The sequence below is a fragment of the Hordeum vulgare genome, chromosome 4H, assembly GCF_904849725.1.
Source record: "Hordeum vulgare subsp. vulgare chromosome 4H, MorexV3_pseudomolecules_assembly, whole genome shotgun sequence".
Taxonomy (NCBI): domain Eukaryota; kingdom Viridiplantae; phylum Streptophyta; class Magnoliopsida; order Poales; family Poaceae; genus Hordeum; species Hordeum vulgare.
In genome coordinates this window covers 582,376,494-582,448,582 of record NC_058521.1, presented here as the reverse complement: position 1 = coordinate 582,448,582, position 72,089 = coordinate 582,376,494, and the positions used below count along the sequence as shown (strand labels likewise).

The 72,089-nt window shown below is 43.3% G+C and overlaps 2 protein-coding genes across 4 annotated transcripts; both read left to right on the top strand.

Annotated features, from left to right (window-relative positions):
• Positions 1-56,440: 56,440 nt before the first annotated feature.
• LOC123447259 lies at positions 56,441-58,893 on the top strand. 2 transcript variants are annotated; one of them, XR_006631487.1, is made up of 3 exons: positions 56,441-56,803; positions 56,879-57,406; positions 58,854-58,893. XR_006631487.1 is itself a non-coding variant. In XM_045123848.1 (2 exons), the coding sequence occupies exons 1-2, from the start codon at positions 56,586-56,588 to the stop codon at positions 57,093-57,095; spliced, it is 435 nt and encodes a 144-aa protein (XP_044979783.1). In that variant the 5' UTR covers positions 56,444-56,585; the 3' UTR covers positions 57,096-57,539. The 2 variants fall into 2 exon arrangements, 1 of the variants encoding a protein (XP_044979783.1); XM_045123848.1 differs by lacking the exon at positions 58,854-58,893 and having other exon boundaries at positions 56,444-56,803; positions 56,879-57,539.
• A 5,678-nt stretch (positions 58,894-64,571) lies between these two features.
• Positions 64,572-66,764, top strand: LOC123447258. 2 transcript variants are annotated; one of them, XR_006631486.1, is made up of 3 exons: positions 64,572-64,949; positions 65,024-65,549; positions 66,725-66,764. XR_006631486.1 is itself a non-coding variant. In XM_045123847.1 (2 exons), exons 1-2 carry the CDS (start codon positions 64,732-64,734, stop codon positions 65,238-65,240), a joined length of 435 nt encoding a protein of 144 aa, XP_044979782.1. In that variant the 5' UTR covers positions 64,581-64,731; the 3' UTR covers positions 65,241-65,682. The 2 variants fall into 2 exon arrangements, 1 of the variants encoding a protein (XP_044979782.1); XM_045123847.1 differs by lacking the exon at positions 66,725-66,764 and having other exon boundaries at positions 64,581-64,949; positions 65,024-65,682.
• The last annotated feature ends 5,325 nt before the right edge of the window (positions 66,765-72,089 follow it).

Genomic DNA, 72,089 nt, shown 5'->3' with positions numbered 1-72,089 from the left:
ATTTGTATACTGGAATGTCCCACAATATCAAAAGTTAGTACAACTGACGATATTAAGTGTCCTAACATTTTTTTTCGTGGTCCTGTTCAACCAACATAGCAGTGGTAGATGGGCTAAATAAAAAATAAAAAAACTAAATATACCCGTTGGCTGCTGTTGTAGTTGTCTCTCGTGGAGTGAAGTCTGAAATAAACCTTGAATTTATATGCCTAGTCGAAATCGAACCCTCAACTTTGAATCCCTGAAGTATGTACCCTCTACTCTTTGAGCCCGGTCATTTTTAACCTTGAACCTGTTTGGCGCGTTGGGAAAAGATCATTCCCGCTCAGGATTATATGAAACTCTCACTGACATGTAGACTCCATTGTCATATTCATCTTGATCTTTCCTTTTTGCGTTGTATTCATCTTATTCTTTAGTCCATGCTAGAGTTGCGATGGCCTAAAAAAAGAAAAAAAAAAACATTTGAAGCGTTTTGCAGATCATCATCGTCCTTGGTCCATGTTAGAGTAATAAAGAATAAATAAATCTTAAAATAAAAAAGATCCCTTCTGCTTTCTTCTTCCTGCTCCCTTTGTCTTGCCCAAAACTGAACATCTGATCCATCAAACCCATGGCCAAAGACAGTGGATCTGTATGCAGCTTAGCCAAAATGAAATCTCCATACTCTCTTGTGATCACGCATCCCATTTTCACCATTGATTAGATCTTCTAAAGTTCCACTTTCTAAGCTCGGATCTTGATGGGCAAGATAAAAGGAGAGACATGAATCATGGAGTCCACTTTGCCTTCAGCTTGCAGGTGGTGGAGCACCTGTTGGAGGGCCGACGACCGCGCTGCTTCCTAGGCAGCGGGCTCATTCCTTCCCTCCGATGAGGTGGTAGTGACGAGCTCGGCGGCGACGAGCAAAGATCTAGCAGCTCTGGCTTGCATCGATACGGAGCTCAATGGCAGTAACTATTTTTTGCCGGTCGTCGTTGCAGCTTTATAACACCCATAGTATAGTGCAGAGCTGAGCTCCTCTTTGCATCTCCGTCATCGACCACAAGAAATAGAGGCAGGCAAGAGGAGACCACATACCACACACCCATGCATGGCTGCGGACAGCAAGATGCAGAGCCAGATGCTGCCACCAACGGCCGGTAGCATCGACGAGGAGAGGCACGGGAGGCGGGCAGAAAGTGGCTGGAGAGCATCCTGAGCGACAAGTTGGTGTCGTGGGCATGGCGGGCAGGCGTTCGCGGAGCCGGCGCAGGTAGCGTGCTTGCCGCCATGGCGCCCCTGGAACTGAAGAAGTGAGAAACGGGCTACACAAGAGAGATAGAGATTGGAAGCACAGGAGGAGGAAGATGAAATTGACGTGTGGGGCCGTGCAGTCAGTGAGAGTAGAGATTCATCCTGGCTGGGATCGTCCTTGTCCCGGTACGTCAAACATGAATTCACAGGCATAAGGTCAGGATTGACCGGGATTAGTAAGTATGGGGTATCAATTTCAACGATTTGAAGGTCGAGGTTTAATTTTGACGGGTTGTATCAGTTTAAGGTTTTTTCAGACTTTACTCTCTCTCGTGTGGCCGTATGCAATGGTTTAATGTGCCTATGGCATACGCCATCCAAGGGAGCCGAAGCTACTTTCTGCACCGATCCCAAAGCCAATGTCTTCTCAACCTCTTCAACTGAATCCATCGCAGAATGATTGATTTGCTCGCAGGCTTCAACTTGCAGTGTGGTACGGCTCTGTACATTGTGAGGCGGATGACTGCATACGTTTGGCATGGAAGTAACTCAAAGGCTACATATGGAAAAAGAGGTACCCGACGTTGAAGTGGATGGAGGGGTTGCATCAGGTCGCAGGAGAGTAGCGGAGGCGCGTCCTCGGGTCGGATCCCCTTGAGGCCCGGCGCCAGCTTCCAGCGAGTCACTGTTCCGAAATGTGATTGCATTCGAGCAGACGTATAGGTGCCTGAATATTATCTTTTATGATTCTGAATTTTCACAGGACAGGGCTAATGCCATACAAACAATGTGCCTTCATTCTTGAAGAGAATGGTAATTGGACTCTCATTCCGAGGAACCATCTTCAGGTGCATTTTCTTCATAATCTGCTACATCCTTCTATATTGATAAGTATGACCATCAGCTACATTCACCTCGATGTAACTGAGAAGAGAAATGTTTTTTATGGTGGAGAAGATAAATAATGATTGATAGAAACCTACCCAACCATGAATTTATAATTTATGGGAGTATACACTACAGTAAAAAATCATAACTTAATCAAAAAATAACTTCATCCAAGATTATGTCGCAATGGATTGCTCTAAGTCCACCAACGAATTTCGGATTTCGGTTCTGCCGGAAGTCAACCACAAGACTGGCATCAATTTATGCCAACAATGAATATACAACACTGATAGATTACTCTTAAAAAATAATTTACTGCTAGGTGCATGTAGTTTATATCCAGAAAGCTATGAAAGCTACAGGAGCATAGGACACAGCAAATGCTAGACAAAATGAAGAGCGATGAAATTCTAACAATTTGCAAGCATCTGGAATAGGTCCCTAGTCAACATGAACTTAGTAATTCTACAATTGCAAAAAGGCAGAATAGTCTGTTGTAGACAGAATAGTAAAATGAACTTGGATTGTTCATGTAATGCTACTATACGTTCAAATCGACACAATCACCAAACAACGGTTCAACAAGAATTATTTATATGCAAGTCTAAATATATATTTAGTGGCTCTTGTACAATTAACTTGGTTGCGCAGAGAATTACATAGTAGAGACTATATATATGCTGAAGAAACCATGAACATCGAGATGGTATGCCTTATTGAAAATTCGCACTACGGAGTTCAGTGTGGATCTTATGTTATGGCATCGTTGGTCATCAGTGCTCATCCGCATAGCCATGCATATGCACCATATTTCTAGATCAGATGGGAATTTGACAAAGAAAAAAGCATGCTTGTTACACCAATTATTGTTGCCACAGCCAGGGCATCAGGGAACCCACCCACCTTTGACTCTCGCATGGCAGAGTGGGAAATTTTCCTTTTCTTTCAACTAATCTCATAAGAAAACTTCCATGGTTCCATGAACCTCCGCATCTCCCTCCTCGAGGCCTTCTCACAGATCGAAAGGAAACAGAAAATGAAACAAATGGTTGTCAGTGGAAATACAGTATCGCATGGATAGATAGGTCCAGGTGGAGCCTCACATAGAGCTTGACAACGGTATGGAATTGGAGCCCTGAAGGCGGCCTTGGGACGACAATCTGCTCGACGAGGAAAACCCCGTCCGGCCGCACGGCCCAACTCCGCCATGCCTCACCGTCACAGCCTCCCGCAAGGCGGCCGCACCACCCGCTCCATGGATTGTGAGTTTGGCTAGCCGGCTGCAAAAACCAGTCCGCTGCTCGCCGCGCCTAAATTGCTGTAGTCGCCGCACGTCCGCGCCTAAATTGCTGCATTCACCGCATGTCTTAGCTGGCTCCGTGACTTCGATGCCATCGGCCTCGGCATGACTCGTACCCGGACGAATCGCCCCGTAGGATTCGCCTCGCTTGCGCACGGTTCAGCCGCCCCTCCGCTCCAGGGATCCACCCTTCCTCACCTCTCCTCTCCTTGACAAGCCGATATTTATGGGAGATGATGCGGAAGGCAACGATGGATGCTGTGTTTGATTCCAACAGATCGACCGTACTATGAGGGGTCACGGAAAAAAACTAGGTAGATTCTTTTCGAGAAATCCAGGCGAGCTCATAAAAAAATCATACCAAGCGACGTGGAGGTTCGCATATGTCTACGATGGGATGAGTACAACACGTACGACCGAAACCTGGAAAAAAAACACGATCGAAACCTGGAAAAAAAACACGATCGAAACGATCAAGGTGAACCGTTTTTTTACTTATACCAAAACCGTGGGTTCATTATAATAAAACTCAAGGAGGATAATGCAAAATGTTATGACGGACTAAGAATACCTAGTTCTTTTATTAGTAGGTATAGATAGGATATGAAACAAACCAGGGCCATCTTTTTTTAGGCAATCTCGCATAACTATTTATTCTTCTCCTATGATGTTTTTGTTGGGATATCCTCCTCATGTGGGTTGTGAGGAGATGACCATTTGAGGCCTTTAGACAGCCCAAAAGAGGTACAGAAGCCACTAGTGGGGACGGGGCCTTTAGCCCCGGCCCGTAAGGGGCTTTAGTCCTGGTTCACCAACCGGGACTAAAGGGGCGGGACTAAAGGCCTAACCTTTAGTCCCGACCCTGTTACAATCCGGGACTAAAGGTGCTCCACGTGGGCGCCTCGTAGCGCCCCAGGGGCAGGCCCTTTAGTCCCGGTTCGTTACACGGACCGGGACTAAAGATTTTCAGATTTTGCTGGTTTTTGGGGTTTTTTTTTTTGAATGAAATTATTTTTGGGTTTTAGGGTTTAGGTGTTCGGGAGATTAACTTGATGCCTCGTTTGGTGTTCAGGAATTAGTTTTCATATAATTTAAATAGAAATAATTATGCATATATATAAGATTAACTTATCTTACAAGCGAGCATATATATACAATTATATGTAGATCTGAATTATCGGGACTAGAGCCCGTCTATTCGATTACATGGACGAACATCAGTAATGGCCCCTAGTTACACTAAATCGTCATTTGTCATCTATAGCTTCCGTCCTCAGAAATCCTGCAAGCTCCTCTGCAACAGCAATCGCGCGTTGCTCTGGTAGGACCTTCGTCCTCATGGCCGTGTGCTATATAAGAAGAGGAGATGAATATGAATATCAATCATGATAACAAAGAATGACGGGTAAAAATAGAGGTGTGAATGTTCATTGCTTACGTCGAATCTGTGATCCTTGAGCTCAGAGGTAAACGTGCGAATGGTCTCGCAAACATAGTATCCGCATAGATGCGTTCCCCATGGCTGCTGGTCGCACTTTACGAGAATATAATATATATAATCAAAATAATAATCTAGCATCATAAATTTATTAAAAATTAATAGAAGTATATCATACTACTACTTACCTGAGCCGCTCTAAAGGTCAGCTTCTCAGGAAAGTTACCGGGAGTCATGCACTTGAACCGCTTCCAAACCCTGCCAGACAAGGATAATGATTTGCTAAGTTTTTCATTAATTGATATATCAGAAAATCATCGAAAGAGACCGATAGAGCGCAAGAATGATTAAAATTACCCTTGGAGCATGTGCTGTAGGCTTTGGAACTGTTCCAAGGGTCTAGATAATGGGTCGAAGGCATCAACTCTTCCCTTATCAATTTGAATGTCCAACAGAATCCAATGGAAGCTGCACATATATATATATATATATATATATATATATATATATATATATATATATATATATATATGTGTGTGTGTGTGTGTGTGTGTGTGTGTGTGTGTATGTGTGTGTGTTTGTCAGTAACTTATCAATTACACTTATAAGTGAATGGACACAACAGAGTAAAGACCCTCACCTGAAGTTGTATGGAAACAGTATGTGGTCACATAAATTTTGATCTATTAGAAACCTTAGAAGGTTTTCCTCCATCTCCTTGGGTTTATCACTTAGCATCGCTATATGTATTTTATCTGGGTCAATAAACCCAATATTTAGGATGGTCTTACTTTTACAATCTAGAATCTTCATTCTGCATAATAGAGTACAAGTTATATATAGACAATGAATTGAAATAACTAAACAAGTTATATGTAGACAACGAATTGAAAAACTTACAGACAATAGCAACTCATAAGCGATTTGTCGAGGGCGTCGTCATTGTACATCTGTAAGAGTTCATCAAAGTCGATATGGATTTCTTTGGAGCGGCCGTAGTACTCCCGTGGGACACTCAGCACGATCATCGTTCTCCCATTCTTTGATTCACTTAAGTACCATTGATGCAAGTAATGCATATTTGTTGGGAGATCATCTTTGCTGACCAAAGGCTCTCCCATGACAAACTGTGGCTTAGGGGCTACCACAGCCTTGGGTATCCTGTCGTCTTGGGAAGCCAGCAAATCTTCAACCGAGCTACTGTTAGGGAACGTAGCATAAATTCAAAAAAATTTCCTACGCATGTTCAGATCTTCCTATGGAGAGACCAGCAACGAGAGAGGGGTAAGAGCATCTTCGTACCTTTGAAGATCGCTAAGCGGAAGCGTTGCTAGAACGCGGTTGATGGAGTCGTACTCGCAGCGATTCCGATCTAGTGCCGAACAACGGCACCTCCGCGTTCAACACACGTGCAGCCCGGTGACGTCTCCCGCACCTTGATCCAGCAAGGAGGAGGGAGAGGTTGGGGAAGAAGACCAGCAACACGACGGCGTGGTGTTGGTGGAGAGACGAGGTCTCCCGGTAGGGCTTCGCCAAGCGCCGGCAGAGAGGAGGAGGGAGAGGAGCAGGGCTGCGCCGAGAGAGAGAGATTCAACCGTGTCTCAAACAGCGCCGAACCTCATCTATATATAGGGGAAGAGGGAGGGGGCGCAGCCCTTAGGGTTCCCACCCCTAAGGGGTGCGGCAGCCCTTAGATGGGAGAGGGGTGGCGGCCAGGGCAAGGGGGAGGGGTGGCGCACCCCTCTGGTGGGCCTAAGGCCCACCTTAGTTAGGGTTCCCCCCTTTCCCCCTTTTTCTGGTGCACATGGGCTGTGTGGGGGGCGCACCAGCCCACTTAGGGGCTGGTTCCCTTCCCCACTTAGCCCATCTAGCCTCCCGGGGTCGTCACCCCCCTTCGGTGGTCCCCCGGGACCACCTCCGGTGGTCCCGGTGATGCCCGAAACACTTCCGGTGTCCAAAACCATCCGTCCTATATATCAATCTTTACCTCCGGACCATTCCGGAGCTCCTCGTGACGTCCGGGATCTCATCCGGGACTCCGAACAACTTTCGGTAATCTCGTATAACAATTCCCTATAACCCTAGCGTCATCGAACCTTAAGTGTGTAGACCCTACGGGTTCGGGAGACAGGCAGACATGACCGAGACACCTCTCTGGCCAATAACCATAAGCGGGGTCTGGATACCCATGGTGGCTCCCACTAGCTCCACGATGATCTCATCGGATGAACCACGATGTCAAGGATTCAATCAATCCCGTATACGATTCCCTTTGTCTGTCGGTATAGAACTTGCCCGAGATTCGATCGTCGGTATACCTATACCTTGTTCAATCTCGTTACCGGTAAGTCTCTTTACTCGTTCCGTAGCACGTCATCGTGTGACTAACCCCTTAGTCACATTGAGCTCATGATGATGTTCTACCGAGTGGGCCCAGAGATACCTCTCCGTCACACGGAGTGACAAATCCCGATCTCGATTCGTGCCAACCCAACAGACACTTTCGGAGGTACCCGTAGTGCACCTTTATAGTCACCCAGTTACGTTGTGACGTTTGATACACCCAAAGCACTCCTACGGTATCCGGGAGTTGCACAATCTCACGGTCGAAGGAAAAGATACTTGACATTAGAAAAGCATTAGCATACGAACAATACGATCTAGTGCTAGGCTTAGGATTGGGTCTTGTCCACCACATCATTCTCCCAATGATGTGATCCCGTTATCAATGACATCCAATGTCCATGATCAGGAAACCATGATCATCTATTGACTAACGAGCTAGCCAACTAGAGGCTTGCTAGGGACACATTGTGATCTATTCATTCACACATGTATTACTGTTTCCTGTTAATACAATTATAGCATGAACGATAGACGATTATCATGAACAAGGAAATATGATAATAACCATTTTATTATTGCCTCTAGGGCATATTTTCAACAGTCTCCCACTTGCACTAGAGTCAATAATCTAGTTACATTGTGATGTATCGAACACCCATAGCATTATGGTGCTGATCATGTTTTGCTCGTGGAAGAGGTTTAGTCAACGGGTCTGCAATATTCAGATCTGTGTGTACTTTACAAATATCTATCACTCCACTCTGGACATGGTCCTGGATGGAGTTGTAGCAGCGCTTGATGTGCTTCGTCTTCCGGTGGAACCTGGGCTCTTTGGCTTTGGCAATGGCTCCAGTGTTATCACAGAAGAGTGTCATAGGACCCGACGCGCTTGGAACCACTCAAGGTCGGTGATGAGCTCCTTCATCCAAATTCCTTCATGAGCTGCTTCTGAAGCAGCTATGTACTCCGTTTCACATGTAGATGCTGCCACGACTTCTTGCTTGCTGCTGCACCAGCTCACTGCCCCACCATTCAACACATATACGTATCCGGTTTGTGACTTAGAGTCATCCAGATCTGTCTCGAAGCTAGCGTCGACGTAACCCCTTACGACGAGCTCTTCGTCACCTCCATAAACGAGAAACATTTCCTTAGTCCTTTTCAGGTACTTAAGGATATTCTTGACCGCTGTCCAGTGTTCCGCACCGGGATTACTTTGGTACCTCCCTACCAAGCTTATGGCAAGGTTTATATCAGGTCTGGTACACAGCATGGCATACATTAGAGAGCCCATGGCTGAAGCGTAGGGGACAGAACTCATCTTCTCTCTATCTGCTGCCGTGGTCGGCGACTGAGTCTTACTCAATCTCATACCTTGCAAAACTGGCAAGAACCCTTTCTTTGAGTTTTCCATATTGAACTTCTTCAATATCTTGTCAAGGTATGTACTTTGCGAAAGACCTATGAGGCGTCTCGATCTATCTCTATAGATCTTGATGCCTAATATGTATGCAGCTTCTCCAAGGTCCTTCATTGAAAAACTCTTGTTCAAATAGGCCTTTATGCTCTCCAACATCTCTATATCATTCCCCATCAATAATATGTCATCCACATATAGTACGAGGAAAGCTACAGAGCTCCCACTCACTTTCTTGTACAAACAGGCTTCTCCGTAAACCTGTATGAACCCAAACGCTTTAATCACATCATTAAAGCGAATGTTCCAACTCCGAGATGCTTGCACCAGCCCATAGATGGAGCGCTGGAGCTTGCATACTTTGTTAGCACCTTTAGGATCGACAAAACCTTCTGGTTGCATCATATACAACTCTTCCTTAAGGTTCCCGTTAAGGAACGCCGTTTTGACGTCCATTTGCCAAATTTCAAAATCATAAAAGGCGGCAATTGCTAACATGATTCGGACTGATTTCAGCTTCGCTACGGGAGAGAAAGTCTCTTCGTAGTCAAATCCTTGAATCTGTCGAAAACCCTTTGCGACAAGTCGAGCTTTGTAAACGGTTACATTACCGTTTGCATCAGTCTTCTTCTTGAAGATCCATTTATTTTCTATGGCTCGCCGGTCATCGGGCAAGTCCACCAAAGTCCATACTTTGTTCTCATACATGGATCCTATCTCGGATTTCATGGCCTCAAGCCATTTGTTGGAATCCGGGCCCGCCATCGCTTCTTCATAGTTCGAAGGTTCACCGTTGTCTAACAACATGATTTCCATTACAGGGTTGCCGTACCACTCTGGTGCGGAGCGTACCCTTGTGGACCTTCGCGGTTCAGTAGTAACTTGATCCGAAGCTTCATGATCATCATCATTAACTTCCTCTTCAGTCGGTGTAGGCACCACAGGAACAACTTCTTGCGCTGCGCTACTTTTCTGTTCGAGAGGGGGTGTAATTACCTCATCAAGTTCTACCTTCCTCCCACTTACTTCTTTCGAGAGAAACTCTTTCTCTAGAAAGGATCCGTTCTTGGCAACAAAGGTTTTACCTTCGGATCTAAGATAGAAGGGATACCCAATAGTTTCCTTAGGGTATCCTATGAATACGCATTTCTCCGCTTTGGGTTCAATCTTTTCTGGTTGAAGTTTCTTCACATAAGCATCGCAGCCCCAAACTTTAAGAAACGACAACTTAGGTTTCTTGCCAAACCATAGTTCATACGGTGTCGTCTCAACGGATTTAGACGGTGCCCTATTTAAAGTGAATGCTGCAGTTTCTAATGCGTATCCCCAAAATGATAGCGGTAAGTCGGTGAGAGACATCATAGATCGTACCATATCTAATAAAGTACGATTACGACGTTCAGACACTCCGTTGCGCTGCGGTGTGCCAGGCGGCGTCAGTTATGAAACGATTCCACACTTCCTTAGGTGTGTGCCAAACTCGTGACTCAAATATTCTCCTCCACGATCGGATCGTAGACATTTAATTTTTCTGTCATGATTCTCAACCTCACTCTGAAATTCCTTGAACTTTTCAAACGTCTCAGATTTGTGCTTCATCAAGTAGATATACCCATACCTACTCAAATCATCGGTGAGAGTGAGAACATAACGATAACCACCGCGAGCTTCAACGTTCATTGGACCACACACATCGGTATGTATTATTTCCAATAAGTCGATTGCTCTCTCCATTATTCCTGAGAATGGAGTCTTAGTCATCTTGCCCATGAGGCACGGTTCGCATGTGTCAAATGATTCAAAGTCAAGAGACTCTAATAGTCCATCAGTATGGAGCTTCTTCATGCGTTTAACGCCGATATGACCAAGGCGGCAGTGCCACAAGTATGTGGGACTATCATTATCAACTTTGCATCTTTTGGTACTCACACTATGAATATGTGTAACGTCACGATGGAGATTCATCAAGAATAAACCATTTACCAGCGGAGCATGACCATAAAACATATCACTCATATAAATAGAACAACCATTATTCTCTGACTTAAATGAGTAGCCGTCTCGCATTAAGCAGGACCCTGATACAATGTTCATGCTTAAAGCTGGTACTAAATAACAATTATTAAGGTTTAAAACTAATCCCGACGGTAGATGCAGAGGTAGCGTGCCGACGGCGATCACATCGACCATTGAACCATTCCCGACGCGCATCGTCACCTCGTCCTTGGCCAGTCTCCGCTTATTCCGCAGTTCCTGCTTTGAGTTGCAAATGTGAGAAACAACACCGGTATCAAATACCCAGGAGCTACTACGAGCGCTGGTAAGGTACACATCAATAACATGTATATCACATATACCTTTAACGTTGCCGGCCTTCTTGTCCGCTAAGTATTTGGGGCAGTTCCGCTTCCAGTGACCTTTTCCCTTGCAGTAGAAGCACTCAGTCTCAGGCTTGGGTCCGTTCTTTTTCTTCTTCCCGGCATCTGGCTTACCGGGCGCGGCAATAGCTTTGCCGTCTTTCTTGAAGTTCTTCTTACCCCTGCCTTTCTTGAAACTAGTGGTCTTGTTGACCATCAACACTTGATGCTCCTTCTTGATTTCTACTTCTGCAGACTTGAGCATCGAGTACAACTCGGGAATGGTTTTCTCCATCCCTTGCATGTTGTAGTTAAGCACAAAGCCTTTGTAGCTTGGTGGGAGAGACTGGAGGATTCTGTCAATGATAGCATCATCTGGAAGTTCGACTCCAAGTGAAGTCAGACGACCGTGTAACCCAGACATTTTGAGTATGTGCTCACTGACAGAACTGTTCTCCTCCATCTTACAGCTGAAGAACTTGTCGGAGACTTCATATCTCTCGACACGGGCATGAGCTTGAAAAACTAGCTTCAGCTCTTGGAACATCTCATATGCCCCGTGTTGCTCAAAACGTCTTTGGAGCCCCATTTCTAAACTGTATAACATGCCACACCTGACCAGAGAGTAGTCATCACTCCGCGCTTTCCAGACGTTTAGAATGTCCTGGGCTGCTGCGGGAGCGGGAGGGTCACCTAGAGGCGCATTAAGGACATAAGACTTTTTACTTGCTTCAAGGATGAGCTTCAGGTTGCGAACCCAGTCCGCATAGTTGCTACCATCATCTTTCAGCTTGTTTTTCTCTAGGAATGCGTTGAAGTTGAGGTTGACGTTGGACATCTACAATATTTATAAAGACAACTTTTAGACTAAGTTCATGACAATTAAGTTCATTTAATCAAATTAAGTATGAACTCCCACTTAAATCGACATCCCTCTAGTCATCTAAGTGTTACATGATCCATGTTGACTAACCCGTGTCCGATCATCACGTGAGACGGACTAGTCACCATGGTGACCAACTTCATGCTGATCGTATTCAACCATACGACTCATGTTCGACCTTTCGGTCTCTTGTATTCGAGGTCATGTATGTACATGCTAAGCTCGTCGAGTCAACCTAGGTGTTTCGCGTGTGTAAATCTGGCTTACACCCGTTGTATGCGAACGTTAGAATCTATCACACCCGATCATCACGTGGTGCTTCGAGACAACGAACCTTCGCAACGGTGCACACTTAGGGGAATACGCTCTCGAAATTTTAAGAGGGATCATCTTATTATGCTACCGTCGTTTTAAGCAATAAGATGTAAAACATGATAAACATCACAATGCAATCATATAGTGACATGATATGGCCATTATCATCTTTGCTCTTTCGATCTCCATCTTCAGGCATCGCATGATCATCATCGTCACCGGCGTGACACCATGATCTCCATCATCATGATCTCCATCATCGTGTCTCCGTGAAGTCGTCACGCCAACTACTACTATCACTACTACTATGGCTAACCGTTAGCAATGAAGTAAAATAGTAAGCACATGGCGTTGCATCTCATACAATAAATTAAGACAACTCCTATGGCTCCTGCCGGTTGTCATACTCATCGACATGCAAGTCGTGAAACCTATTACAATAACATGATCATCTCATACATCATACATGCAACATCACAACTTTGGCCATATCACATCACATGTCAAACCCTGCAAAAACAAGTTAGACGTCCTCTAATTGTTGTTGCAAGTTTTACGTGGCTGATTTGGGTTTCTAGCAAGAACGTCTTCTTACCTACGTGACAGCCACAACGATGATATGCCAAAGCTATTTACCCTTCATAAGGACCCTTTTCATCAAATCCAATCCGACTAGAGTAGGAGAGACAGACACCCGCTAGCCACCTTTATGCACGATGTGCATGTCTGTCGGTGGAACCAGTCTCACGTAAGCGTACGTGTAAGGTCGGTCCGGGCCGCTTCATCCCACAATACCGCCGGAAAAGAATAAGACTAGTAATGGCAAGCAAATTGACAAACCATCGCCCACAACTTTTGTGTTCTACTCATGCATAGAATCTACGCATAGAAAACCTGGCTCGGATGCCACTTCTAGGGAACGTAGCATAAATTCAAATTTTTTCCTACGCATGTTCAGATCTTCCTATGGAGAGACCAGCAACGAGAGAGGGGTAAGAGCATCTTCGTACCTTTGAAGATCGCTAAGCGGAAGTGTTGCTAGAACGCGGTTGATGGAGTAGTACTCGCAGCGATTCCGATCTAGTGCCGAACAACGGCACCTCCGCGTTCAACACACGTGCAGCCCGGTGACGTCTCCCGCACCTTGATCCAGCAAGGAGGAGGGAGAGGTTGGGGAAGAAGACCAGCAACACGACGGCGTGGTGTTGGTGGAGAGACGAGGTCTCCCGGCAGGGCTTCGCCAAGCGCCGGCAGAGAGGAGAAGGGAGAGGAGCAGGGCTGCGCCGAGAGAGAGAGATTCAACCGTGTCTCAAACAGCCCCGAACCTCATCTATATATAGGGGAAGAGGGAGGGGGCGCAGCCCTTAGGGTTACCACCCCTAAGGGGTGCGGCAGCCCTTAGATGGGAGAGGGGTGGCGGCCAGGGCAAGGGGGAGGGGTGGCGCACCCCTCTGGTGGGCCTAAGGCCCACCTTAGTTAGGGTTCCCCCCCCTTTCCCCCTTTTTTTGGTGCACATGGGCTGGGTGGGGGGCGCACCAGCCCACTTAGGGGCTTGTTCCCTTCACCACTTAGCCCATCTAGCCTCCCGGGGTCGTCACCCCCCTTCGGTGGTCCCCCGGGACCACCTCCGGTGGTCCCGGTGGTCCCGGTACGTTACCGGTGATGCCCGAAACACTTCCGGTGTCCGAAACCATCTGTCCTATATATCAATCTTTACCTCCGGACCATTCCGAAGCTCCTCGTGACGTACGGGATCTCATCCGGGACTCCGAACAACTTTCGGTAATCTCGTATAACAATTCCCTATAACCCTAGCGTCATCGAACCTTAAGTGTGTAGACCCTATGGGTTCGGGAGACAGGCAGACATGACCGAGACACCTCTCTGGCCAATAACCATCAGCGGGGTCTGGATACCCATGGTGGCTCCCACTAGCTCCACGATGATCTCATCGGATGAACCACGATGTCAAGGATTCAATCAATCCCGTATACGATTCCCTTTGTCTGTCGGTATAGAACTTGCCCGAGATTCGATCGTCCGTATACCTATACCTTGTTCAATCTCGTTACCGGTAAGTCTCTTTACTCGTTCCGTAGCACGTCATCGTGTGACTAACCCCTTAGTCACATTGAGCTCATGATGATGTTCTACCGAGTGGGCCCAGAGATACCTCTCCGTCACACGGAGTGACAAATCCCGATCTCGATTCGTGCCAACCCAACAGACACTTTCGGAGGTACCCGTAGTGCACCTTTATAGTCACCCAGTTACGTTGTGACGTTTGATACACCCAAAGCACTCCTACGGTATCCGCGAGTTGCACAATCTCACGGTCGAAGGAAAAGATACTTGACATTAGAAAAGCATTAGCATACGAACAATACGATCTAGTGCTAGGCTTAGGATTGGGTCTTGTCCACCACATCATTCTCCCAATGATGTGATCCCGTTATCAATGACATCCAATGTCCATGATCAGGAAACCATGATCATCTATTGACTAACGAGCTAGCCAACTAGAGGCTTGCTAGGGACACATTGTGATCTATTCATTCACACATGTATTACTGTTTCCTGTTAATACAATTATAGCATGAACGATAGACGATTATCATGAACAAGGAAATATGATAATAACCATTTTATTATTGCCTCTAGGGCATATTTCCAACAGCTACCACATTCAGCCGCCAACTCCTTTGCTCTTTCAAAATCTTGCCCCTGCACCAGAGGGGGAACATTCTCGGTTAACACCTTGAGGGGTGGGATCGACTGTTTGGCATGTTGTCCAAGCTGAGGAACGTCTGATTTTTTCTTGCTTGTAGTTGAACTTGATTTGCTCCCACTTGCACTTGCACGTGAGCTCCTCTTTTTCACTTCCTTCTGCAATGTGCGTGTATAGTCATCAGGCTTATAGTGTAAGTCATACTGTGATGGAAGGGTGATGAAGTCTTTTGCCCATTCTATTTGCTTCTCGGTGTATTCCGGGCGGGGCTCGGGTTCCTTCTTTTTCATCTGCGCATCATGATGTTCCTTTGCTATCCTGGCATTTTCCTCGGGGGTACGATCATAAGGTCTGATAGGAAGATTAGCATGAGGTACCTTTGGGAGGGGCGACCGTTTACGCTTTGGGGGGCTCCATCGCTTAGGAATCGTCCGCGGAGCGTTCTTGGTGGCACGCTTCCGCTTAGTATCCTGTGCGGGCGGTGGCGGAGACGGACGACCCAAGTCCGGCGGCGGTGATCGAGATGGACTCGTGTTGTGCTGGCCGATGTCATGTGGAGGGCTTGGAGGTAATGGAGGTGTAGGTGACGTGCGACGACTCGGAGGCGGTGTTGTCCTTGGGGCCGAGCCTGGAAGCTTGATGTAGTTCTTGTCCCATAGGATGACTCCACCCAGTACTTCTCCGAGTGTCCTCTCATCTTCGGATCCAGCTATGTCGAGCTCCATATCATGAAACCTCGTCATGATTTCGTCCACCCCGACTTTAGCAAAGCCAACTGGAATCTCACGGCCATGCCAGCGTGCATCAGGGCCAGAAGGTAAAGCTTGTCCGACGGCCACCTTCATGGATATGTTCTTGAATTTCTGATGGAGTTCCCATGATGTTGACTCCTTGATTCCATCCACGGGGTAGCCGGGACCGCCCTCTATCATTCTTCGTGCATCGTCGGGCGAGGCCTCAGATTCAGCCATGCTACTTTTCCGCTTAGATGGGGCGCCGATAATATCAAGTGCAGGATCTTCCTGGCGCGGTACTCCTCTAAGCTCATCAATCTGCTTCTGTTGCTCGTTAATCCTGGCAAGCAACTGGTTGAACTTGTCATTTTCCTCATCCTGCTACCGCTTCTTTGCTCTCTCTCGGCTTCTGTAAGTGTCTTGGTCTCTGGCAAACCCAAGCCACCACGGGTAAGAAGCACCGAAGCCTCGCGTTCGTCCTCCATGTTCGTCATTGCCGAGGACCAGTGTGAGCAAATCTTTATCTCTATCTGCAGTGAACTTTCTTTTTCCCTCCTTAATTTCTTTCACTATCCTTTTCCAATTCTCCCTGGGTATCCTAAGACCATCATTGCAGATGAGGTCCCCTGTTTTTTCGTCGTACGACCCACCATGCGCAAGGAACCAATTTCTTGCTCTCAATTCCCACTCATCACGGAGTGGTTCAGGTACGATGCCTTTATCTAGCAGATCTTGCTCTTTCTTATCCCACTTTGGGATGGCAGTCTCATAGCCCCCTGGCCCCAGCTTGTGGTGATATTTCTTCTTGTCGGCATTTATCTTGTTCTTTTCTGATAATGCCTGGGCATATTCTGACTCCTTGTACTCTTGAAATGCCTTCCAGTGATTCGCCTGCTTGGCTAGATACCCCTCGAATACTGGCACTTTCTTTGTCTTCAGATAGTTTTTCCATAGCTTCTTCTTCCAGCTACGGAACAGTTCGGCCATCTTCTTCAGAGTCCACTGCTTGACTTTGGCCCTTAGTTTGTCTGCGGCGTCTTCATTCTCACATTCTGGCAGGTTGAAATGTGACATGAGATCATTCCAAAGATTATCTTTGTACCTTTCGGCGACATAGTCACTATCGGCTGCCCCTTTGCGCTTGTTCCACTCCCGAACGCTGATCGGGACGTGATCCCTAACAAGAACTCCGCATTGCTTCTTGAATGTGTCAGCAGCATTCTTAGGAAGCTTGGGTTCGCCCGTAGGCAATATCACCTCAAAGGTGTAATGCGTCCGTGCATCCAACTTTCTGGTCGGGCCTCGTTTCGTAGTTTTGCTCGATGTGGAGGCCTAAGAGGGAGAAACATTCGTCAAATGAATGTATATGTATACAATATAGAGCTATCTCCAATATTTTTTCACATATTACAAGTGATTGTCGAACTTCATATGTATACCTCGGCGGACTTTATTATTTCTTCACCGGCTTCTCCATCAGTGGAGCTATCACCTTCTCCGTCATTGGACCTATCTCCTGCCCCATCGGCTTCATCTTCGTGTCGCTCGACCTCCATTCCAATGTCGTGGTTTAGATATGAAGACGGAGATTCAGCTGGTTCAACGTCGGGGCCGTCTTTGATTATATCTTCGAGAAGTTCTTCCTCTTCGAGGTTCTTGATATGTGGATCCATAGTTCTGCAAAACCAAATCGTAAAATAAAGTAGTATTCAAATTAGCATGCATTCAATTATAAGCAAATACATCATCTATTTTGTCCGTACATCGTCGAATATTATCACTAATACTCCTCGAATACTATCATACATATAGCATCACTGATACATCTAGAACCGTAGCGCCCGACGGGTATCGGCGCGGGCGGTGGACACCCAAAGAGAAGGAACCATCACAGGATCATAGCTCCAGTGAGATCCCCGAAGAACCTGCCAGGTATGCTCGAACCTGCCCTCAAACACAACCATGTAGCGACGGACGTGCTCATCCTCCTCACTGACACGGTGACGTAACACCTCCGCGGTGTCCGGAAGCCTCGGCACCCTCACTGGCCCACGCGACCGCCACCAAACAAGGATCGGGTCAACGACGGGCTGGCTCCTCACCAACCTATGCCCCCCGGAAGGTAGCACCTCCCAATACCAGCCGGGCGGAGCCCAGTCCCGGACAGGGCCCCTCTGATCAAGCAGGTGTCCTCCGCCGAGTCAACGACGAGGATGCGGGATAGGCATCATAAAATGAACTAAAAAAATAAACTAGTTCTATTAATTTTCTTGCTAAAAATAAACTATTAACACTTAAGCATATACAATAGCAAAATTAAACTATTAACACTTAAGCATATAATAGCAAAATTATGCAATAATCTAAGAAACACTATTAACACTTAAGCATATGCACTATACAATAGCAATATTAAATGACAAAAAAATATATTTCTTCTTCTTGTAACCCTAGACTAATTTTTCCTCTTCTTCTATTTCTCCTCTTCTTCTACTTCTACTTCTCCTCTTCTTGTAGTACTTCTCCTCTTCTCTTCTTCTACTTCTCCTCTCCTCCTCTTCTAATTTTTTCTCTTCTTCTACTTCTCCTCTTCTTCTATTTTTCCTCTTCTTCTCTTCTCCTCCTCTTCTTATTCTCCTTTTTCTTCTTTTCTTCTCCTCCTCTTCTTATTTTCATTTTTCCTATTCTTATTTTCTTATTTTTGTTCATATTTCTTCTTCTTGTAACCCTTATTAATTCTAAATATTACTAACCCTAATAATCTAGCCCAAACCTAATAACAATAGGAATTAAATGACAAAAAAAATCTTTTTCTTTTTCTTCTTTTCTTCTCCTTTTTCTTCCTTTCTTCTCCTTTTTCTTCCTTTCTTCCCTTTTTCTTCTTTTCTTCTCCTTTTTCTTCTTTTCTTCTCCTTTTTCTTCTTTTCTTCTCCTTCCCTTTTTCTTCTTTTATTCTCCTCCTCTTCTTATTCTCTTCTTCTACTTCTCCTCTTCTTCTATTTTTCCTCTTCTTCTCCTCTCCTCCTCTTCTTTTCTTCTCCTTTTCTTCTCCTTTTTCTTCTTTTCTTCTCCTTTTTCTTCTTTTCTTCTACTGGCCGGAGTGTTGGGGAGGAGGGGCGGGGGGCTTACCTGCCGGAGGTGTCGACGGCACGCGGCGAGGAGGACGGCGCGGCGCGCGCCGAGGAGGATGGCGGCGGCGAGGAGGACGACGGTGACGGCGAGGAGGACGGCAGGCGGCGGCGAGCAGGACGGCGGGCAGCCTGACGGCGTCGTCGAGTTCGTCGTTGTGCCGCGCCGGGCAGGAGAACGAGAGGAAGAAGAAGAGAAATGGACGATTTGGGTTGGAATTTTTCGAAGTCCCGCTTATATAGATGGATCTATAGTCCCGGTGCGTGGCTCGAACCGGGACTAAAGACCCCCTTTAGTCCCGGGTGGAGCCACGGCCCGGGACTAAAGCCCCTCGTTTCCTGCCTCCTCGCCTGCCGAAAAGGGGGTCTTTAGTCCCGGTGCGGAGCTCCAACCGGGACTAAAGGGGGGTCTTTAGTCCCGGTTGGAGCCATGCACCGGGACTAAAGCCCCTCCTCGGCTGCACGATAAGTTTAGTCCCACCTCGCCTAGCGAGGGGGTCTAACACTTGTTTATAAGCCCCGTCGCAGCTTCTCCATCGAGCTCCTCTCTAAAGCAGGCTTACGGGCCTAAACTCACTGAAAATTGAAACTATATTCGAAATTATAGAGAAAATTCAATCTAAATTCACTAGAGAAAAATTTAGATTGAATTTTCTCTATGATTTCGAATATAGTTTCAATTTTTTTCTATTTTCATAATTAATAATTTTGACTATCCAAACTATTATCTATTTTGTTATTTTCAATTAAAAACTATGTTTATTAAAAATTCTTTTTGCATATTTGAGAATTTGACAAAACTATGATAATGAAAAGTGTTTGAAATTGAATAAATAATGCAAAACTATTTTCTATTTTCATAATTAATAATTTTGACTATCCAAACTATTATCTATTTTGTTGTTTTCAATTAAAAACTATGTTTATTAAAAATTATTTTTGTATATTTGAGAATTTGACAAAACTATGATAATGAAAACTGTTTGAAATTGAATAAATAATGCAAAACTATTTTCTATTTTCAAAAGTAATTATTTTGATTATCCAAACTATTAACTTATTTTTTTTTGAGCTAGTTGACCCTGAAATTGAAAAGCACTACAAATGAACTCTGAAAATGTTGAAAGTTGTCATGCTATCATCATTTCACCCACATAGCATGTGTTAAAAAGTTGCCAGGGCTACGACAATCTCTCTCGTTGTATCAGCGTTTCGAACGAGAACTCATCTCTTACAAAGGGATTTCATTTTTTGAACTTATTTGAACTCCATACTTTTTATGTGTTCAAAATGCACCATTCAAAGGCACATCACAAAATTTCAACAATTTCTGACTTCATTTGGTATTCTTCGTGCATTTCCTTTTTGTTGAGCTAGTTGACCCTGAAATTGAAAAGCACTACAAATGAACTATGAAAATGTTGAAAGTTGGCATGCTATCATCATTTCACCCACATAGCATGTGTTGAAAAGTTGAGAGGGCTACGACAAAAACTGGATGCACTTCGTGTATAAAACGGACAATCTCTCTCGAAGTATTAGCGCTTCGAACGAGAACTCATCTCTTACAAAGGGATTTCATTTTTTTGAACTTATTTGAACTCCATACTTTTTATGTGTTCAAAATGCACCATTCAAAGGCACATCACAAAACTTCATCAATTTCTGACTTCATTTGGTATTCTTCGTGCATTTACTTATTTTTTTAGCTAGTTGACCCTGAAATTGAAAAACACTACGAATGAACTATGAAAATGTTGAAAGTTGGCATGCTATCATCATTTCACCCACATAGCATGTGTTAAAAAGTTGAGAGGGTTACGACAAAAACTGGATGCACTTCGTGTACAAAACGGACAATCTCTCTCGAAGTATCTGCGTTTCGAACGAGAACTCATCTCTTACAAAGGGATTTCATTTTTTTGAACTTATTTGAACTCCATACTTTTTGTGTGTTCAAAATGCACCATTCAAAGGCACATCACAAAATTTCAACAATTTCTGACTTCATTTGGTATTCTTCGTGCATTTACTTATTTTTGTTGAGCTAGTTGACCCTGAAATTGAAAAGCACTACAAATGAACTATGAAAATGTTGAAAGTTGGCATTCTATCATCATTTCACCCACATAGCATGTGTTAAAAAGTTGAGAGGGCTACGACAAAAACTGGATGCACTTCGTGTACAAAACAGACAATCTCTCTCGTTGTATCAGCGTTTCGAACGAGAACTCATCTCTTACAAAGGGATTTCATTTTTTTGAACTTATTTGAACTCCATACTTTTTATGTGTTCAAAATGCACCATTCAAAGGCACATCACAAAATTTCAACAATTTCTGACTTCATTTGGTATTCTTCGTGCATTTCCTTTTTTTTGAGCTAGTTGACCCTGAAATTGAAAAGCACTACAAATGAACTATGAAAATGTTGAAAGTTGGCATGCTATCATCATTTCACCCACATAGCATGTGTTAAAAATTTGAGAGGGCTACGACAAAAACTGGATGCACTTCGTGTACAAAACGGACAATCTCTCTCGAAGTATCAGCGTTTCGAACGAGAACTCATCTCTTACAAAGGGATTTCATTTTTTGAACTTATTTGAACTCCATACTTTTTGTGTGTTCAAAATGCACCATTCAAAGGCACGTCACAAAATTTCAACAATTTCTGACTTCATTTGGTTTTCTTCGTGCATTTACTTTTTTTTTGAGCTAGTTGACCCTGAAATTGAAAAGCACTACAAATGAACTATGAAAATGTTGAAAGTTGGCATGCTATCATCATTTCACCCACATAGCATGTATGGTGGACACTCTCTCACCTGATTTTTTGACCGTCGATGATGGTCGCTACTCCTTCTTCCCCTTGTGCATAACAAATATCTAGCACAAAGAGAAGAAGGAGAAGCAACCCCCACAACAACAGTCGGCATTCTTCTTCTCTCATGTATGGTGGACACTGATTTTTTGACCGTCAATGATGGTCGCTATTCCTTCTTTCCCTAATGCATAACAAATATCTAGCACAAGGAGAAGAAGGAAAAGCGACCCCCGCAACAAAAGTGGTTCCGCGGCACGCCATGTGGTTCCGCTGCACGCCACGTGGTTCCGCTGCATGCCACGTGGGACTAATGGTCTTTCATTTTTAAATGACTGTTTTAATCAAAAACAGATATGTTACAAAAGGGATTTCATTTTTTGAACTTATTTGAACTGAAGAATTTGTGTATATATATGTGGTCGAAATACATGATACCATGAAGTTAGAAAGGGCTAAACCATTCAAAAGTAGCAAATGAAGTTAGAAAGGGCTAAACCATTCAAATTTGGAAACTATAATGGCACAAACAGAAACTAGACATATATAAATTGGTTCAAGCAGTACATGATACTAGTCCAAACAGTACATAATAATAGCTACCATAGATATATATACAAGTGTTCGACGTTGAAAACACTACTCGTCTGAATCGTATGAATCAGAATGTCCACCTTCCTCGAGGTGACGCTAGCCATAGTTGACGACTCGAATCTTGCGGTACAACTCGTATGAAACGTATGCATCTTTTTCTGCATACTCAATGTTGATAGGATCAAGTGGGGCCTTCTCCCAAAGTTTGTGCTGAGACTTTGGGAAACTAGTCTTCATATCACCATATTCCTCGTCGATCAAGGCAACTGCCTTATGAGCCATCGAAGTCCTGACATGTCGAAGCCTGAATACCGTTTGGAGATCAATGAGGCAACCAGTTGGTATCTCAATACCGAAGCTGTAGCTCATGTTCAGCTTGTCGTTCCTTATGTCAACGGTAGCAAAAGTGATGCCGCTGCGAAGGAAGTCCGTGAGTTCTGGACAATGCTTGTCACTACTGCAACAGAAACAAATTAAAATGGAACAAATGTTACATATTGCTGCAATAAGGAAACATGTTTCACTACAACTAAAGAGAAAATTATCTTTAGGATTCAAATAGAACATATGCAATGGAACCTAGAGAGATCACTATAGCTATCCAATGGAACCTACAGAGATCACTAGCTATATGAAATTTTCATGACTATGACATATCATATTGCTATCCAATGGATCCTAGAGAGATCACCAGCTATATGCAATTTTCATAACCTTGGATCAAAGAACACCGCATAAAATTGTATCACTACAACTATGATTTCAATGGAACATATTGAACCAATCAGATTTTTCAGATTGTGGAACACTATTCCAATCAGATTGTGTTCCCTTCAACTAATCAAAATTGTTTCACTACAACTATTTGAAGCGAACCAACTATGATTCCAATGGAACATATTAAACACTAGTTGATTCTAATACGATTTTTCAGATTATGGAACACTATTACAATCAGATTGTGTTCCCCTTCAACTAATCAAAATTGTTTCACTACAACTATTTGAAGGGAACCAACTAGGATTCCAATGGAACATATTAAACACTAGTTGATTCTAATACGATTTTTCAGATTATGGAACACTATTCCAATTAGATTGTGTTCCCCTTCAACTAATCAAAATTGTTTCACTACAACTATTTGAAGGGAACCAACTATGATTGAAACAAATAAACTTACAATGTCATTATCTTGGATCAAAGAAAGCCTCAAAACTTACCTCGCCCATTGGAAGATCAAGACATGGCGTGCGAAGCATAGTTGGATGACGGCAACACCGCGTTGATCGGCCGTGTACTCCAGATCAAGCCCCAAGAACTTCTCATGATCCATTGCGGTGTCAAGCCATTTTTCCTTCAACTGTTCAAGAAAAAACGGCACCTCCCTGCTCTCGTTCATGTACACGACATCGAGCATGGTCGTGCCATGTGCGAGCACCTTTTGAAAGCGAGTTGGCATGGTGGAAGAAGAGAAGGGAAGAAGAGAGGAGAAGAACAGAGAGGGAGAGCGAGAGAGAAGAAGAAACACAGAAATGGCGACTGTGCTTCGGTTCGTGCTTTTCATCGCCCGAAACGACGCGGGATGCAAACCGTTTGGGCCTTTAGTCCCGGGTTGAGCCACCAACCGGGACTAAAGAGGTATACCAACAGTTGCCACCACTACGGCAGGCCACGTGTTAGGCCTTCAATCCCGGGTTGAGCCACCAACCGGGACTAAAGGGGGATACGAACGGTTGCCACCACCATTGCCTGCCGCGTTGCCCTTTAGTCCCGGTTTGGGACACGAACCGGGACTAAAGGCTCCTTACGGGCCGGGACTAAAGCCTCGAGGGAAGCATTGAGAATTGGGGCGACGTGGCCGGGCCTTTAGTCCCGGCCCAGAGGCAGGCCGGGACTAAAGGGTCCCGGCCAAAGGCCTGTTTTCCACTAGTGATCCCACTACACATTAGGGTTATGACCTAGGTTCATTTTGGTCTTTTCATGTGAGTGAATGAGGATGCTTTACCCTCCATCCAGCAGCCACCACCTAGGGTGATGAAAATCAGTCCAGCCTTCATTGGAGAAGAAGAGAGAAAACCAAGTGAGAAAGGGAAGAAGGGAAAGATTGAAGGAATAAGCAAAGGGAGCTCCTAGCCAAGGTTGTGATGATCCAGATACACTACCTTGTCTCCTTCAAACTGCGGTTCCACCATCTTTGATGAGATTGTTCCAATCTCTTGCTTTTGAGACCCAAATCTTGGTGTGTTCATCCAAGATTCAGAAATCTTGATGTCTGAGGTCCTCTAGTGCTATCTAGAGAAGCAACTTTTTGTATCCGACATTTGATAATAGTGAAAGAGGATTTGGGTGGCTTCGGCCCATGGTTTTTCCCTCAAGTTGAGGGGTTTTGCACGTAAAAATCTGGTGTCTCTTTTGTTGATGCTTGTTGTTGCCCAGAAAGTTACTCCTGCCACAAGACACTTGTGTGAGGAGCGTCTTGTCTGCTGAGTAACATTCTCTCCTCCATATATGCTCTTGCATATGTTTCCTTCCATGCTAACCAACAATCCTTGAGTTAGTACATGATGTGGTGCTGAGATTTACTTTATTTCAGCTACAGTTTTCAGTTAACCACAAGTGCATTTGTGTGATAATTCCCAACAGAGTGGCATCAGAGCCTTCGTTGCTTAGAAGGTTGCTAATACAAGTTGCTTGATTGTTGTTGCATGTGCTACTCACAATAGCTTTGGAAGAAAGCGCTACTAAAAGTGGCACGATAAAACTTGATTCTTCCAATTACTCATTTTGGAATCCCATGATGGAAGACATCCTTTATAGCAAGGATTTGTATGAGCCAATTGTGAAAGACAAGATACCCACCGGAGTCACGGAAGAAGAATGAAGAGTGCTGCATAGAAAGGCAGTAGGTATGATTCGGTCGTACATCAACCACAATATATTTCACAATGTTGCAAATGAAACAAATTCATATGACATGTGGTATAAGTTGGAGTCTATGTATGAGAAGAAGACATCAATAAACAAGGCATCAGTGATCAAAAGACTTGCAAAGCTTTAGTACCAAGATGGAACAAGTGTGACTGAGCACTTGAATGTCTTCCAATGCCATATAAATCAACTTTCAGCCATGAAGTTCAACTTTGAGGATGAGGTGCAAACATTGTTGTTGCTGAGTTCCATGCATGATAGTTGGAACACGCTTGTTGTGTCACTTGGCAATTCAGCTCCGGATGGGAAACTCACTTTGGAGATGGTGAAGAATAACATGCTGAATGAAGAAGCCAAAAAGAAGGAAAAGGGTGATGCCTCTTCTTATGATGTGTATTTGGCTAAAACCCATGAAAAGAATGAGAACCGTGGACGTGGTCACACCATATTTCGCTAAGGCATAAATAAATGAAGGGGGAGATCAAAGTTAAAACAGAGAAAATATATTACTTGCTTTCACTTTGGAAATCCGGGACACATAAAAAGTGAGTGCAGGAAGTATAAAAGAGAGCCTACAGAGGGGAAACTTGCAAGGAAAACCAAGCAAAAGGCTAAGAGCATCTCAGCCATGACTGCAATAGATGAGGACTATCTAGTCATTGAAGATGATGAATGTTATAGTATTGTTCGTGATGATGCCATGAGTTGGGTTGTGGATTCAGGTGCGTCCTTCCACATCACATCACGCATGGAGTATTTCACATCTTACACTAGTGGTGTTACTAGTCAAGTGAGTATGGGAAACAGTGGTTCGTCAACAATTGTTGGCAAGGGTTGTATATGCATTGAAACAAATACATGTTGCAGGTTGGTGCTCGATGATGTGAGGCACGTTCCCGACATAAGGCTGAATTTATTGTCAGTAGGCAAGCTTTATGATATCAGACATCCTAGTTATTTTGGTGAAGGATAGTGGAAGCTCACCAAAGGTTCTTTGGCTCGAAGAAGTGGGGAAGGTAATCTCTATGTGACTAAAACCAAGTTGTGCTATGAGGTGTTGAACAGTGCTGAAAAAGACACTTCCGTGGAATTATGGCACAAGAGGCTTGGGCATATGAGTGAGAAGGGCATGCATGCTCTTGTTCGCATGTAGTACCTCCCTGAGTTGAAAGGTATATCCTTAAAACCCTATGCTCATTGGTTTGCTCGAAAACAACATAGGGTTGCATTTCGTACACTCCTTCCACACCGTGCAAAAAATGTTCTTGATATTTGTGCACACTAATGTTTGCTCCATGACTGAAAAATCTCATCGTGGAGCAATATATTTTGTGACTTTTATTGATGACCATTCCAGAAAGGTTTTTGTGTATGTGCTGAAACACAAATACGAGACGCTTGAAGCCTTCAAGGAGTTCCATGCCAAAGTTGAGAGAGAAACTCGCACGAAATTGAAGTGTGTGAGATCAGACAATGGTGGTGAATATCGAGGTCCTTTTGAAAGGTATTGTAGGAAGTTTGGCATCAGGCTTGAGAAGAGTCCACCAAAGACACCTCAGCTCAATGGTATTGCAGAGATAATGAACAGGACACTCACACGGAGGGTCGTAGCTATGCTCTCTCATGCTCATTTACCTGATTCTTTTTGGGTTGAAGCATTGATGAATGTTATGTATGTGGTTAACCTATCTCCCTCAGTTCATCTTGCAGGTGATATTCCTCATAGATTTTGGTAAGGGAAGGAGGTATCATACAAGAACCTGAAGGTCTTTGGTTGCAGGGCATTTGTGCATGTCCCAAGGGACGAGAGATCCAAGCTTGATATCAACACAAAGGAGTGCATCTACATCGGTCAACCAAGTGAAGAGTTTGGCTACAGGTTGTGGGGTCCAGCCAACAGAAAAATTGTGAGAAACCGGGATATGGTGTTCATTGAAGATAAGACAATAAAAGATATTGGTAAACAAGAGAAGCCAATGACCAACTCACCTGAGGTTGACATGGATCCAATCCGTCCTCCTCTCATGCATCAAATCATGGGGGAGTTGATGACATTGAAGACAGTGAAGATGCAACTGACCAAGGCAGTACAGGTCAGAGTGATGAGCAGCCATCAAATGATGATGATGATGAAGTTGGTAAAGATGATGCCAACGAAAATTCACCTGATTCACCACCATGGACACGAAATTAAACAACTTGATGTGAAGGCTGCATTCTTGCATGGTGACCTAGAGGAGGAGATATACATGGAGCAGCCAGAAGGTTTCATGGTTGTAGGCAAGGAGCACTTAGTTTGCAAATTGAAGAAGAGCTTGTATGACTTGAAGCAAGCTCCTCGGCAGTGGTACAATAAGTTTGAGTCTTTTATGACTCGGCTTGGTTGCCATAAAGCACAACATGATCATTGTGTCTTTATGAAGAGGTACGCCAAGGGTGACTTCATTATTCTCTTGTTGTATGTTGATTGTTTGAAATTTCACAAAGATGATTGCTCTCCTCAATAAGACATTGAGTAAATCATTTTCCATGAAGGATTTAGGACCAGCTAAGCAAATACTTGGCATGAAGATCTCCCGTGATAGACCAAAGAAGCTACTTTGCCTCTCACAGGAAAGATACATTGAGAAGGTACTTGAAAGGCTCAATATGGAGGATGCAAAATATGTTATCTCTCTACTTGCAGGCCATCACAAACTAAATTCAGAACAATGTCCTACAAGCAAGAAGGAGAAAGAAGATATGATGAAATTACCTTACCAATCTGCTGTGGGAAGTTTCATGTATGCCATGGTATGCACTAGGCGTGATATTGCCTATGTAGTTGGAGTTGTTAACCATTTCATGACAAATCCAGGTAAAGCTCATTGGGAAGCAGTGAAGTCGATTCTCAGGTATCTTAAGGGAACTTCTACATCTTGTTTATGCTTTGGAAGTAGCGATCATATATTGTAGGGCTATACAGATGCAGATTATGTAGGTGATAAGGATCATAGGAAGTCCACATCTGGATACCTCATGAGCTATGTAAGCGGAGAAGTGTCATGGAAATCAAGATTGCAGAAATGTGTTTCTACATCAACTACAGAAATTGAGTACATAGCAGCATTTGATGCTGCCAAGGAAGTTTTGTGGATGAAGAACTTCTTGCAAGAGCTCGGCATGAAGCAACAGAAGTATGTTCTGTTTTGCGATAGTTAAAGTGATATCCACCTTGCTAAGAATTCAAGCTATAACTCTTGAACCAAGCACATTGATGTGAGGTATCATTGGATTCGAGATGTTGTGAGTTCCAACTTGCTGAAACTTGAGAAGACCCATACCAATGATAATGGTTCGGATATGATGACCAAGATATTGCCAAATGAGAAGCTATAAGCATGTTCCAAGGTAGCGGGATTGGTGGTGCCCCTCTCATGAGCCGGAGGGGGATATTTTTTGGGATATCCTCTTCATGTGGGCTGTGAGGAGATGACCATTTGAGGCCTTTAGGCAGCCGAAAAGAGGTGCGGAAGGCCACTACCCATTAGGGTTATGACCTAGGGTCATTTTGGTATTTGCACGTGAGTGGATGGGGATGCTTTACCCTTCATCTAGCAGCCACCATGTAGGGTGACAAAAATCAGTTCAGCCTCCATTGAAGAAGAAGAGAGAAAACGAAGTGAGAAAGGGAAGAAGAGAAAGATTGAAGGAAGAAGCAAAGGGAGCTCCTCCCCAAGGTTGTGATGACCTAGATCCACTACCTTGTCTCCTTCAAGCTGCGGTTCCACCATTTTTGGTGAGATTGTTCCAATCGCTAGCTCTTGAGCCCCAAATCTTGTTGTATTCATCCAAGATTCAGAAATCTTGATGTATGAGATCCTCTAGTGCTGTCTAGAGAAGAAACGTGTTGTATCCCACATTTGATAATAGTGGAAGAGGATTTGGGTGGCTTCGGTCCATGGTTTTTTCCTCAAGTTGAGGGGTTTTCCACGTAAAAATCGGGTGTCTCTTTTGTTGGTGCTTGTTGCTATCCAGAAAATTACTCCTGCCACAAGACACTTGTGTGAGGAGTGTCTTGTGTGCTGAATAATATTTTCTCCTCCATATATGTTGTTGCATATGTTTCCTTCTGTACTAACCAACGATTATTGAGTTAGTACGTGATGTGGTGCTGAGATTACTTTATTTCTACTATAGTTTTGAGTTAACCACAAGTGCATTTGTTTGCTAATTTCCAACTGTTCTCACATACAAAAGAAAGATCTGCGGGATGACCTAACCAAGCATGGCAGAAAGCCCCTAAAGAGAGTACATATTTTGCAGATTGTAAGCTTCAAAGTTCGAGCTCCTATATTCATGCCTAGACTCACATGAAATAAAAGAAGAGGATCTAGTTATAATTTCTTGAATGATTGAGACATAGGTAGCACACTTCCTTCCTTGATAGCTTCAACTACATTATTGCAGCGTGAGGGGTGTGTGTCTTGAGTCTTGACAACATCTAGACAGAGTAAAGATCTCCTCACGCAACCTGGGTAGTGGGTCAGCCTATAGGTGGTTGTTCTATTTTTCTTTTGTCCATGCATTGTTTTTTTCACTTTTCTATATATGTCAAAATAATTTAAATATATATATTCCAAACACAATTTAACACTTTTTTAAAAAGCTCATTGCCCATTTTAAAAATGGTTATCTAGAGAAAAAAATTGGTCTTGCAACTTTTATAAAATATTCACAACATTCAAGGGAATTTTTCAAAATTTAAAAATAATCAAACTATTAAAAAATGTTAGTGATTTTATTTTTTTATAGAATTGAAAAAATCGTTCACATAGTTGTAAAAAGTGTTCATATCAATCACCAAATTGTTTGTCATGTTTAAAAATATTAACGCTTATCAAAAATATGTTTGTCACATTTTAAAAAGGGTTTATAAAATGTTCGTGTCAATTAAAGTAAATGTTGCATGTGCTTCCAAAATATGTTCATGACATTTAATTAAAATTATTGAATTCTTTATAAAATGTCCATCGCATTTATGAAAATTTCAATATGAGACAAAACATATCCATCATTTATTTTAAAAATGTTCAATGTGGATTTGACAAAAAAAATCAGTATGCTTTCACAAAAATGTTGACCATGTACTTGGAAAGTTTTAATTGTGCATCTAAAAAAATTCTTTTATTTTGCACGTGTATTTCAAATAATTTCAACATGTATATAAATAGTTTTAATGTGCATTTGACAAATTCCACATGCATTCGGATAAAAAAATCAAAGAACTATTTTGGAAATGTTCAACGTGGATCTAAAAATAATGAGCGTATGCAAAAAAGTTCAACTTGTGTAAAACAATTTGACATGTATTTCAAAAACAATAAAATGGAAAATAACAGAAAAAGTATATAAAAACATTCAAAAAGTGAAAATAAAAAACGAGGTGGAAGCTTGGAAAACGGATCTGAACCGCTCCACCAAAGTCTCCGGAAACTGACCCAAGAAGCTACAAGAGTGCACCTTATTTGGCAGCCCGTTAGCTGAAGTGCAAAAGATGCAAAGATATTTGTTAGAAATATGCCTTAGAAGCAATAATAAATTGGTTATTATCATATTTACTTGTTCATGATAATCGTTTATTATCCCTGCTATAGTTCTATTGATTGAAAACTTAGATACATGTATGGACACATAGACAACACAGAGTCCCTAGTAAGCATCTACTAGACTAGCTCGTTGATCAAAGATGGTTAAGTTTTCCCAACCATAGATATAATGATGTGATGGACCCAACCGTAAGCATACATTTGATCGTATCACTAGGTTTATCGCTATTCCTTTATGCATGTCAAGTATATGTTCCTAAGACCATGAGATCATGCAAGTACCTAACACCAGAGGAATGTCTTATGTGTATCAAACATCACAACATAACTGGACGATCATAAAGATGCTCTACAGGTATCTCCGAGGGTGTTTATTGTGTTGTCATGGATCGAGACTGGGATTGGTCGCTCTGTATGACGAAGAGGTATCTCTGGGCCAACTCGGTAATACAACATCACAAGAAGCTTGCAAGCAATGTGACTAAGGAGTTAGTCACGGGATCTTGCATTACATAACAAGTAAAGAGACTTGTGGGTAACAAGATTGAACTAGGTAGAGAGATACCGACGATCGAATCTCGGGCAAGTAACATACCGCTGAACAAAGGCAACTGCATACGGGATTGATTGAATCCTTGGCATCGTGGTTCGACCGATAAAGATCTTCGTGGAATATGTATGAACCAATATGAGCATCCAGGCCCTATTATTGGTTATTGACCATAGAGGTGTCTCAGTCTTGTTTGCATAGTTCTCGAACCCACAAGGTGTGCACGCTTAACGTTTGATGACGATATAGTATTGTTGAGTTATATACGTTGTTGATCGAAGGTTTTTTGGAGTCCCGGATGAGATCCCGGACATGGCGAGGAGCTTCAGAATGGTCAGGAGGTAAAGATTGATATATGGAAAATTGGTATTCAAGTTTTGACAAGTTTCGGGACTTACTAGTTTTGTGACGGAGTGTTCCGAGGGTCCACCAGAGGGTCCACCTGCCCCACAAGAGCCCATGGTCAGAGAGAGGCGCACCATCCCCTGGTGGTCTGGGCGCCCCTCCCACCAAAAGGCCCATGCGGGCAAAGTGTTAGGGCAGCCTAAAGGTGGGCGCGACCGCTTGGCTTGGGTGGCAAGCAGCCCCACCTTGGCCGCCACCCCTCCTAGGGGAAACCCTAGGCCGGCCTCCTCCACCCCTCCCCCTACGTATATGAGAGGAGAGGGAGGTAGCCAACACACCAAGCCTTGGCGTCGCCCTCCCTCTCTCTCTCTAGATGGCTTTCTCCTTTGTCGCGTCATGGTAGCACTTGGCGAAGCCCTGCCGATATCGCACCACCAGTACCGTCACCGCGTCGTCGTGCTGTCGTAGAACTCATCAACTACTCCACCTAAACCCGCTGGACCGAGGTGGCAGAGACGTTGTTGAGCCGTACGTGTGCTGAACATGGAGGTGTCGTCCGTTCGGCGCTAAATGAGAATGGATCGCAATCGGATCGTGAAGACGTACGACTACATATACCGTGTTATATACACTTCCGCTTAGCAATCTACAAGTGTATGTAGATACACTCCCCCTATCGTAGCTATGCATCTCCATGGATAGATATTCCGTGTGCGTAGAATTTTTTTTTTTTGTTTCCCATGCAATGTTCTGTGGGCGTTGATGTTTAGATTGCTTACTTCCTCGGTCTTATTTTGATTCGGCGATACTGTGGGATGAAGCGCCTCGGACCAACCTTACTTGTCCACGTACAAGAGACCGGTTCCACCAACTGATATGTAAATTGGTTGCATAAAGGTGGCTGGCGGGTGTCTGTCTCTCCCACTTTAGTTGAATCGGATTCGACAGAGGAGATCCTTATAGAAGGTTAAATAGCAACTTGAATATCATCATTGTGTCTTTGCGTAGGTAAGATTGTTTCTTGCTAGTTTCCCATAGAGCAACGTAAAGCTTGCAACAACAAAGTAGAGGATGTTTAACTTGTTTTTGCATGGCATGTTGTGATGTAATATGGCCAAAGTCATGATGTGATATATGTGATGTATGAGATGATCATGTTTTGTATAGATTGTCACGACTTGCATCTCGATGAGTACGGCAACCGGGCAGGAGCCATAGGTTTGTCTTTAATTTATTTTTTGTGCCATTTGATTTAATTTATTGCTATGAGTTAGCAATAGTTGTAGAAGCAACACATGGCGCAACAACCACATGACGACATGATGATGGAGATCATGGTGTCATGCGAGTGATGATGGAGATCATGTCGGTGCTTTGAAGATGGAGATCAAAAGCACAAGATGATGATGGCCATATCATGTCACTTATATGATTTGCATGTGATGTTTATCTTTTATGCATCTTATTTTGCTTAGGACGACAGTAGCATTATAAGATGATCCCTCACTAAGATTTCAAGATAAAATTGTGTTCTCCCCAAGTGTGCACCATTGAGAAGGTTTGTCGTTTCAAAGAACCTCATGATGATCGGGTGTGATAGACCCTACGTTTTCATACAACAGAGGTAAGCCTGTTTTGCACATGCAGAACACTTGGGTTAAACTTGATGAGCCTAGCATGTAGAGACATGGCCTCGGAACACAGGATACCGAAAGGTCAAACATGATTCATATAGTAGATATGATCAACATGGAGCTGTTCACCATTTAATCCACCTCATCTCACATGATGATCGGACTTGGGTTCATGGATTTGGATCATGTCACACTCGGACAACCTGAGGGGTGTTGATTTGAGTGGGAGTTCATTTGTAATATCATTAATTGAACTCATTATCATGAACATAGGCTAAGTTATGTTTGCAAAGTATCTTGTAGATCAATAGCTCATGTCCTACCTCCCCTATTTTTTATACGTTCCTAAGGAAAACGAAGTTGAAACATAATGGTAGCAATTATGCACACTAGATCCATGATCCGAGGATTGTCCTCAGTTACTGCACAAAAGGCTTATGTCTTTGATACACCGCTCCCTGCGCCACCCCCTCAAACGTCGCCTGCGGGTGTTGAGAACATTAGAAACGCATGTTCTGATGACTACTTGATTGTTCCGTGTGTCATGCTTTACAACTTAGAATTGAGCCTCTAGAGACGTTTTGAACATCACGGAGCATATGATATGTTCCAACAGCTGAAATTGGGATTTCAGGCTCATGTCCGAGTTAAGAGGTATGAAACCTCCGAAAAAATTCTTTGCCTGCAAGATGAAGGAGAATAGTTCAATCGATGAGCATGTGCTTAGATTGTCTCGGTGCTACAATCGCTTGAATCAAGTGGGAGTTGATCTTCCAGATAAGATAGTGATTGACATAGTTCTCCAAGTCACTACCACCAAGCTACTAGAGCTTCGTGATGAACTATAACATGTGAGGGATGGAGAAGATGATCCCTCAGGTATTCACGATGTTTTACATCGTGAAGGTAGAAATCAAGAAGGAACATCAAGTGTTGATGGTTAGTAAAACCACTAGTTTCAAGAAGGGCAAGGGCAAGAAGGGAAATTTCAAGAATGGCAAGCGAGTTGTTGTTCCAATGAAGAAACCCAAGGTTGTACCCAAACCCGAGACTGGGTGCCTTTGTTGTGAGGGAAATGGTCATTGAAAGCGGAACTATCCCAGATACGTGGCAGATAAGAAGGCTGGCAATGTCAACATAAGTATATTTGATATACATGTTATTGATGTTTTTCTTACTAGTACTCGTTGTATCCCCTGGTATTTGATATCGGTTCATTTGCTAATATTAGCAAGTCGAAACACGAGTTGCAGAATAAACGGAGACTAGTTAAGGGAGAGGTGACGATGTGTGTTGGAAGTGTTTCCAAGGTTGATGTGATCACCATCGCATGCTCCATCTACCTTCGGGATTAGTGTTAAGCCTAAATAAATGTTATTTGGTGTCTGCGTTGAGCATGAATATTATATTGATCTTGTTTATTGCGAGACGATTATTCATGTAAGTAACAGAATAAAAGTTATTCTATTTACATGAATAATATATTTTATGATCATGCACCCAATGGTTTATTGGATCTCGATCATAGTGATACACATGTTCATAGTATTGATGCCAAAAGATGTAAAGTTATTAATGATAGTACCACTTACTTGTGGCACTGGCACTTAGGTCATATTGGTGTAAAACACATGAAGAAACTCCATGCTTATGGATCTTTGGACTCACTCAATTTTGAATCGCTTGAGACATGCGAACCATGCCTCATAGGCAAGATGAGTAAGACTCCACTTTCTGGTAAGATGGAACATGCAACTTACTTATTGGAAATAATACATTTTGATCTATGCAGTCCAATGAGTGCTGAAGTACACAGTGGATATCGTTATTTTCTTACCTTCTGAGATGATTCGAGTAGATACGGTTATATTTAATTGATAAATCACAAGTTTTAAATGTTGAAAAGTTCATCGTGATAAGAAGATAAAATGTCTACGATATGATCGTGAAGGTGAATATCTAAGTTACGAGTTTGGTATACATTTAAGACAATGTGAAAATTGTTTCACAACTCATGCTACCTGGAACACCATAGTGTAATGGTGTGTCTCTACGTCATAGCCATGCTCTATTCGATATGGTGCGTACTATGATATCTCTTACCGATTTGCCACTAGTTTTGGGTTTATGCATTAGAGACAAACACATTCACTTTAAATAGGGCACCATGTAATTTTGTCGGGACGACACCGTACGAATTATGGTTTGGCGAGAAACCTAAGCTGTCATTTTTCTTAAAATTTTGGGGTTGGGATGCTTATGTCAAAAGGCTTCAGCCTGATAAGCTCGAACCCAAAGCGGAGAAGTGCGTCTTCATAGCATGCCCGAAGGAAACAGTTGGGTATACCTTCTATCTCAGATCCGAAGGCAAAGTCTTTGTTTCCTAGAATGGATCATTTCTAGAGAAAGAATTTCTTTCGAAAGAATTGAGTGGTAGGAAGGTGGAACTTGAAGAGGTTATTGAACTTTCACTTCAATTAGAGAGTAACACGACACAGAAAGGTGTTTCTTTGACGCCTACACCAATTGAAGAGGAAGCTAATGATTATTATCATGAAGCTTCAGATCAAGTTACAACTGAACCTCGTACGCTGACAAGGAGACGTATTGCTCCTGAGTAGTATGGTAATCCTGTCTTGGAGGTCATGTTGTTTGACAACAGTGAACCTACGAGCTACGGAGAGGCGATGGTGGGCCTGGATTCCAAAAAATGGCTAGAGGCCATGAAATCCGAGATAGGATCCATGTATGAAAACAAAGTATGGACTTTGGAAGAATTACCTGATGGTCGTAAGGCTATTAAGTACAAATCGATCTTTAAGAGGAAGACACACGATGATGGTAAATGTCACCATTTATAAAGCTCACCTGTAGCGATGCTTCATTTTTCAATTATGAAATCTGGCAGATGGATTTCACAACATCGTTTCCTTAACGGTTTCCTTGAGGAAAGGTTTTTATGTGATACAACCAAAAGGTTTTCTTGATACTAATGGCGCTAAAAGGCATGCGAGCTCCAGAGATCCATTTCTGGACGGTTGCAAGCAACTCGGAGTTGGAATAAGCACTTTGATGAGGTGATCAAAGCTTTTGGGTATATACAAAGTTTATAAAGGAACTTGTATTTACAAGAAAGTGAGTGGGAGAACTATAGAATTTCTCATAAGTACATGTGGATGACATATTGTTGATCAGAAATGAAGTAGAATTTATGGAAAACATAAAGGATTGTTTGAAAGGAGTTTTTCAAAGGAAAACCTAGATAAAGCTACTTAGATATTGGACATTAAGATCTATAGAGATATATTAAGACGCTTGATAAAGCTTTCAATGAATACATACCAGCTTGACACGATTTTGAAGGATTTCAAAATAGATCAGTCAAAGAAGGAGTTATTGTATGTACTGTAAGGTGTGAATTTGAGTAAGACGCAAGGCTCGACCATGGGAGGAGAAAGATAAAGGACGAAGGTCGTCCCCTATACCTCAGCCATAGGTTCTATACTTATGTCAGGCTGTGTACAGCACGTGGTGTGTGCCTTGCCATTAGACTATCAAGGTGTACAAGATTGATCGAGGAGTGGATCACTGGACAACGGTCAAAACTATCCTTAGTAACTAGAGTACTAAGGAAATCTTTCTCAATTATGGAGGTGATAAAAGTGTTCGTCGTAAAGGATTACGTTGATGCAAGCTTTGACACCAATCTAGATGACTCTGAGTAACAAACCGGATTTGTATAGTGGATCAGTCATTTGGAATAGCTCCAAGTGGAGCGTGTTAGGAGCATCCACATTATGACATGGAGATTTTCAGGTACACACGGATTTTAATGTTGGAGACCCGTTGACTAAATCCTCTCTCACAAGCAAAACATGATGAAACCCGAGAACTCATTGGGTGTTAATCACATGGTGATGTGAATAGATTATTGACTCTGGTGCAAGTGGGAGACTATTGGAAATGCATCCTAGAGGCAATAATAAATTGGTTATTATCATATTTCCTTGTTCATGGTAATCATTTATTATCCATGCTATAATTTTATTGATTAGAAACTCACATACATGTGTGGATACATACACAACACTAAATCCCTGGTAAGCATTTACTAGACTAGCTCGTTGATCAAAGATGGTTAAGGTTTCCTAACCATGGACTTGAGTTGTCATTTGATAATGGGATCACATCATTAGGATAATGGTGTGATGGACAAGACCCAACCTTAAGCATAGCATTTGATCGTATCACTAAGTTTACTGATATTGCTCTTTGCGTGTCAAGTGTCTGTTCCTAAGACCTTGAGATCATGCAACTCCCTGACACCGGAAAAATGCCTTGTATGTATCAAACGTCACAACGTAACTGGTGATCATAAAGATGCTCTATAGGTATCTCGTAGGGTGTCTGTTGGGTTGGCATGGACCAAGACTGGGATTTTGTCACTCCGTATGACGGAGAGGTATCTCTGTGCCCACTCGGTAATACAACATCACAAGAAGCTTGCAAGAAATGTGAATAAGGAGTTAGTTACGGGATATAGTATTACAGATCGAGTAACGAGACTTGCCGGTAACGAGATTTAACTACCTATGGAGATACCGACGATCGTATCTCGGGCAAGTAACATACCGCTGAACAAAGGGAATTGCATACGATATTGATTGAATCCTTGGCCTCGTGGTTCGACTGATAAAGATCTTTGTGGAATATGTAGGAACCAATATGGGCATCCAGGTGCTGCTATTCGTTATTGACCGTAGAGGTGTCTCGGTCATGTCTGCATAGTTCTCAATCCTACAGGGTTCGCATACTTAGTTGAGTTATATATGTTGGTGACCGATGGTTGTTTGGAGTCCTGGATGAGATCCTGGGCATGACGAGGAGCTTCAGAATGGTCGGAGGTAAAGATTGATATACGGGAAGTTGGTATTCAAGTTTCCGAAAAGTTCCGGAACTTAACAGTTTTGTGATGGAGCTGCCGAAAGTGTTCTGCGGGTCCACCGATAGGGTGCACCTGCCATGGAGGGCCTGGGTTGAGAGAGAGGTGCACCTGCCCCTAGTGGGCTAGGCACCCTTCCCACCAAAAGGCCCATGCGGCCAAAGGGCTAGGGCAGCCTAAGGGTGGGCGCCACCACTTGCCTTGGGTGGCAAGCAACCCCACCTTTGTCGCCACCCCTCCTAGGAGAAACCCTAGGCCGGCCTCGCCCACCCTTCCCCCTATATATACGAGAGCAGAGGGAGGCAGCCAACACAGCAAGCCTTGGCGGCGCCCTCCCTCTCTCTAGATGGTTTTCTCTTACGTCGTGTCGAAGTAGCGCTTGGCAAAGCCCATGCCGAGATCGCACCACCACCATCGTCACCACGCCGTCGTACTACCGGAGAACTCATCTACTAGGCTCCCTACGCTCGCTGGATCGAGACGGCGAAGACGTTGTCGACCCGCATGTGTGTTGAACACGGAGGTGTCATCCGTTCGGCGCTAGATCGGGACGGATCGCGATTGAACCGTGAAGACGTACAACTATATCAACCGTGTTATATACGCTTCCGCTTAGCGATCTAAACGGATATGTAGATACACTTTCCCTCTTGTAGCTATGCATCTTCATGAATAGATTTTGCATGTACATAGGAATTTTTTTGTTTCTATGCAATGTTCTCCAACAATATTCGGCCCCACAAAGAGCAAGATATTGCATAAGAGCTCATGTGACTCACACGAGCTCTCGTGCTAGGCATGGACATTCTGTCTAACAGAACCAATCGAATGGGTTTTGCGGGTAAAAAGAAATTTCGATTTCTTTAAACTTTAGACCAACCGGTCCCTCCACAACTAAGTAACCAGTGTTTTTTTGAACCAAAAAATAGGTTCGGTCATCGGTTTGACCGAACAAAACTAAAGTTCATGTGAGCATCGTGATCAAGTCTGACTACTCACTTTGCCTCATGTCCTTTGTAGCCTCACTAATTCTTTCTTTTTAGCATACCCCTACATGTAATTTTTGGTCTCAGGTTTTTGGTTCGGTACATCAAATTCTCGGTTAATATGCCCACCCCTATGACAAACCTGAGTTCACGGGTTATCCTATTCACACGTGACGTGCGGAAAACCAATCAATTACACACTCCGAGGGCTACGTTGTTACATGGATGACCCATTTTGCGGGTTTCCCTGTGTATGTGTTTGAAATGTTTTTTTCAATGTTTTCTTTTGGATTGTTTTCATTCATCTTTATATTTATTTTTATTTCTCAAAATATATTATTTTATTTTATTTCATTTTTTAAATTTTATGAATGCATGAATACTTTTCAGATTCATGTATTTTTAAAATTCATGAATATTTTAAAAAATCAATAAAATTCTATTGAGTACATGAATAATTTTTAAAAAATATAGAATTCAGAATTTGTTTCTCAATTTGTGGACATTTGTTAAATTTTCAAACATAATTTGCCTAACTTTTTTTTATTTCAGGGACATTTTTATTTTGAAAAATATTCAAACTCACAAGCATTTAAGAATATCACAAATACTTTTTCAAATACGCAAACATTTCCTAAGTTTGAAAAAAACTGAATTCGCAAACATTTTTGGAGTTCAATGGTTTCTAATTCATTAATATTATAAAATTTGTGAAAAAAACGAATATGTAAACTCTTTTTTAGTTCATGTGTATTCTTTAAAAGCATGAATATATTTTTAATTCATGAACTACTATTTGATTTAATCTTATTTAATTCGTAAAATTTTTCAGGATATTAAAAAATGTTATAAAATATTATAATATGAAATCATCAGAAATAAATAAAAGAAACCGAGAAAACCAATTAAACTAAAATATATGTTGTTTGTATTCATGATGAACTATTTTAAATTTTTATCAATTGAATGATCTTTTTTCCAAATCAATGAAAAATTTCCAAGTTTAATTATTGTTTTTCAAATTGGATGAACTTTTTTTCATTTTCGATGAACTTTTTCCAAAAGCAATGAACTCTTTTTCAAAGTCGACAGACTGTTTTTCAAATTCAATGAACTTTTTTCAAAAATCAGTATACATTTTGTCAAATCGATGAACGTTTCCAAAAGTTGATGAAACTTTTTTCAAAAAATCTAGGCCAGCCCAGCTATCGACCATCGATTGGTTCACGCAAATATGCATATTTCACTACTTCCAGCCTGTAGTGCACTAGAAAGCGCACAAACGAGCACATTCAACTATAGTCCGATGGCCCATTTTCATTTTGGATCTGTATTTAAAACATCCCAAATGTTAATTAATGCATCTGCATTTATTAGGTGTCGCGAGCACACGCAGTTAGCGACAAAAAAAAACTCCCAAACAAGGAAGGAGGAAACCCGTGCGATTAGTTCTCCCCTCCAACACAATTAGTTACTTTCTTTTTTTTCAAAAAAGCTATATATTTTGAACTATGTGCCAAAATTAAGATCCGTTTTCACGGTTGGGTTTCTCACGACGAATGCTTCAAAACTAAATCCTATATAGATATGTTTTGATAAAACAAAAATTGGGCTACTTTGTGTACAACAGAGGCAACTCCAGTGCTATAGGGAAGAAACTCCTTCTTTTTAGCCAAGTAGACCTACCTATTGGATGTGCATTCTCGGCTCCGCATGCGTTGGATGTACATTAATTCTTGTACAATAAATTTCAAAAAATTGTACCTATTAAATCGTGTGTTGGAATTATGATATGTTTTCATCGTTAGGTTCCTCGAGACGAACTCTTCAACACGAGATCCCATATAAATATGTTTTAAAGAAAAAAAATTCAAAAGTAACATCGATACTAGATAAGGCAACATTAGTGTTAAGCAGAAGCAACTTTGATGCTAGATGAATTGCATCATGTGTATACACATGAGTTGCTTGTTGAATGCACTCGAGTTGTGCAAACACACACTAAAAGTTGCTAACTTTTTGTGATACTTGAGTGCAATTATGGCAACTGAGTATTAATGATAGGCAACTCTATATCAACCGTAGGCAATTGACCATTAGTAATAGGCAATTGAGCATCAAAGTTGAGCAATTTTATAGTAATTATAGGCAAGTGAGCATCAATCATAGGCAACTGATCATCATTGACTATGATCTAAAGGTTTTAAAGGTGAATCTAGTCAACTAGTAGTCGTGGTATCCAACTTAGAAGAATCCTTCGCTGATAGGTAGTCATACTAAGGGGGGGAGTTGCTTGCTGCTACTGCAACAAAAGACCTTCCAACGGCGCCAGAAACACGTGCTGACGGGAGACTGTTCTTGTCTTGATACTCCTCAGCAACGGCGCCAGGAATCCTTCTGCTACGCCTACGTCTTTAGGGACTTCCTAGGCAAATATGCAAAGGATTTCCCCGTGGCCTTGGAGCCTTGCATTGGTGTTCCCTCGAAGCAGAAAGCGTGATGTAGCACAGCGGTGGTAAGTATTTCCCTCAGTTTTGAAAACCAAGGTATCGATTCAGTGAAGGAGTATCACAAGTACCTGCACAAACACAAAAAGATTGCTCCCAACGCTATGAAGGGGTTGTCAATCCCTTATAGATTGTTTGCGAAGTGAAAACTGAAAGCAACAAAGCAAAGTAAAAGCGAAAGTGGAAACGATAAGTGTGAATAGACCTAGGGGCCGTAGTGTTCACTAGTGGCTTCTCTCATGAAAGCAAGTAAACGGTGGGTGAACAAATTACTGTCGAGCAATTGATAGAACCGCGCAAAGTCGTGACGTCATCTATGGCAATGATTATATCTATAGGCATCACGTCCAAAACAAGTAGAGCGATACTTTCTGCATCTACTACTATTACTCCACACGTCGCCGCTATCCAGCATGCATCTAGTGTATTAAGTCCAAAAGAACAGAGTAACGCCTTAAGCAAGATGACATGATGTAGATGGACAATCTCATATCTACGACAAAGCCCACCTTGTTACCCTTGATGGCAACTACATGATGTGTGCCTTGCTGCCCCTACTGTCACTGGGAAAGGTCACCACACGATAAGAACCCAAAACCAAGCACTTCTCCCATTGCAAGAATCATAGATCTAGTTGGCCAAACAAAACCCAAGACTCGGAGAGACTTACAAGGATATCAAATCATGCATATAAGAAATCAGCAAAGACTCAAATATATATCATAGATAATCTGATCACAAATCCATGATTCATCGGATCTCGACAAACACACCGCCAAAGAGGATTACATCAGATAGATCTCCATGAAGATCATGGAGAACTTTGTATTGAACATCCAAGAGAGAGAAGAAGCCATCTAAATACTAACTACGGACCCGTAGGTCTGAAGTGAACTACTCACGAGTCATTGGAGGGGCGATGATGTTGATGTAGAAGCCCTCCAACTCCAAAGTCCCCTCCGGCAGGGCACCGGGAAGGGTCTCCAGATGAGATCTCGCGGAAACGAAAACTTGCGGCGGCGGAAAAGTGTTTTCGTGGATTCCCTGATTTTTTCTGTATTTTAGGGAATATATAAGCGAAGGAGCTAGGTCAGGGGGGCGCCAGGGAGGCCACAAGCCTGCTAGCCGCCGCCCCCTGGTGGCGGCTACACGGCTTGTGGGCCCCCTGTAGCTCTCCTGGCTTGGCCCTCAAGCCCCATGATCTTCTTCCGTTCGGGAAAAATTTATTTCGGGGATTTTATTCCGTTTGGAATCCGTTCCAAAATCAGATCTGAAAAGAGCCAAAAACACAGAAAAAACAGGAACTGGCACTTGGCATTGAATTAATAAGTTAGTCCCAAAAAAGATATAAAAGCTATATAAAACATCCAAAGATGACAAGATAACAGCATGAAACCATCAAAAATTATAGATACGTTTGAGGCGTATCAAGCATCCCCAAGCTTAACTCGTGCTCGCCTCGAGTAGGGAAGTGATAAAGAATGAATTTTTGATGCTTTCATGCTACCTAGCATAGATGTCCTTTGTAACTCCTCTTATGTGACGTGAATGTTCAGATCCATTAGATTCAAAACAATAGTTTGCTATTGACGTGGAAACAATAATAATTCAAGCAAACTAGCAAGGTAATCATGAACTTTCAAAATAACAAGGCCAAAAGAAAGTTATCCCTACAAAAGCATATAGTCTGGCTATGCTCTATCATCATTGCACAACGAATTTAAATCATGCACAACCCCGGTATTGGCCAAGTAATTGTTTTCACACCTTTACTTTCTCAAACCTTTTCAACTCTCACGCAATACATGAGCGTGAGCCATGGTTTTAGCACTATAAGTGGTGTGGAGTGTGGTGGAGGTTGCAAGACAAACAAGGAGAAGATGATCACATTAACTAGGCATATCAATGAGCTGTGGAGATGCTCATCAATAGATATCAATGTGAATGAGTAGGGATTGCCATACAAATGATGCACTAGAGCTAAGAATATGTGAAAGCTCTTAAAGAAAACTAGTGGGTGTGCATCCAACTTGCTTGCTCACGAAGACCTAAGGCAAATTTGAGGAAGCCTATCATTGGAATATACAAGCCAAGTTATATAACAAAAAATTCCCACTAGCTAAATGGTAGTGACAAAACGAGAGACCCTGAATCATGAAGATCATGGTGCTTAATAAGCACAAGTGTGGAAGGATAGTAGCATTGTCCCTTCTCTCTTTTTCTCTCTTTTTTTTGGTGGGCTCTTTGGCCTCTTTTTTTTGGTGGGCATCTTTGGCCTCTATTATTTCCTCACATGGGACAATGCTCCATCAATGATGATCATCACACTTTCAACTCAAAACTTAGAGCAACGATGACTCTATATATATGGAATGCCTTCGGTAGTGTACCGTGACAATGATCTAGCATGGCATAGACATTAATGGAAACATCATGCTAGCTATCTTACGATCATGCAATGGCAATGTAGAAGTGGTGGCACATGTCATGGTAGTAGTTGCATGGCAATATATCTCGGAATGACTTTGAAAAAGCCATAGTAGGTAGGTATGGTGGCTGTTTTGAGGGAGGCTAATGGTGGGTTTTGTGCACCGGCGAAAGTTGCACGGCACTAAGAAGATAGTTATGGTGGAAGGTGAAAGTGCATCTAAACCATGGACTCAACATTAGTCATGAAGAACTCATATACTTGTTGCAAAAATTTTAGTAGTAATCGAAACAAAGCATTCAACGCATACTCCTAGGGGAAGGGTTGGTAGGTATAAACCATCGCGGGATCCCGACCGCCACACAAAGGATGACAATCAAAAGACTAATCATGCTCAGACTTCATCACACAGCGGTTCACCATACGTGCATGCTACGGGAATCACTAACTTCAACACAAGTATTTCTAGATCCACAACACCTTACTAGCATAACTTCAATATTACCATAACCACAACTCAAAACTAATTGAGATGAATCAAACTTCTCTAACTATTCAATGCACATGAAGGTGGAAGTTTTCATATCCCTTTGGATAACTATCCCTTTTGAGACTACTTTCATAGCATAGATCAACTACCAAGCCACGCAACGCCGTGCTCTAAAAGATAAAAGTGAAGCACATCGAGCAAAATCAACTAGCTCAAAAGATATAAGTGAAGCACATGTGAGCTGAATTGTCTACCAAAGAATATAAGTGAATCTCGACAAAATCATGGTGAGTGCATGTCTCTCTCTCTAGGTGTGCAGCAAGGATGTTTGTGACACAACAAAAATAAAAGACTCCTATGATACAAGACGCTCCAAGCAAAACACATAACATGTGGTGAATAAAAATATAGCCCCAAGTAATGTTACCGATGGATTTGAAGACGAAAGAGGGGATGCCTTCCCGGGGCATCCCCAAGCTTGAGCTCTTGCCACTCTTTATCTTTTTGTCCATAAGAACTTCACCCAAAACTTGAAAACTTCACAACACGAAACTTAAACAGAAACTCGTGATAACATTAGTATAAGAAAGCAAACCATCACTTCCTTAGGTACCGTAGCAAACTTAAATTCTACTTATGCTGATGTTGGGTTACTGTATTTTCAATCTTCCATGGCTAATACCCCCCCCCCCCCCGATACTATCCATAGTTTCATCAAAATAAGCAACCAACACACAAAAAACAGAATCTGTTAACAGAAGACCAGTCTGTAGCAATCTGTATACTTGGTGTACTTCTGGTACTTCAAAAATTCTGAAACATTACGAAAGTCTGAATAATTTGTGTAGCAATCAGCATAAAAAAGAATCAACTCAAAAGCTCTTACAGAAAAAACATGAAAATTATTTTCGTGAGCAGAAAGTTTCTGTCTTTTCCAGCATGACCAAACGATCATCCCCAAGACTAATCATAACGGTTTTGCTTGGCACAAACGCAAAAAGAAACACAAAAAACACAATCATAACAGAATTATGAAATTGTGGAAAACACAAAACAGAAAGAAAAAGGATAGATTCGTTGGGTTGCCTCCCAACAAGCGCTATTGTTTAACGCCCTTAGCTAGGCAAAAGGTGATGGAATCACGTATAGTCATCTTTGGTGCTCAAACCATAAGTAGCCCTCATCATAGATTCATAAGGCAATCTTATTTTCTTTCTAGGAAAGTGCTCCATGCCCTTCTTTAAAGGAAATTGAAATCTAAGATTCCCTTCCTTCATATCGATGATAGCACCAATTGTCCTTAGGAAAGGTCTACCAAGAATAATGGGACATGAAGGATTGCAATCTATGTCAAGTACAATGAAATCCACGGGTACATAGTTCTTCTTTGCAACAATAAGAACATCATTGATCCTTTCCATGAGTTTCTTGACAGTAGAATCCGCAAGATGCAAATTAAGAGAACACTCTTCAATCTCATGAAAACCAAGAATATCACATAAAGACTTTGGAATCGCGGAAACACTAGCACCCAAATCACACAAAGCATTGCACTCATAGTTTTTGATCTTGATTTTGATAGTAGGTTCCCACTCATCATGAAGTTTTCTAGGTATAGAGACTTCTAGTTCGAGCTTCTCTTCAAGATATTTCATCATAGCATCTACGATATGCGTGCTAAAGGCTTTGCTTTGGCTATAAGCATGTGGAGAGTTTGCAATGGATTGCATCAAAGAAATGTATTCAAAGAAGGAGCAATTATCATAATTGAATTCCTTGAAATCCAAAGTGGGAGTTTCATTACTACCCAAAATTTTGATTTCTTCTACTCCACTCTCCACACCTTTATCATCAAGATGGGTAGACTCCGAATCATTGGGGCGTTTTTCAATCAAAGTGGATTCATATCCAGCCCCTTCATCAATAGGTTTGACACGCGAAAACAAAGATTCAAGAGGAGTCACACCAAGCACTTTAAGATCTTCGTGATTTGCATCACAAATTTCAGGTTTAGCTGCCATCTTATTGACTAAGGTAGCCTGCTTGTCAGAAATTTGGCCCACCAATTTTTCAAGGTGAGCAAGCTGATAATTTAGTGCAAGGAAATCATTGGCCATATCATCAACTTCTTTATTCAAACAGACCAAAAAGGAATTTTGCTCTTTTAGTTCCCTACGGTAGTAACTATTTTGGTCAAACTGAGAAGACATGAAACCTTTGACATTAGTTTCAATCTCCTCCAATTTTCTTAAATAGTTTGGTTTGGCCATGAGGAAAGGTCTCTCACGAACAAGCATAAGAGCAGGCGAGGAAAACGGGCGAAAGGGAACGGCAAAAAGGCAAAAGGCAAAAGAAAACGGCAAAGGAGAAAGGCAAATGAAAACGGCAAATGTGAAGTGGGGGAGAGGAAAACGAGAGGCAACTGGCAAAAAAGTAAATGCAAGAGATGAGTTTGTGAGACCTACTTGGATAGATCTCTCCTTCCCCGGCAACAACGCCAGAAATACTTCTACTACTGCAACAAAAGACCTTCCAACGGCGCCAGAAACACGTGCTGACGGGAGACTGTTCTTGTCTTGATACTCCTCAGCAACGGCACCAGGAATCCTTCTGCTACGGCTACGCCTTTAGGGACTTCCTAGGCAAATATGCAAAGGATTTCCCCATGGCCTTGGAGCCTTGCATTGGTGTTCCCTCGAAGCCGAAATGGTGATGTAGCGCATCGGTGGTAAGTATTTCCCTCAGTTTTGAGAACCAATGTATCGATCCAGTAAAGGAGTATCACAAGTACCTGCACAAACACAAAAAGCTTGCTCCCAACGCTATGAAGGGGTTGTCAATCCCTTATAGATTGTTTGCCAAGTGAGAACTGAAAGCAACAAAGTAACAAAGCAAAGTAAAAGTGAAAGTGGAAACGATAGGTGTGAATAGACCCGGGGGCCGTAGTGTTCACTAATGGCTTCTCTCGTAAAAGCAAGTAAACGGTGGGTGAACAAATTACTGTCGAGCAATTGATAGAACCGCGCAAAGTCGTGATGTCATCTATGGCAATGATTATATCTATAGGCATCATGTCCAAAACAAGTAGACCGATACTTTCTACATCTACTACTATTAATCCACACGTCGACCGCTATCCAGCATGCATCTAGTATATTAAGTCCAAAAGAACAGAGTAATGCCTTAAGCAAGATGACATGATGTAGATGGACAATCTCATATCTACGACAAAGCCCACGTTGTTACCCTTGATGGCAACTACACGATGTGTGCCTTGCTGCCCCTACTGTCACTGGGAAAGGTCACCACACGGTAAGAACTCAAAACCAAGCACTTCTCCCATTGCAAGAATCATAGATCTAGTTGGCCAAACAAAACCCAAGACTCGGAGAGACTTGCAAGGATATCAAATCATGCATATAAGAAATCAGCAAAGACTCAAATATATATCATAGGTAATCTGATCACAAATCCAATCTCGACAAACACACCGCCAAAGAGGATTACATCGGATAGATCTCCATGAAGATCATGAAGAACTTTGTATTGAAGATCCAATAGAGAGAAGAAGCTATCTAGCTACTAACTACGGACCCGTAGGTCTGAAGTGAACTACTCACGAGTCATTGGAGGGGCGATGATGTTGATGTAGAAGCCCTCCAACTCCAAAGTCCCCTCCGACAGGGCATCGGGAAGGGTATCCAGATGAGATCTCGCGGAAACGGAAGCTTGCGACGGCGGAAAAGTGTTTTCGTAGATTCCCTAATTTTTTTTTCTGCATTTTAGGGAATATATAGGCGAAGGAGCTAGGTCAGGGGGCGCTAGGGAGGCCACAAGCCTGCTAGCCGCCGCCCCCCTGGTGGCGGCTACAGGGCTTGTGGACCCCCTGTAGCTCTCCTGGCTTGGCCCTCAAGCCCCGTGATCTTCTTCTGTTCGGGAAAAAAAATATTTCGGGGATATTATTCCGTTTGGACTCCGTTCGAAAATCAGATCTGAAAAGAGCCAAAAACACAGAAAAAACAGGAACTGACACTTGGCACTGAATTAATAAGTTAGTCCCAAAAAAGATATAAAAGGTATATAAAACATCCAAAGATGATAAGATAAGAGTATGAAACCATCAAAAATTATAGATACGTTTGAGACGTATCACTTGCCTATAACCCTAAAGTTGCCTCTACAGCACACAAAGTTGCTCGAAAAAAAAGTTCGTCAAAACCTATTCATATGAGATCTATTTTTGAAGAACTCGTCACGAGAAATCCAATAGTGAAAACGGATCTAAATCCCGACACTTAAATCAAAAGTTATGATTTTTTATTCTTTTAAAGCACCAATAAATATACGTAGTTTTCTTTTTGGCTGTCCTCATGATGGAAGGTGCGCTCTTTACAGCGGATGAGTGCACCGGTGCTCGCTAGCCTTGTCCTTAAAACATGTTTGTAAATTTTAATTTATTTTAAATTTTAAATATATTCTAGGATTTTAAAAATGTTAACAAACTTCGAAACGAATCTAAACCAAAGTATATAAAAATTTGAAAATGCCCTCTCATGCAGAGTATTCTGGCTAATAGGTTGTCAACTACTACTGAATGTAAAAAAAAGGTTGTCAAGTGCTACTCATGTACCTATGTCGCACACACGCATGGAAATTGCCACAACATCGACATGTGGTGGATGGGCCCCCTCGCTCACTGAGGTATTAATCAAACGAGCATTTGTGCTAGCTGCGCTCGGGGAATCTACAACAATACATAAAATATCTCTCATAAAAACCCTACCATATTAAGTAAAACATATATAAATATTTGTATGTAAATAGTTTATTTTAACCATAGTTACTTGCGAGAGTAAAGTTACTGACATCGTCTGTACAACAACAAAATCATCACTTAAAAGATGTCCCAAAAGTTCTACGGACTGTTTGTAGACCTACAAGGACACAGCTATTTTCAGCCTGAGCTCAAATGAGCCTGGCTGATTAATAAAATCATAAAAAATTAATAAAGGAAATGATTTTCTTTATGAGAAACATTGATAAAAAATTTACATGTTTGTAAAATTTCATCATGAAAACATATTTGTGGAAGTCGCAGAAAAAATAACAAAACCGATGCTTCAAAATGCTTCTTTCGAAAGCATTTTGAAGTACTAATTTTGTTTTTTTGCTGCGAAAGAATGTCATTTCAAAGTAAAAATTTGCAGTCGCTCAAAAAATTTGTTACAATTTATAAAAGAAAATTCGATTATTTTTCTTTTTTTTCCAAATCTGTTTTTCACCTGACCTCATTTGACCTCGGAGCAGAAGCATACTTTCGGACCTACAAGCATTATTTTATCTCTCCTCTCCCTTTTTCCTTCACATCACTACTTTTCCTATGTGCCAACTCTTCCCTACAGCTAACTATAGACTATATATATGACCTTACTAGTTGGCTGCTTGTTGTGTCGATCGATCGGTGCCTTGGTGACGAGGAGTCGAGAATACGGCATTCAGATATGATAACTGAGGTGACAGTCCTCTTGAGGGTCCGGAGCAACCCAATAGCACACATGTAAAACTGATCTAATCCATGTAAGCATAACTTGACCATGTATACCTATTAATAAAAAAAATAGATATTTATAGTCCGTCATGCTAGTTTATAAAACAAACCTAATATTTCTGATATTAATCCCGCAATACATATCAAATGTTTTTAAAAATAATCATATCTTCTAAAACATAACTCTAAATTTAACATGTTATATATAAAATTTGATTAAATAAATATCTAGAATCTGAATGTGGTGTAATTTTACCTGTTAACCATTTAAAATAAATACTATCTAGGATGCAATCGTAATTAATAATGCATTATCCGTCTTTCTTTAACACCGGTACAAATCCGGAATGTGGATAAACACCTTAGCAAAATTAGGATTGGAGACGAAATTAAAGATCACTTGCCCGTTTTTTTACGTATTAAATATACATGCAAGTCATGTTTAAATATAAAACCTGTGGAATCTTGAACTGTGTTTTTGTAGGCTAAGACCATATTTGTTTGGGTCGTAGCAACAAATTCTCATATTATAGACCATTTTTTATAAATTAAAAGTGTGTGGTATTCTTTTCTCCCGTTGCAACGCACATGCCCTTTGCTAGTGTATACACAAGAAGTTAGGGGCCTCTCGATCTTGACTGGATATAGGGTTCCTCGCCTAATCCTTTATTCCCTACCTCTGCCGCCACCACAACACACCTTATACCGAGAATCCAAGTTGAGATATCTCTTTTCATGAGGACACACAAAGCAATACATCTCAACAACAAGAGTGTGGTGTTACTTGACCAAGGAGGGCCCTAACCTTGGTAGGTCATTGTCCCTTGTGTGTAGACATCCTAATTTTCCACTCATACACCTCTCTGAATAAATTTAACTATCCATCATACACCCAGCTACTGCCGGATCTAAACACGAACACATGGTGTGTCATGGTTACTCAAGTTTTTGTCATGATATTTTTTCATGATGAAGAAAGCGGGAGACGGGGGTATCCCTCCCTCTGATCTCACTAGATCAACCACATATCCTCTCGGGTGTTCGTGATCAGGGTCCAACTGCACTTCGGTGGTTTGAGTCATCATTTGACTCATGGTACGTTGTGAATCTGGTCATTAACATCATAAATACATTGATATGGAAACAGTTAATCAAACCATCTTTGAACGCGTTGCATAGACCCAACAACCTAAAATCCTAATGTGCCTTCCCTTAGAAAAATATTACTCCCTCTGATCTAAATTAATTGACGCAGCTCTAACAAAAATAGTACTCCCTAGAGTTGTCGATTAATTTGGATAGTAGGAGGTATGTAGTAATACATATTCTAACAGAATTTCGTACGTACATATCCATGCATTCTAGTCATGAAACAAAAGCTCAAATGCAAGTGTGCATGTATTTCCAAATGTGTGTTCAACGCATCATATCAGTGGGGTTTGATTGAATATAAACCTCCTAACACGAGTTTCACTTGGCGCCTTGGAAATGATTTTCACCTCTACTGAGTAGGACGTTCATTTCCCTCTTTCCTCTATGAAAACCGTTCATATAACATGTAGCTACCATACACCTGTACTAGTAACTAATACTAAGAAGATTCAAATGGACAAGCTATATATTTTGTTTTGATAATTGTTGCCTATGGCAACCTAATTAGATCACTTTAGGTGAGAAAACTTGGTCAACTCTTAGTCGGTTACCCTAGACTTAAATTTGCCGTCAACATATGGTAGTTGTTGGGTTTCTTAAGGTAACCTTTAAGGTTCGAAGTAATAGTATTGAATCAACCATGGCAAGGAACATACAAGACCTAATGTTTGAATATGATATTCTAGATGTTTTCTCAAAACAAAATGATCATGACAATCTTGACAGGGGTAGGATGAAATAATATTTTGATGCATGGGATGATATTAGTAAATCAAAGTAACAAAAAGTTTGTCAAAGATTGAGAGAAATTTCTAAAATATGAAGATAGAATGCTTCCTATTTTCATTACATTGCAAGTCAATGGAGGAGAAAAAAATGTTGGATGGTTTCATCACTCATGAGGGGATTGTCAGTTCGAACAATGAGATGCTCCAACTAGCTTATAACTTCTATACGAGCCTCTTTGGACATGAACCCAAGCCTATCATCCACCTTGCCTATAATTTTTGTAGCTAGTATGGTCTATAGTTTCCGATGGAGGAAATGCTTCCTTGGAGAAGTCTTTCACCGATGAGGATATACAATTTCCCATGTTCCCCTCCTGTGCTAATGGTTCCCATGGCCCTGGTGGATTATATATCCATTTTATTTTACCAAATCATCTTGTATTTAATCATGAAAAGTTGATGTCCATAGTTTTGAACTTTGAGCAAGGCAAATTGGATATTCATTGTTTAAATTTCACCATTGTTACTATCTTGATTCCTAAGGAATGTACGTCAAAGACTTGAAAAAAATTGTAGCTCACTAAAGTTATGGTATCAAAGTCCTGCATGTAGTTAATATGTCGGTTTCTTCCAATCAGATATTGTCATTATTTCTACCCAAGAGATTCTTCACGAGGTCCATTAATCTTCTGGCTCTCCTAGTATGATTCTAACTATGAGTCGGTATATGGTAGTGTTAGCTTGGTTTATTTGGATGAGATGCTTTAACCAGGGGCTTTGAACACAAGTGGACATTCTAGATTATAAGTACTTTATTAAATAGATTCTTTTGTAGCATCAATTAGGTGAACAATAGATATTGCTCAGCTAGTAGAGGCCTTAAGTAGGGTGTCCCCTTTCAACCTTGTTTTTTAACCTAATTGTTAACGTGTTCATTGATAACTCACAAGTGTAGGGGATCAGTTGTAGTCATTTTGATAAGTAAGAGTGTCGAACTCAATGAGGAGCTAAATGTGGAATTAATTTTTTCTCAAGTTATATCAACCACTAATACAACTCTACACACACTAAACATTTGATTTACCTAGAAAAATAAATAAACTACTTTGTGGTTGTAGTGGGTTTGAAAGAATATAAGGAATGTGGAAATAAAAGTTAGGTGTCATTTAAATGAAAGGACAATAAATTAAATGTAGCGACTGTGGAAAAGTGGTGGTCCGACGTGTGGAATTCTCCCTAGGCAACTGATAACTAGAAAGATAATCCCCATTGTAGTTTTATGTGTGGGAGAGGCATCTACTAACATACTATCCCTTACTTGTAATTTCAAGCACTTATGATTTTAAGTATTAGCAAGCATCCACAACTAATAACAAGTTCATTAAGGTATACCCAACCATAGCATGAAGATAAATTTATCCCTCTACATCACATATGTATCGATCCCTACTCTCGGCCTTGGTAATTTCGGTTCTCTCCCGTAGACCTATGCATAGTTTTCTCCAAGATAAAAGTAACACTAAAGTGTGATCCATATACGTGCACTCTCATATGATGGGCTCCAAAAGACAACGACAAAATAAAATGTGCAACTAAAACAAATCATTGTCACCAATTAACCCATATAGTACAGAAGTAATCTTCTCAAACATAATAGCGATGAGACAAATCATTGGATAATAATTTATAACATAAAACCATGTTCAAGTAGGGGTTTATAGCTGGTTGGTGGAGAGTGGACCACTGTATAAATAGTAGGAAAGGGGATGGAGGTGTTGATGAAGACGACAAAGTTGATGGAGATGATCAATGTGAGGATGGTTTCCTCGGCGGCGCTCCGGCACCACTAGAGAGAGGGGCAGAGATCCCCCCCACACACTTCTTATTTTTTTCTTGGCCTTCTCCTAAATGAGATAAGGGTTCCCCCTCTAGTCCTTGGCCTCCATCGCTCCCGAAGGGAGGTCCCCCCTCTGAGATTGGATCTCTCTCCTTTGTTTCTTTTTGTTTTCGGTTCTCTTATCCAGTCGAGCACCCGCTTTATAGCCAAAGATCTATAACTCCAATCGATCTGAAATTTTATTTATTTTTCATAAAATTAGATTTTCTATGGTGAAAGAAGGGATCCTACCGACATTCACAACCCCCACATCGGCCCATGGCGCTCCCCTGGCCATGTGGGGCACTCAGGTGCCATCTTGAGTTTATTCCTTCGCACAAAAATCATATATATTCCGCAAAAAATCATATCAAATCACCGGGGTATCTTGACCTTCCTAGATATTTATTTTCTATAAAATCAAAAACATGCACAAGAAGGAACTAACATTAGGCACTAGATTAATAGGTTAGTCCAAAAATAATATAAATTAATGCGAAAAATATGTAAAAGCGGTATGATGATAACATGAAACAATAAAGAAATATAGATATGTTAGAGACGTATCATTCATTAAGATATTGCAGAAAAGTTGTTGTTCACAATATTGTTAGAGATCTCCCTCATAACATTATTCCTGGTGGCGTCATCATCTTGTGATATGCATGTCTTCCTTAAGGAAGATATATAATGCTAGGAACCTTAATTGGTTGTTGTCGGGCTTTAAAAATCTCTTCGGTGTAATAGTACTTATCATAACAATGGTTTGATGAGTATTAATGATGTTGATGGCATTCCTAGAGCTTGCTCAAGTGTTTTGTTGTAAGATTGGTTATTCTAAGCTTAGGAAATAATATGTAAACCCACTACTTGAAAAAATATTAAGAGAATTGACGGATATAGAGGGTGATTGATATCTCGTGATGCCAAATGTATCCATTTCAGGCCAAATTTATATTCTTTCTTATTTGTCATCTATCATGACATTTCCTACCTGGCCTATTCATGATATCAACTCTCACACACTTCTTTGTGTGTGTGTGTGGGGGGGGGGGGGTGAATAAATATAAGCGTGCATCAACCGGGGCAGGTTTTGGGTCGAGGTTGGAGAAGCCGAATTTCAAATTACAAGCTCAATCCTACCGAATATCTCTCTTTCTTGATTGTATGAATTGTCACCATGATTATGATCTTGGGCATTGATGACTAGTTGAATTGTATGATGCACCTCTTGTGATCAGTATGTTTATGGAACCGATCGTGTTCATGCTATGTCTTGAACTAATGGAGTCGGTGAGATTATGTGATTCATTTTCACTATGATCCCGGAGACACCATTGGGTTGATTCACTAGACAAGTATTGAATGATATATATATATATATGTATATATATATATATATATATATACATGTATATATATATATATATGTATGTATATATATATATATATATATGTATATATATATACATATATATATACATATATATATATATATACATATATATATATATATACATATATATATATATATATGTCTATTCTAATAACACCTCTTAAAAGTCTTATTCTTCTAACACTCTTGTTGTGCAAGCAGCAATCAAACCGCACCAAGCACACACAAAAGACCTCACCCCACCTCCTCCACCTTCTTCCTCCCGCACCGCATCCCTCCCCTCCACCTTCTTCCCTCATGAACCCAATCCACTTCTCCCCAACCACCTCCCCCACCAGAGCCGCCTCCTACATTGGGAGTGCTCGTCGTGCCACCCACATCCTACCTGGCGACGCGCTGCCACCTCCCCCCAGCCCACTGTGACAGTCCGATGCCGACGTTCCAGAAGATTCCCCTCTCTTTCCGTTTTCGTCGGGTGTCTATTTTCTTTTGTCGCATCATCATCGCATCATGCGCATGATCTGCATTGCATCGGCATCCTGTTGCCGCCAGTTTTCAAAACTTGCATCCGTTGTTAGTTGCCGGTTCTCGTCGTTGTCCGTTCTGAGCCCGACCGCACTCGCACGCGCCCGCGGCATCGTCGAAACCCTGTATTTAAAGTGCGTTTAAAACTTCCTCTGATCGGGTTGGAATTTGTCATGCGGTATTAATTTAGTGTAGGTAGGCCGTCCGTCAAATTTCATCGCGATCGGAGCTCGTTTGTCACCCGTGCCGTTTATTATATAGCGGCACTATAGCCGGTCGATTGTCGGACGTTTTGGTATTTTAAACTCTGTCACCGGGTTGCCCGTTTTTCTCTGTCATCTCCGCCTAGCGCCTCTGCACAGTGCACCGCCCCTACGCGCAGCCCAGTCCGAAACCTCCCGGTGCCCGAAACACACAGTCGTAACCGTTGGGTCCGGATCAACCCCGTTTTACCGCAAATCGTCATCGATTTGTTCACTGGACTCCCTAACCTGCCTATTTCCGACCGTCTAATTAAATCAAAGGGTCCTGAGCTAGTTTATATATATATTTTTTATTTTTTTATATAGATCAACCGTGCCAACCCTAAAATTTAGGGACAAATTCCCGTGTCCCATCCGCCGCCGCCGCACACCACTTGGTCTCCTCCTCTCTCAATTTCCCCACCGAGCCAATCCCCTCCATCTCGCATCAGCGCCGCCACCTGTTGTCTTCTACCTCGGGATCCCCAGATGCAGCCAGCCATCGGAGCCATGCCCCGTGCCCGGCAGCACCCATGCGCCCGAGCCTCGCTCGATCCACGATGCTGGAGCCCCCGCCTTCGCCCACATCCGGCGAGCTCTGTCTGAGCGCCCCCGGCCTCCTTCGTGCTCGCCACGGTCGGTTCGAAATCGACCCCCAACCCCGCGTACGAGGAGCTCCTCCAGCTGCAGTGCCGTCTCAAGCATGGAGCAGGAGCAGCAGCATCCGACGCCCATGGAAGCCGCGCCGCAGGTCCATGCCATGCCCGGTCTTCTCCTTCCTCTTTTTTTTATTCCTTTCTTCTCTCCCTAATCCCTCTCTCTCCAGGGAACCAGCTGCGCTAAGAGCTCCCCCTTCCCCTGCGCGTCTGGTCGCGTCCGCCCGCGCGAGCCCGCTGCTCTGCACCGGTGTAGCGCGCAGGGACGTCTCCTTCTGCAGCAAGCGAGCCCACCTCGAGCTCCCTCATGTGCGTCGTTCTGAACATTCATGCATGAGCCCCGCAGCCCCGCCGCCTCGTGCCCTCGCCGGAGGTCGGAATCGGTGACCCCGCGCCGCCAGAAGCCGCTCCAGGCCAGAACCTCTCCCGTTCCCCTCTCCTTCCTGCTCTCCTTCCTCCTCATGTTGATTCCCTCTCTCTCTCTCTTATATTTTTTTCTCTGAACTTATCTGAACCAGGAGCAGCAGCCATGGGAACCCCTGGGCCCGAGTCTAGCTCGCCGTCGCGTGGAATCGGGTCCCTGCAGACGGATCCGTGACCCAACGCCCATCCCCAAGTCTCCGCCTTGCTGGTACCTTCAGCGCCGAAGCCCAAGCACTGATGGTAGCCTGTATCCCCGCCGGTTTCGTGTGTCTGCTGTAAGAACGCCCTGTTCTGAACTGTGCTTCATTTTGCCCAGATGCATTCTAATTGTTGGCCTTACTAGGATTTCCATGTCACTAATATCACGATCACGCCAGCAGCCGAGCTGGCTAGCACCACTCTGTTTCATCCCAGAGGTCTGGGGTTCGAAACCCAGCTGTGGCAATTTATTTTTGCCCTATTTCCGTTGATGTGCCTGTAGAGGTGCTCCATCTTCTGGCGAATATCCTGTGAAATATCAAAACGGGGTGCTAGCTGAGTTGGTTAGCGCAGTAGTGCTACCTCCTCTTGGAGGTCCAGGGATCAAATCACAATGACTGTATTCTTTAGCTTCTGCATTTATTTTCGTTTTCATAGTTTTAAGTAGTGCATCTGTTTTATGTTCAACCTTGCCCCTTTGAAATCACTAGCATCTGCATGTCATCTTGGTTCCCCTGTCAATCCACATGCAGGAGGTCCTGGGGTCAAATCCCATAGAGGCCGAATTATTATGTTTCTGTTTTTTTTTTCTTTTCTTTTCCTTTTCTTCTTGTAGTTTTTTTTGCTAGTTGCAGATACCCCATAATCTGCCTCCAGCACATGGGGAACCCGGTAATCGGGATCACCCCATCATTTTGTTTGAAATGATATGCACACACCTCCAGTTCGTTGCACCGGTATCTCGTCGAGCTATCAGTACCGGAACGTGTTGTGACTATCATTGCATGCGTGATGCATCCTTGGCATACAATCTTGTGTTGCTCGTATCTTTTAGTTCATAACTCCGTTGGAATTGGTCCATATATGTAAATGGACTAGTATGATGTGTAGTTTCACGTGCTCCACGGGATCACCCCATCATTTTGTTTGAAATGATATGCACACACCTCCAATTCATTGCACCGGTATCTCGTCGAGCTATCAGTACCGGAACGTGTTGTGACTGTCATTGCATGCGTGATGCATCCTTGGCATACAATCTTGTGTTGCTCGTATCTTTTAGTTCGTAACTCCGTTGGAATTGGTCCATATATGTAAATGGACTAGTATGACGTGTAGTTTCACGTGCTCCACTTTGTTTTCCTGTTTAACAAACTTAAAATGTGATTAGGACAAATCTGGACAGGACTAAGATATAACACGTGGGGTCATTTCGAAGGTGCTATATGTCATTTCCGACCTCATTTAAAATGCCTAGATAGGTAGATTACTTGCGCTTCACCTCTTGCCATGTTTAACAACATTTAATATTGCCGTGTATCTAATCGAGATAGAACTAAATAAATAAACGTGGAGTTTCGTCAATATGCAACTCGTTGCATATTGAGCTTCACTTAATGTGTAGTGTTTGATTGTTGTGTTTGCCATGCCTTGCATTAGACCGTTCATGCATAATATGTGTCTTGCATCGTGTGGTGAATTTCGTGTGTTGATTTGTGTTTCCGGTTTGCTTCGTCTCGATAGAGTTCCGCAACGTGCCGGATTGTGAGGACCCGTTCGACTACGTCGGTTCGTCTGCTTCACGGAGGCATTCTTCTTCCAAGCAGGATCTCAGGCAAGATGATCATTTCCCCAGGTACCATTAGTATCATTGCCATGCTAGTTTTATCGCTTCTATCGATTATGTCTCGTTGCCTACCACCTGTTAAATATTAGCCTCTCAACAATGCCACGATTACATTCAACCTGTTCAACCTAGCAAACCACTGATTGGCTATGTTACTGCTTGCTTAACCCTGTTGATAGCGTTGCTAGTTGCAGGTGCAGATGCTTCCATGCAAAAGCATGGGTTCCTTGTTATATCACCATATTAAATGCTATTTAATTTAATGCACCTATATACTTGGTAAAAGGTGGAAGGCTCGGCCTTTCTAGCCTGGTGTTTTGTTCCACCTTTGCCCCCTTTAGTTACCGGCTACCGGTGTTATGTTCCATAAATGAGCGCTCCTAACACGATCGGGGTTGTTATGGGGACCCCCTTGATAATTCGTTTTAGATTAAAGCTGGTCTAGCAAGGCCCAACTTTGGTACTACATTTGCCTAAACACCTAATAAAATTGCATAGGGACTTTCCGGACCCCGAGGATAATTTAATCAACCCCGGGCTAGTGCTCCTCATGAGTGTTGGCCCCACCTGAGCGATGTCCGGCGCCCCTCTGGTCACCCGGAGGTTTAGCGATCCCGACGTCTAGCTCATCCGCCGTGTCCTGAGAACGAGGTACGCGACTCCTATCGGGATCGTCGACACGTCGGGCGGCCTTCCTGGATTAGTTTTACCTTTGACGAGATATCTTGTGCATCGGGATTCCGGTGATGCTTTGGGTAATCTCAGAGTTGAGGTTTTCCATTAGGGAATCCGACGAGATCGCGAGCTTCGTGATTGAGGATTTCTATGCGGCTTGTGGTAATTTGTGATGGACTAGTTGGAGCACCCCTGCAGGGTTAAATCTTTCGGAAAGCCGTGCCCGCGGTTATGTGGCAACGTGGAAGCTTTGTTTAACACTGGTTCTAGATAACTTGAAGTTAACTTAATTAAAACATGCCAACTGTGTGCGTAACCGTGACTGTCTCCTTCGTGAGTTCCTTCTCCGATCGAGGACACGGTGGGGTTATGTCTGACGTAGGTAGGTGTTCAGGATCATTCTTTTGATCATCTGTAGTGACGTCCGTTATGCGTAGATCTCCCCCCTCTTATTTCTTGTACTCGTAAGTTAGCCACCAAATATATGCTTAGTCGCTGCTGCAACCTCACCATTTAACCATGCCTCACCCATTAAGCTTTGCTAGTCTTGATACCTTTGGAAATGAGATTGCTGAGTCCCCTGTGGCTCACAGATTACTACAACACCAGTTGCAGGTACAGGTAAAGGTTACGTGACGCGAGCGCGTTGATTGTTCATTTGGAGTTGCTTCTTCTTCTTCTTCTTCATCGATCTAGGATGGGTTCCAGGCCGGCAGCCTGGGATAGCAAGGATGGACGTCGTTCTTATTTTCTTGTTTGTTTTCGTCCGTAGTCGGACCCTGCTCTTACTCTTGATGAATATGTAATGTACTGTGGTGACTCTGATGTAGCTTGTGGCGAGTGTAAGCCAATTCTATATATATATCTCTTCTTTTCAGTACATGTACTTGTAACGATATCCATTCTTGCGACACGACGAGATGCGCTTCTATCCCTGACGAGGCCTTCGTGCCAAATTGAGGATAGGGTCGCATCTTGGGTGTGACAAGTTGGTATCAGAGCCTGTACCGACCTAGGAGCCCCCTTGATTGATCGAACTTGGTCGAGTCGAGTCTAGTGAAAAACTATTTAAGTCTTAGTTATATATCGGAGAGTAGGATTCTTTTTTCTCCTCTTCTATGCTCTGGTGAGGAATCTTGACGTAATAATTTACTCTACTCCTCTTCCCACTCAAATCTTTTTAGGATCGCGCGGATATTCTTGGGGTCTATATGATGCCGATGTGACGGAGTTCTGTCTTGGTGCCTCCTGTCTGACTTGATCTTCTTCCGAGGAGTTGAGCTCCACGGGATTCTTGAGCACATCGTTATCATTCAGATTTCTTAGTATCTCAGAACGAAGGATGTTCGTAATTGCTTCAATATGAGTAGTGGCGAGATAACCCCGATGTCCCCAGTACTGGTGCAGATTGTTCGGGAGTACTGCCATACTTTGTATCGTTGTGATCACGAGGGTCTGTTGTAGATGAAGGTCCAAGATTCTGGTCGTGTGTTGACGGATGTGATACAAGTGACAGTTTAGTATAGGAATTGTGTGATATTACTCCTTGTATCCGTGTACCAGATTGCATGACCAGATATTTCGGGAATTCATAGGTGGGAATTCAAGTAGTTGCTTATAGGACAATCTTCCAACAAATGCATGATGTTAGGTTGGGGTTCGACATCTAGTGGATTCGTCTGTTCACGGTCGACTTACAACAGTACACGTTGTGTCTTAAAGAGTCCTTGTAGCTTGCTACAATTCGGGGACGCTTCGTATGTCGGGTGCACTACCTTGCACTTGATGGCTACTGTAAAATCGAGCCCGTGCGATCCTGTCCACAAAAATATCGAACGTAAATCTTTCTCATGAGTTTGTTCTGGTTTGTTTCATAAGCCACACCCTTTGTTTTGTTGAACTATGGTAATTCAGTTGCTTCGATGTCAAGTGGTGATTTCAGATCTTTCCTAATCTGTGTTCTCATATTTTTTTGTGAATGCAATTCTTTGATCAATCAGATTGTAGTATCATTTCTTATCAACCGGAGTCGTCGAGCTAATTCTTTTTCAACCGGTGTGTTTCTCTTCAAGGAATCATATCCTCTCCAATTTTGCAAGATCATTCTCTCAATTCTTTCCGAAGTTTATCTCATCTGTCCCATGTTGTCTTTGTTTTTCCCACCCTCCCGCCCTTTTTCTCAGTGATTCAATTTTCATCCAGGAGTTTCTTTTCATTGTGTTTCCGCTATCTCGTCTTCCTTTCGTAGCCGTTGATTCGTTGTGAAGATTCTCAGGAGCTTCATGTTCATCTTTGTTCATTCTTGTCATCATTACCGGTGAATTTAATTCAGTTATCCAGGGTCATCATATCCTTTTCAAACATTAAATTCTTTCCTATGATGGGAATTCTTATGAGCCTATCTTGTTATTCATTCCTCTCTCTTTCTATCCGGAGTGTTAAAGATATTTCAGTAGTTTCTCGTTTTCAATTCTTTTAATTATTTCGAGGTGCTAACCTCATCTAGTTTTCTTATACCGGTGCAATATCTCTCGTTCTAGCAATTGTTTCAACGGTGATTTCTTTGAGTGGGCCCATAACCCACAGGTTTTTCCGAGGATCTTTCCTAGCTCTTCTAATTTTTTTCCCCGAAGATCTCTAATTCTTTTCAACTATGACATAAGTATGAATTTCATCAGTCATACCCCTTCTCCAAGGCCTATTCGAATTAATTCTCATATTTGGCTCAACCTTTCATTCTTCATTATTCCGGAGTGTCTCAGCTATTCTTGGTGTTGTTTCTCGTCATCATTCTCACCTTGCAAATTCGAAGGAGTGTTCCTCGTAAATCTTGGTTCATTCTCTTCGAGATTCATCATTTCAGCTCGGTGCCATCATCTTAATTGTTTCAATCATGTGTAATCCATTTTCTTGCTATCCGGTGCTTTTCTGAGTTGTTTTCATTCTCGAGCCTCCGAAGGCCATCGTTTTAGAAGATTCTTCGTTCTCAGCTTTCAGCTTTCTCCCTCAATTCTTCTCAATTGTTGTCTCTTCGCTCGTCTCTCGGTTATCCGGTGCCTTATTCAAGTTTTCTGTTAGGTGGCTCAAGATCTTTTCATTCTCTTATATCTCCCTTAATTCTTGGTTTTTCCATTCAATTGTGAGTTCTTACCGGTGTTGCCTTCAATTATGCTTCAAGTGGGGTTTTTTCTCTCTGTTTCTCCAAGATTCATTTCTACAAGAATAAGTTGTATGCTAGATCTGTTGCTTGTCATCAATTTAACTTGATGAAGGATAAGCATAACATAATTCTTATTCTTGTTCTTCCTTCTTCCAAGAGATTTCAATTGTTCTTCCAGAGCGGCGCATGATATCAATTCTTTTCTCAAGTATCCGTTCTCTTGCATTTTCAAGTGCATTTGTTCTTCCTTGATCCTTTGAGGTGGTATTATAGCCTTCTTGTTAGTGTAGGAGCCTCGAAGAGTTTTCCTCTCAGGAATGAGATAATTAAATCCACCAATTCTATGATCATGAGATATTTTCAACCCATGATTTCTTCATTGAGCTATTTTGGTTTGGATTTCACATAAAGTTTTTCCTAGGGATTGTGCTATCATGCTACTTGTCAATAATCCCAGTTCTCAATGTATCCTCTCGGTGTAAGAAGTTTTCATATCTTTGCTTTCATCTATCCTTGGTTCTTGTAGTGGTTGGTTGTCACCTCATAGATGTTGAGATGATTTTCATAAGCCCACTACTATCTTGTTCTTTTCATTGTTGTTTTTCCAACAACTTCGTCCAATTCTTCTTGCAAGGATGCTTGTCAAGTTCATTTGAGTTAGTAGTTGTCATTCTCTCTTCATTCTCTTCTTCCGTATGAGCTAGTTCCTATTCTATTGTTCCGGAGGCATTGTGATGTTGCTCTTTTGGGTCTATCTTGTGGTTCTACCAGATCATGGTGTTCCCTTGTTCTATTTACTTGTTGGTTGTGAATATTGTCTAATTCTTCCACCTTTTCGAATTTTTTGTCCCATTTTCCTACCGAAGTGCTGCCGAAATTTTCCGTGAATTCTTGCTTCTTTCCCATGTCATTCCTCGTCGCTTTGCAACCTTCAGGGATCGTTGTTTTCACTCGTTTGCCAAAGAAGCGACTAAGTTCTTACCCCCTGTTCTTTCTCATCCTCTCCCCCTTTCATTCTTGGATCTCGGGGCGAGATCCTCTTGTAGTGTAGGAGAGTTGTGACAGCCCGATGCCGACGTTCCAGAAGATTCCCCTCTCTTTCCGTTTTCGTCGGGTGTCTATTTTCTTTTGTCGCATCATCATCGCATCATGCACATCATCTGCATTGCATCGGCATCCTGTTGCCGCCAGTTTTCAAAACATGCATCCGTTGTTAGTTGCCGGTTCTCGTCGTTGTCCGTTCTGAGCCCGACCGCACTCGCACGCGCCCGCGGCATCGTCGAGACCCTGTATTTAAAGTGCGTTTAAAACTTCCTCTGATCGGGTTGGAATTTGTCGTGCGGTATTAATTTAGTGTAGGTAGGCCGTCCGTCAAATTTCATCGCGATCGGAGCTCGTTTGTCACCCGTGCCGTTTATTATATAGCGGCACTATAGCCGATCGATTGTCGGACGTTTTGGTATTTTAAACTCTGTCACCGGGTTGCCCGTTTTTCTCTGTCATCTCCGCCTAGCGCCTCTGCACAGTGCACCGCCGCTACGCGCAGCCCAGTCCGAAACCTCCCGGTGCCCGAAACACACAGTCGTAACCGTTGGGTCCGGATCAACCCCGTTTTACCGCAAATCGTCATCGATTTGTTCACTGGACTCCCTAACCTGCCTATTTCCGACCGTCTAATTAAATCAAAGGGTCCTGAGCTAGTTTATATATATATATTTTATTTTTTTTATATAGATCAACCGTGCCAACCCTAAAATTTAGGGACAAATTCCCGTGTCCCATCCGCCGCCGCCGCACACCACTTGGTCTCCTCCTCTCTCAATTTCCCCACCGAGCCAATCCCCTCCATCTCGCATCAGCGCCGCCACCTGTTGTCTTCTACCTCGGGATCCCCAGATGCAGCCAGCCATCGGAGCCATGCCCCGTGCCCGGCAGCACCCATGCGCCCGAGCCTCGCTCGATCCACGATGCTGGAGCCCCCGCCTTCGCCCACATCCGGCGAGCTCTGTCTGAGCGCCCCCGGCCTCCTTCGTGCTCGCCACGGTCGGTTCGAAATCGACCCCCAACCCCGCGTACGAGGAGCTCCTCCAGCTGCAGTGCCGTCTCAAGCATGGAGCAGGAGCAGCAGCATCCGACGCCCATGGAAGCCGCGCCGCAGGTCCATGCCATGCCCGGTCTTCTCCTTCCTCTTTTTTTATTCCTTTCTTCTCTCCCTAATCCCTCTCTCTCCAGGGAACCAGCTGCGCTAAGAGCTCCCCCTTCCCCTGCGCGTCTGGTCGCGTCCGCCCGCGCGAGCCCGCTGCTCTGCACCGGTGTAGCGCGCAGGGACGTCTCCTTCTGCAGCAAGCGAGCCCACCTCGAGCTCCCTCATGTGCGTCGTTCTGAACATTCATGCATGAGCCCCGCAGCCCCGCCGCCTCGTGCCCTCGCCGGAGGTCGGAATCGGTGACCCCGCGCCGCCAGAAGCCGCTCCAGGCCAGAACCTCTCCCGTTCCCCTCTCCTTCCTGCTCTCCTTCCTCCTCATGTTGATTCCCTCTCTCTCTCTTATATTTTTTTCTCTGAACTTATCTGAACCAGGAGCAGCAGCCATGGGAACCCCTGGGCCCGAGTCTAGCTCGCCGTCGCGTGGAATCGGGTCCCTGCAGACGGATCCGTGACCCAACGCCCATCCCCAAGTCTCCGCCTTGCTGGTACCTTCAGCGCCGAAGCCCAAGCACTGATGGTAGCCTGTATCCCCGCCGGTTTCGTGTGTCTGCTGTAAGAACGCCCTGTTCTGAACTGTGCTTCATTTTGCCCAGATGCATTCTAATTGTCGGCCTTACTAGGATTTCCATGTCACTAATATCACGATCGCGCCAGCAGCCGAGCTGGCTAGCACCACTCTGTTTCATCCCAGAGGTCTGGGGTTTGAAACCCAGGTGTGGCAATTTATTTTTGCCCTATTTCCGTTGATGTGCCTGTAGAGGTGCTCCTTCTTCTAGCGAATATCCTGTGAAATATCAAAACGGGGTGCTAGCTGAGTTGGTTAGCGCAGTAGTGCTACCTCCTCCTGGAGGTCCAGGGATCAAACACAATGACTGTATTCTTTAGCTTCTGCATTTATTTTCAGTTTCATAGTTTTAAGTAGTGCATCTGTTTTATGTTCAACCTTGCCCCTTTGAAATCACTAGCATCTGCATGGAAATTTAGTTTTGCCCTATTTCCGTTGATGTGCCTGTAGAGGTGCTCCTTCCTTTGGCGAATATCCTGTGAAATATCAAAACGGGGTGCTAGCTGAGTTGGTTAGCGCAGTTAGCTGTAGTTTCACGTGCTCCACGGGATCACCCCATCATTTTGTTTGAAATGATATGCACACACCTCCAATTCATTGCACCGGTATCTCGTCGAGCTATCAGTACCGGAACGTGTTGTGACTGTCATTGCATGCGTGATGCATCCTTGGCATACAATCTTGTGTTGCTCGTATCTTTTAGTTCGTAACTCCGTTGGAATTGGTCCATATATGTAAATGGACTAGTATGACGTGTAGTTTCACGTGCTCCACTTTGTTTTGCTGTTTAACAAACTTAAAATGTGATTAGGACAAATCTGGACAGGACCAAGATATAACACGTGGGGTCATTTCGAAGGTGCTATATGTCATTTCCGACCTCATTTAAAATGCCTAGATAGGTAGATTACTTGCGATTCACCTCTTGCCATGTTTAACAACATTTAATATTGCCGTGTATCTAATCGAGATAGAACTAAATAAATAAACGGAGTTTCGTCAATATGCAACTCGTTGCATATTGAGCTTCACTTAATGTGTAGTGTTTGATTGTTGTGTTTGCCATGCCTTGCATTAGACCGTTCATGCATAATATGTGTCTTGCATCGTGTGGTGAATTTCGTGTGTTGATTTGTGTTTCCGGTTTGCTTCGTCTCGATAGAGTTCCGCAACGTGCCGGATTGTGAGGACCCGTTCGACTACGTCGGTTCGTCTGCTTCACGGAGGCATTCTTCTTCCAAGCAGGATCTCAGGCAAGATGATCATTTCCCTAGATACCATTACTATCATTGCCATGCTACTTTTATCGCTTCTATCGATTATGTCTCGTTTCCTACCACCTGTTAAATATTAGCCTCTCAACAATGCCACGATTACATTCAACCTGTTCAACCTAGCAAACCACTGATTGGCTATGTTACTGCTTGCTTAACCCTGTTGATAGCGTTGCTAGTTGCAGGTGCAGATGCTTCCATGCAAAAGCATGGGTTCCTTGTTATATCACCATATTAAATGCTATTTAATTTAATGCACCTATATACTTGGTAAAAGGTGGAAGGCTCGGTCTTTCTAGCCTGGTGTTTTGTTCCACCTTTGCCCCCTTTAGTTACGGGATACCGGTGTTATGTTCCATAAATGAGCGCTCCTAACACGATCGGGGATGTTATGGGGACCCCCTTGATAATTCGTTTTAGATTAAAGCTGGTCTGGCAAGGCCCAACTTTGGTACTACATTTGCCTAAACACCTAATAAAATTGCATTGGGACTTTCCGGACCCCGAGGATAATTTAATCAACCCCGGGCCAGTGCTCCTCATGAGTGTTGGCCCCACCTGAGCGATGTCCGGCGCCCCTCTGGTCACCCGGAGGTTTAGCGATCCCGACGTCTAGCTCATCCGCCGTGTCCTGAGAACGAGGTACGCGACTCCTATCGGGATCATCGACACGTCGGGCGGCCTTGCTGGATTAGTTTTACCTTTGACGAGATATCTTGTGCATCGGGATTCCGGTGATGCTTTGGGTAATCTCAGAGTTGAGGTTTTCCATTAGGGAATCCGACGAGATCGCGAGCTTCGTGATTGAGGATTTCTATGCGGCTTGTGGTAATTTGTGATGGACTAGTTGGAGCACCCCTGCAGGGTTAAATCTTTCGGAAAGCCGTGCCCGCAGATATGTGGCAACGTGGAAGCTTTGTTTAACACTGGTTCTAGATAACTTGAAGTTAACTTAATTAAAACATGCCAACTGTGTGCGTAACCGTGACTGTCTCCTTCGTGAGTTCCTTCTCCGATCGAGGACACGGTGGGGTTATGTCTGACGTAGGTAGGTGTTCAGGATCATTCTTTTGATCATCTGTAGTGACGTCCGTTATGCGTAGATCTCCCCCCTCTTATTTCTTGTACTCGTAAGTTAGCCACCAAACATATGCTTAGTCGCTGCTGCAACCTCACCATTTAACCATGCCTCACCCATTAAGCTTTGCTAGTCTTGATACCTTTGGAAATGAGATTGCTGAGTCCCCTGTGGCTCATAGATTACTACAACACCAGTTGCAGGTACAGGTAAAGGTTACGTGACCTGAGCGCGTTGATTGTTCATTTGGAGTTGCTTCTTCTTCTTCTTCATCGATCTAGGATGGGTTCCAGGCCGGCAGCCTGGGATAGCAAGGATGGACGTCGTTCTTATTTTCTCGTTTGTTTTCGTCTGTAGTCGGACCCTGCTCTTACTCTTGATGAATATGTAATGTATTGTGGTGACTCTGATGTAGCTTGTGGCGAGTGTAAGCCAATTCTATATATATATCTCTTGTTTTCAGTACATGTACTTGTAACGATATCCATTCTTGCGACACGACGAGATGCGCTTCTATCCCTGACGAGGCCTTCGTGCCAAATTGAGGATAGGGTCGCATCTTGGGTGTGACACCCACCCATCGCCCGAGCGCGCCACCGGGCACCGCACAGTCACGCATCAACGGCCTCCACGTTGTCGCACCGCCACGCGCCACCCAAAGACGCGCCGACCTGGATCCACCTCCTTCTTTAGGGCCTGATCTAGGCAAGATCAAGGTCGCCATCAAGGCTCCTCTCCTCTTATGTGTCCACCGACGAGATCCACGAGTGAGCCCTCTGTGCGCGGGCGCTTTTGGTGCCGCCACCCACCCAACCTGCTGCGACGGGCGGCAATATCGTTGTTGAGAGCTCCCCCGTCTACTTACCTTGTCGGCTGGTCGAGCGCCACCGCCTCCCGCCAGCCCTAACTGCGCTGGATCCGCCGAAGGCGATGTTAGAGTTGTGTCAAATATTATGTACTACAAGTTCAATTGTAACCTACCTTGTACATAATATTCGACACAACTCTAACAAACTCCACCTTGACGAATATTCTCCACCGCTTTGAATTCGTTCACGCGTCAAACTTCCATGTACATTGGACTTGAGCTTATCCCATGAGCACCGCTCCTACTCCAAAGACTCCATGTGACACCATGTGCAACTTCTAGTTCCTTCTTTTCCTGACCATAGTGAACGCTCGAACGAAATTAAGCTCCACATTACTCTAGTTGCGCTCCCAACTTCCACAATATCCAACACCATCACACACCGATCACTGACATGCGTGAAAGTGAACAACTCATATTGGGTGTTGCACATAAGAGTTACCTGAACTCAACATCACCGCTCTTCCTTGACCGCCCATCTGAAACTTGAAGGAATTTCACCATTACTTGTAGTCATCTGGACTCAAATTCGCAGTTTGTCTCACCACATGTATGACCACCAGAGCCCTGGCCCATCTCCATGTCCCGTGCATACCGCACGCCTCGCCGCTATTACCGCGTCGAGCCTCCGTTGTCCCGGTCCAGTCTCAAGGATCGCGAACCCACACCACTCAACCCCCACTACAGAGTACCATCGATCATCACCGACTGATGACGAGTTTCACGCTTCCATCGGACCACTGGGCTCCGGTCCGAATTGTGTGTCACTCGCTTTTTTCCTGCTGAATAGGTTGCGATTCTCCGGATCCTTACACCGTAGCCCCTCAATACAGGTCCACCTTCAACACGACTCCATGGTAGATTATCAGTCCACCCCACGCCCCATCGACTTCAAGCTCCGTGTGTACACCACCTTGAATCAACCCCGTGCCATAGTCTTGTCGAAGCCACACAAGCCCTCGGGCCTGTGCCGTGTGTTTCCATGCCCAGAAGTCGGTCACCATCAGCATCACGCCCCTATGTCATCGTCACCGATCCCACCACCGTCTTCTGTACCAACCGACTTGCGTCGATCCGTCAGACTGTCCAGTCCGACCCAGCCGAACTCGTTCGACTGTGCGACACGCTCCAGGCTCACAAATCATCTTCCGCGAATCTCCATCCACCATAGCCATCTTAGCTGGCTTGACTTCCTCCAATAACGCCTTCAAGAATCCCTCTTGTGCCAACAAATCTTTCACTCTTGTCTGCCATAACCTAAGGTTTTCAGTTCACACAAACTTCTTCACCTCAAACCTAGTGTCCGTTGACACCATGGTTCTTCGTACAACTGACCCTGTGAAAAATTAACCGAGCTCACGATGCCCAAAGTACACGAACCAAAGTTCCGCGTACTAATAGAAAACCAACCCAAACATACTTGGCCATCAAGTGTAGTAGGTCCCTGTCTTGGCTCAACCCAATGCTGGCTAATTGTTTTGTCAACCCTCCAGCTAATTTCCCGGTGGATGCAAAACGTGGTGTTCTTCTCCTTCTGCCCGAATTGATCTGGACTTGCCTTGCGTGTCATGGGTGGAGACTCGGTCTCCTTTTTCTGAAAAAACAAATCTCGTGAAGCAATCAAACTAGCCAGCTCTTTCCACCAGCACAACACATGCACGCACCAGCCCACCGCGCGCACGGCTTCCGCTGGCTGGCCTGCCACGCGCGTCTGTACGCTCGCACCGCAGGTGCCTTGCTGCCGCAACACGCACACGAGCCTTCCGCCGATCCGACGCCTGCTGCCACTGCTACTTTCCGATCTCACCAAGAACCACGCCGCAGACGGCTGCATCTCAACTCAATCCTTCCTCTGAATCAACATCCGTAGCCTCCGAATAACCTAGCTCATGATACCACTTGTTAGAATAAATCCGAGGCACACCGTCAATCATCCGAGGACCAAGCAATCACACGAGCACGACACCGAGATTTGTTAACGAGGTTCATCGATATGGCTACATATTGAATGCCACATATAAGAGTTATGTACAAGGTAGGTTACAATTGAACGTGTAGTAGTATTGTGTTTAGACAGGATATGGAGTCGTGTCCTAATAGGACACTTGTATCCTAGGCCTCTCATATATAGCGGGGCTAGACACACGATGTAATATATGCCAACATAATAGCACAGGCATGCAGGGGAGCCGGCGACGTGTGTCGGCGCCCAAGGCGGCTAGGGTGCGGTATTGTGACGGTGTCACGGGGAGGAGCGCTCGTAGTCATGCCCCGGGGTTGTAGCCATATCGGTGAACCCCGTTAACAAATCTCGGTGTCGTGCTCGTGTGATTGCTTGGTCCTCGGATGATTGACGGTGTGCCTCGGATTTATTCTAACACGCCATCGTCAGATCCGGCTTCCATGGCGCGTGTAGCCACGGGATCCGGCCTCCATCACACATTTCTTCTTCAGTCCGCCCACCGCGACGGCCATGCCCTGGCATGCGTGGACTGCGGTACTACTTCAATCCAGGCCACGCGAGGATGCAACCCAGCCCGACGACACCCTCTCTTCTCTGGCTATCGCCGATAATATCTGTACCACCGCCGTCGGATCCATTCCAAATCTCCACCCAGACCAGAGGCATCTAGAATCAAATCTCCCACCTCGCTCAAGCCTTCTTCGAGCAGCACCCTGTCTGGCAATAGCCATCCGTTCAGTGCAGCTCGATGACCGTGGCAATGCAACTCGGAGGCACGAGTGATGCGGTTCAATGCTCTGTCTGTTAGGGAACGTCGCATGGGAAACAAAAAAATTCCTACGCACACGCAATTCCTATCATGGTGATGTTCATCTATGAGAGGAGATTCAGATCTACATACCCTTGTAGATCGCACATCGGTAAGCGTTAAGAAACGCGGACGATGTAGTGGAACAACTTGCGTGATTCAAATCACCGTAGTCGTACACTCCATCCCACGATCTCATCACAATCCGTCCCGCGAACTTCATCGCGATCCGTCCCGCGATCTCATCATGATCCTTCCCAATCTAGTGCCGAACGGACGGCACCTCCGCGTTCAGCACACGTACAGCGCGACGGTGATCTCGGCCTTCTTGATCCAGCAAGAGAGATAGAGAGGTAGATGAGTTCTCCGGCAGCGTGACGGTGCTCCAGAGGTTGGTGGTGATCTATTCCAGCAGGGCTCCACCCGAGCTCCGCAGAAACACGATCTAGAGGAAAAACCGTGGAGGTATGTGGTCGGGCTGCCATGGCAAAGTTGTCTCAAATCAGCCCTAATACCCCAGTATATATAGTAGGGAG

Coding starts and splice junctions, on each gene's coding strand:
- LOC123447259 (XM_045123848.1), top strand. CDS start 56,586: ATGCGCCCGAGCCTCGCTCGATCCACGATGCTGGAGCCCCCGCCTTCG. Junction 56,804..56,878: donor CCATGGAAGCCGCGCCGCAG/GTCCATGCCATG, acceptor CTCTCTCTCCAG/GGAACCAGCTGCGCTAAGAG.
- LOC123447258 (XM_045123847.1), top strand. CDS start 64,732: ATGCGCCCGAGCCTCGCTCGATCCACGATGCTGGAGCCCCCGCCTTCG. Junction 64,950..65,023: donor CCATGGAAGCCGCGCCGCAG/GTCCATGCCATG, acceptor CTCTCTCTCCAG/GGAACCAGCTGCGCTAAGAG.